The 72,089-nt window shown below is 35.0% G+C and overlaps 1 protein-coding gene across 1 annotated transcript; it reads left to right on the forward strand.

Annotated features, from left to right (window-relative positions):
- The first annotated feature begins 16,826 nt into the window (after positions 1 to 16,826).
- Positions 16,827 to 49,510, forward strand: LOC136029888 (ribosome production factor 1-like). The gene is made up of 6 exons (XM_065708372.1): positions 16,827 to 16,912; positions 27,245 to 27,712; positions 33,408 to 33,641; positions 40,501 to 40,737; positions 43,895 to 44,079; positions 49,301 to 49,510. The coding sequence occupies exons 2-6, from the start codon at positions 27,254 to 27,256 to the stop codon at positions 49,473 to 49,475; spliced, it is 1,290 nt and encodes a 429-aa protein (XP_065564444.1). The 5' UTR covers positions 16,827 to 16,912; positions 27,245 to 27,253; the 3' UTR covers positions 49,476 to 49,510.
- Positions 49,511 to 72,089: the final 22,579 nt, after the last annotated feature.

Consider the following 72,089-nt stretch of genomic DNA (forward strand, 5'->3'; position numbering starts at 1 on the left):
GGGTGCGGTTAATTCGGAAAAATAGAAAAAATGAAGTATTTTTAACTTATGAGCGGGTGATGGGATCTTAATGAAATTTGATGTTTGGAATGATATTGTGTCTCAGAGCTCTTATTTCAAGTCCCGACCGGATCTGGTGACATTGAGGGGGGAGTTGGGAGAGGGAAACCTAAAACTTGGAAAACACTTAGAGTGGAGGGATCGGGATGAAACTTGGTGCATAATTGGAGGGGGGCAGTTGGGGGACCGGAAACCTTAGAAAATACTTAAAGCGGTGAGATCACGATGAAACTGGATGGGAAGAATAGAAACCTGTCTAAGATACGTGACTGACATAACCGGACTGGATCTGCTCTCTTTGGTGGAATTGGGAGGGGGGGTAATTTTGAAAATTGAGGTATTTGTAACTTACGAAAGGGTGACCAGATCTTAATGAAATTTGATATTTAGAAGGATCTTGTGCTTTAAAGATCTAATTTTAAATTCCGACCAGATCCTGTGACATTGGGGGGAGTTGGAGGGGGAGACCGGAATTCTTGGAAAACGTGTAAATTGGGGTATTTTTATCTTACGAATAGATGATCGGATCTTAATGAAATTTGATTTTTAGAAGGAATTCATGTCTCAGAGCTCTTATTTCAAATCCCGACCAGATCTTGACATTGACATTGGGGGGAGTTGGAGGGGGAAATCTTGGAAAAATACTTGGAGTGGAGGAATTGGGATGAAGCTTGGTGGATAGAATAAACAAATATCCTTGATACGTGATTGGCAGAATCGTACTGGATTCGCTCTCTTTGGGGGATTTGGGGGGAGTGGTTCAGTGATTTGGCGAGTTTGGTGCTTCTGGACGTGCTAGGACGATGAAAATTGGTAGGCGTATCAGGGAGCTGCACAATTTGACTTGATAAAGTCGTTTTCCCAGATTCGACCATCTGGGGGACTAAAGGGAGAGGAAAAGTTAGAAAAAATTAGGTATTTATAACTTACGAGTGCGTGATCGGATCTTAATGAATTTTGATATTTAGAAGGACATCGTGACTCAGAGCTATTATTTTAAATCCTGACCGGCATTAAGCCTTTTATTGTCCTTTTTAAATCAATCTATTGATTCATAGAATTTTGTTAGAGCTCATACCATATGATCTCTTGGCTCTTAGCTCTTCTCGCCTCGTCACAAGTGCCATATGAGCTCTTAGCTCTTGTTTAGAGAGAAATAACTGGATTTCCAGAGTTCATGTCACGGTTGATGTGTTCTTCATTTCCAGTAATACAAGATAAAACCAAGATGTTACCTGATAAATGAATCCATTATTTTGTATGCTGTTTAATGAATTCAAACATATTATTATTAGCATATGCCTAAGTTTATAAAATGATTTTAATTGTATACTGAAAGTTACTAGTATCACAGCTCGTGTAGGACCATGAAAAGCGTTATAGATTAGTTTGTTGTTGTAAGGCTACGGGTTTACTTTTGACTCCTATATCAATATTCTTGTTGTTTTGTATAATTGGCGTTTGTGTTTTCAGTAAAGCAAAACTTATCTGTAGTCCTACAAACATAGGGAAATATCACCAGTTGATTTGTTTGCACTAGTTTTGTTGATTTATGTTAGATAGGCTGGGAATAATAAATTTAGTTCGTTTTAAGTTTCAGCTTTGCTCTTTACTTCCCTTTTAAAAAATTAGTTTTTTTAAATCAATTTTGAAACAAGCTAGCCTCACGGTTCCGAATAGTTTATTTTTAAATCGTGCCATGTTTACCACCTGTTATTTAAAAACACCAGATGTGAGATTGGGGAAGAAAATTCTTGTCTGGGAAAGGCAATTTTATATCTTCCCTCGACATTTACTCTTACATGTTTAAATTAGACGAACCTCCGAGATGGCGGTAATATGATGCTTAAAAATTGGACCCTTAGAGTTGATGGAGTATGATATTCCCTCTTATAAAGAAAAGTCAGGGCTTGTGAGTTCTTAAAGAGAATAAATGTTATAATTCACGCGTTATCCCGCTATTTACAGTGACGATTTACCCCCCTGTGACTCCTATCATCAATGTCTAACACCTGTTACCCCTTAATATAAAGAAAAACACCTACGAACGCTAAAAATAGCTAAAAAGAAAGACAACACGATCGCAGGACAGGATTTGGGGTTCAGAATTGATAGCAAGAGATCTACTCATGTCTTAGCTTTGGCAAGAGCTTAGAAGACGCTAAATTTTGGCTAGGAGGCAAACTAGGGTATAGGGGGACAGTTACCCCCTTTCTCTATAAAGGCGTCTAAAACCATGGTTTGCTTTAATTCAGTTCATAATTTTGCTTGACACCAAAGACGGAACTTATCTTGAGTTTCTGTATTGTTTTTGTTGGCATCGGACTTTGATTATTACTAAACTCGACAAATAAATGTGCTACCAAGTGGATGCATTGCCCAACCTCCAATTATAAGTTAAAAGGTTGAAAAACAAATCACCGTAATTATTTAATAATAAAAAGAGACCTATAAAATGTGGATTAACATTCAAAAGGTATGATCCACTTCCGTTCTCTTAGCGTTTCCTTAAAACTTTCGATTGATCAAGTACCTAATTCAAAACACAAGAGATTGCTGAAATCAGTATTCACACTTAGAAGTTTTTAAGCTCAATCCAATGAAGTTATGTTCACCATTGCAAAAATTACCAAAATCTGATTCTTGCACAAACACTGAATTAAAACATCAAGTATTTCCACATTGGCAAATTTTTCGCACTGGGGGATTCACCCTTTTGGAACGCTCCAAGTGCTCCTCTGAAAAAAACAAAAAAAAAGTAGTCTAAAAGTGGCTTTTCTACTGTTATTCCTCTCCATCAGATAAAAGGTCTGATCTCCTTTTAGATCAGGCCTCTGTGAAACTATTCTTGCTAGTATTCTGATCATTATTTTTTGAGTAAATTTTGTTTTAAATATGTGGTTGTAAAATTCTCATTTTGTCTAAATATTTAATTCCGGTTCTGGAAGAATTTATTACCATACCCTGATCCACCTCTTTTTTGGGTCTCTTGCAAGATAATACAATCCAAAATTTACTGTTTTAAATATTTAAAAAGGAAAAGTTTTTGAGAGCAGTAAAGCTCTCATCCTATTACAATATGTAAGGAAACTACTTGGGGAACGTCCTAATTTTCACCTTAGTTAATTTCTTCGATTTTTAATTTTGAATATCATGTCAGAACTAGGTATCAAATTTTTGCACTCATTTAATTGACTCTAAGATAAAATGCTATTCTTCAAGTGGCTTTCCAATTTAGAATACTGACGTCTCTGCTCTTCCGCTTCAGCAAAGTTATCTTTACTCAAGTGGATATGGCAAGTGGGAACCTGCTTCCTCTGCACCCGTCAGTCTTATACAAGAGTCCAAATTTCTACAACTGTTGCCAAAAATCTCCAGGGAAGTCGTAAAGACGAAGAATTTCGCTTTCAAGATAATCCAAGAACTTAACAAACTTTTTCAAAGAAAGAAAGAACACATCTTCAAATCTCAAAACAAATCATGGAGTTTGTTAATTGGTTAGAGATCAAGAGAAAACTATACAACTATAGCAAGACTCAGTTAAACATTTCTAGCAAGCATAAATGAGCCCACTATACAGTATTCTATCAGGTATGTCACCTTCATCCACCAGCAATATTTGAGGTTTCGCTGTAAGAAATCTGTAATTGATGGGACTCGAACCCGCATGCCGCCGCATCTTCTTCACACTAGGTATGCGTGTAATGTTAGCTGTGACATGTAATCCTAGACCTCCCATCCATTAAAAGATCAAAGCTGTGTCAACATATTTTTAAAAGAAACACGGGCGCCAATTCATGAAAATATAGGAAGCGGGACCTCTATATTTCTTTTTGTATAGAGATACCAAGTCCTTTCAATTTCGGTGGAAACGGTTGATTTTTGTTTTTCTGACAAACTTACCCTTTCCTCCCCCCACCCTAAAGATGGAGCCCCTCCAAAATAAGTTCTTGCGCGAGTGTCTGCACGTGATCTCTTTAGAGACGAAGAGAAAACTTAATGTAAATGAATAGTTTCCAATTTGAAGTTTATATGTTGGGGAATAAAGCTTTGAATTACGTGGGAGACAAATAGAATTTTCGTTCGGAAATCAAATACGAAAAAAAGAGGCATTCTTAGTGAGTGATGCTTTTTAGCTAGGGATAACAATGTAAACCTAACACTTCGTCTTATTTCTGACAAAAAAGGTTATCAAATAGTATGGTAACTATGAAGCAATATAAGAGACATGCAGTCATAGATCTAAGGCAGGGAATTTATAGTAGTACTTAGTAGGCCTACTGTTTTGAAAACAGCATGATCAATTAAAGGATTCAAGGAAACGCTTAGAGGAAGGAAGTTGATTATATCTTTTGATATGATCGAATTGTAGGTAATAGGTTATCAAATAATATGGTAACTATGAAGCAACATAAGAGACATGCAGTCATAGATCTAAGGCAGGGAAGTACTCAGTAGTACTGTTTTGAATACGGCATGATCAATTAAAGGATTCAAGGAAACGCTTAGAGGAAGGAAGTTGATTATATCTTTCGAATGTTTATTCACATTTTTATCAGGCGTTTTGTTATTAAATAACGTCAATTTCGGTTTCAACCTTCTAAATATGGTAGGAGGTTAGGCAATGTATTCACCGGGTAGCATATTCATACGTAGAGTTCAATAATAATCAAAGTACGATTAATACTCAAAAGATGGAAAAATTCAAGTGAAAAAATTGATACCTTCTTCGGTGTCCTGCAGTATTATGGAGTAAAATAAAGCAAATTTTGGTGTCAGATGGCTATCTGCAGTAACATTGTTGCATGCTTCTTTTGCCTTAGGACGATAGACTTTCATACAGAATTAAAGTTAATCATTCCTATGCAACTCTGAAAAGGTTGTGCCAGCTTCGCCTTTCACAGAGACAATCTGTCTTGACCTTACTCTAGTAAGGCTTTCAAGTCTTTTATCACTTTGACCAGTGTGGTCATGGTCAGTATGATCGCTGTGACCATCAAAATTGTTTGTCTAATTGGAAACATTTTTTGATTAATGAGAAGAAAATAAATGTACATTATTTATTGTAAACAAATCTTGGTTATTCTTATTAAAGTTGATTTCAATTTGCGAATATATATGCGTGAGGAATCTATGCAAGCCATACTTGAAATCTGTGAACTTTACAACTTGTAATAGAGCAAAAATATGCAATACTTTTTAAAAAGAAAAGTTTACACGCTTTGTCATTTTGTCATGTTTTTGGGGCTGAGTTATCATAGCGGGGTAAGATTGCGCTTAGCACAGGAGACTAAACCTTGCAGCAGCCCGGTACATCGCGTCACTCAGTTGCATGCGATTTGAAAATGACTTCGTAGCAAGCCAAAAAGTAGGCTACACCTTTTGAATCGCCGTTGTCAAAATATTAAACAGGAAATTTACAACCCACTCCTTGAACAAGAAGGAAAATCACTTTTTTTTGCATCAATGACGTTTCTTTTTTTTTCTCCTGCTTCTTTTTTTCGTTACTATTGGGGCACTGGGATATTATAGAGAACTGTTTGAGGACTCAATTAAAAGCTAATTCTTAAATCCTATCGTTTTTTTAATTTGACTTGAAAGGCCATCATTAAGTGCCACATGGCACCCTCGAAATGCAATTTGTGTGGGATTTCTGGAAAGGAAAGGTTGTTCCGGACATGTGGGCTTCACATAGAATTAATTATGGGCTTATTTACATTAAATTTTTCATATTTAATTGATTCCTACAATTTCAACTTAACAAGGCAATCACAAAGTCTCACATGGCACCCAAAGTGCACTTTGTTTTTTCTCCACTTTTTAATGAAAATAACATAAAAGGGGCTTGTCCAATGAAAAAAACTCCGCGGACATATTTCCCCTGGAAAGTCTCCCCCACCCCTGCGTAAATTCTCTACATGGAACATATCTCCCCGAAATGTTCTCCAAAAATAAAATAAGAATGGTATTTTCAAATTTGAAAATTAAAAAAAATTAGAAAAATAAAAAAGCTATAAAATAATAAATTAGAATTATTAGCCTACCCATCGGGCAGTGTTTGATAAAGAATATCCAGGAAATCTAAATGATTCTTGCAGTATTGCGGCAGACACCTTGGATTAATTAAAACTGGCTAAGGATAACAGCCAAAGGAGAAAAATTGACACCTATAGTTTGAAAATTTGTCCTCCTCTCTGTATCTTTGTTAAAAAAGAATTAAATCTCGAAAAACTAAATAAAAGCTTTTTTCTGTAAATCAGGATATGGGGGTATACATTTCTGGAGGGGGGGGGGTGAGGGCACGAAAATTTGCGATATTTGCGGAACTAATTTTGTAAGGCATAGGAACAGAACGACCAAAGAGGTCAAAACTATTTTTATGAAAATGAGAGTCGCGACTTGAGCAATTCTCAAATGACTGAGATGAATGAAAGAAAAGATATTTAAAAGATATACAAAATAATTTATGTTTATTTTAAATTTTAATGTTATTCCTTACTTTCAGTTCGAAAAAACCTTGCTTTTTTATTTAATAACAACCAAAAGCCGAAAACATACAATACTCTGGCTTATTATCACATAAAAATCATAGCTATGAAGCTGTCTAAGTTAAAACTAAATGTTAAGATTTGCCGGAAAATAACACAAATAAATTATTGCTTATATTGGCCATTATTTTTCAAAATTTGAACTCTAGTGTAAAGAGCGAGGCATTGACGAGGGGCTGAACTTCCTCATATACGTAATATGAGGGAGCTCCCCCCTCGTCAGTGCCTCGCTCTTTACGCTAAAGTTCGAATTTTGTTTAAATTCTTTAAGAATGACCCCTGAATCATACAGGCCGCTTAATTAGAATAAATAGCTCTTTTGAAATTACTTAAATATTGTAACGTAAACAGCGAGGTATTGAAGAGGGGATGAGCCCCCTCACATACGTGATAATTTCTGTTCGTTTTAAGTTTTAAAGGTTACTCCTTACTTTCAGTTGAAAAACTTGTCTTGTTTAATTTAATTCCTGATCATTTTTTAAATAATGCTGGGATATCAAGCCCCCCTCATAGAAATTATCTTCCCCCATGAAAAATTTCTCCATGGAACGATCCTCCCACGTGGCCCGATCTTCCTGCCCCCCACCAGAAAAAATCCCCCCTGATAACGTCAGTGAAATTACCAATAACAAATACTATAAGTCAACAATGGGCAAAGTTCATAACTTGCAGCCCTTCTCCGGGGACTGTGGATATCAAGTCATCCTCAAAGACATAGCTATTGAATATTTCGACTATGTTGAACAAAAATGGCTATCTCAAAATTCGACCACCCCCTGGAAAAAGAATAACAAAAAACAAATAAACACGCATCCGTGATCTTTCTTCAGGCAAAACATATAAAATTCCACATTTGTGCAGATAGGAGTTTGAAACCTCGACAGTAGGGCTCTCTGATAAGATGGGTCTGATGGTGTGATTTTCATTAAGATTCTATGACTTTTAGGGGGTGTTTACCTTTGTTTTCAAAAATAAAGCAAATTTTCTCAGGCTCGTAACTTTTGATGGGCTGGACTAAACTTGATGAAACTTATACATTTTAAATCAGCATAAAAATCCAATTCTTTTGAAGTATCTATTGGTATCAAAATCCGCCTGTAGAGTTTCGGTTGCTATTGAGCCGGGTCGCTCCTTACTTACAGCTCGTTACCACGAAATTTCTAAATCCCAAAAATAAAGTTGAAAAATTTTTAATTTCGAAAATAACAATAAGTAAAAAAAGAAAAAATGTCACAAAAACATTATTTTTCTAATAGGAAAAATCACGACTAACCTATGTATATAATCTTCATTTCGTATCTTGAAAATATTTCACAAGAATCTTTTTTGTTATAAATATATTTTGTGTCATTTTAAGACATGAGAAATAACTTGAAAAAATTCCTAAATCCCAAAAAAACAATTGAAAAAAGTGTAAGTTAAAAAAAACAAAGTTAGAAATGAAACAAAATAAATCTAAGTTAAAAAAAGGTGGGGGGGGGGGTAACAATTGGGAGAGGGGCATGGGGAAACCTTGGAGGTCCGACATGGATGACCATAAGTTCCCTTTATAAAAAAAATGTCATAGTAACCTTTGATTTAGTGAAGGTTGAATATATGTTAGTCATGTCCTGACAGGAATATGTAAATGAAGATTCGGCTGGATTATGCAAATGAGATTGAGGTTATATACAAATGAGGTTTAGGGTATATACAAATAGAGCCACAGCTGTGCAATCAGTACCCATATATGCCATGCTACTCAGTACACTATTTTGCTTTTATCCTGTCTGGATGTATCTTCCGGATCTTCTGCAATTTTATATGTGGCCTCCATTTCATACATCCTTAGTTGATATTTTATGGCTTTCTCTTTTTCTTTACATACCTCTTATTTTTACATGATCTGTCACTGAGATAGTTCACTAATATTCCTAGCTGCGTTCCCAACTTTCTTCCCTAAGACACCATCAGTAACTTTAAAATAATTTTTCTAAAATTACTCCGTTCATCTTCTACATTGTCAAATTTTAAACAATCCTGTTTAGTATTCAGCTGTTCCTGGAAAGTTTCTATCAAATTATCATCCTGGGGTCTACCAAAGTCATGGCTTCCTGGAAGGTAGTTACCCTTCCGGGATTTCAGCTTCAAAATTATCCCTAGACACTACCAGAATGTGATCTTCACTTTTAACATCATTAACAGCACTCCTATATACCCTAATATCTTCAATTGATCCTACCAGGCTCCGGTCATAACATGTTCAATGAGGTTTGTTGTCAACCCTTATCAATGATCGGTGTTTACCCCCCTTCCTCCTCTGGAAAATACCCCCCGCAGAAAATATCCCCATAGGAAATACCCTCCACCCCAGAAAAATTTCCCTTGGAAAGTGCCCCCTGGAAAATAATCCAGAGGGTGAAATATCCAGTGATGGGAAAATATTCCCACCACTTTCGACTTTTAAAAAATGACTGGTACTCTCAATTTCTGATCTAATGAGCAACTTCCGAAGTTTTTGCGACCATGTGGTGGAGCTGTGGGTGAGGAAGAAGCACTCCCTCTCCTATAAGGCATAAATTATGATCATATTGGGATTTAATGCTAATCTTTAGTTTCATAATAATAGCTTAGACCAGGAATATTCCCAGAAATCATATGGAAGATAATAGCAATTTAATATATTGATGTATTTTTTGAAGTTTCTTTTGTACCCCCCCCCCCGAAAGAAATACCATGCCAAGAAAAATCGTGCTTACGGTCCTTGGGATTATACATCAATTTTATCTTCACCATCTTTTTGTCTCACCCTTAGAACTATTTCTTTATTTATCTGATGACTCAATGAGAGCTGGGATGTCTTGGCGTTAAAATGCACCCTTTGAGGTGCATTACATTTAGGATTAATTACTTTGGAGGGGATTAATTAGTATTAATTGTAGGATTAATTATTCGGATAATTGAATTTTTGTATTTATTGATAATTGCATTTTTACATTTTGTATGTAATAAGAATTACATTTTGTATTATACAAATAATGAACTCTCATATAGGTCACACCGTAAGTTACTTGGACGAACAATGAACTCTTGCACAAAAGTTTTCTCTAGCCTCAAGTGTTAGTTATATACGTCATTCCCTAAGACACTTGGAGGAGTAACGGTCTCTCGCGCAATCGATTTTTCTGGGCTTGAGTGTTAGTTGCGCAATGAACTATCAGACGAACATAGGAAAAACCTTACGCGTAACAATTTCAGTCAATGAGCTGTTGCTTGCGCTATTGCGCACACATTTCACATTGATTAACTAGTTGTACAACTGTAATTGCTTCTAATTGGGTGTGGTCTTTCTGCTTGCCAAGTTAATTGTACAGACGATTCCTCTGGCCTTGATTGTTAGTTGTGCAATGATTTATCAGATGGGCATAAGAAAAACCATACTACTGGAGTCAATGAGCTGTTACTTACACTCTCGCGAAGCAACCATTAATTGATCCAGGATTTTAGGAAGGGGGCACGACTAGTTGCGGAAAAGTCCCATTTTAAATTAAGCCTAACTTACCTTACTGATTTTGAAAGTTGCATACCTCTGCTTCTATACGCTCGGTTCTGTTGCATACGCTTGCATACGCTCGGTTCTGTAAAGCTATCCAGAGAACAACATTTATAGAACCACCATCAATATTACATAATGAATTCTCGCCTCCTATTTCCACTATTAGCAAATCTATCAATAACACTTTCTACATTTATAACAATATCACGGTGAACATGAAGAAGGGCAAGTCCGGTGAATCTTTCCTCTGTCATTTTGTTTCTTAGCCACGTTTTCAATCTTCTCAAGGTAGAAAAACTTTGTTCAACAGATGCCACACTGACAGATAGGGTACGAGAATCAGCAGGAGCGCTGAAATATTCAGAAAATTATCAGCATCGCAATTCTGTTTCTGCAAAGTTTCCCCTAGTGTTTTAGGTATTCTACATGTACCTGCGTTGCTTTCTCTCAGACGAAGCCATCGAGTTTTCCATATCGTCACTTCTCCAGACAGGGCAGATTCACAAACAGATTGGGAGGAGAAACCCATTATTGACCAGTTTCGCTCTGACAAGTCATGAATCGTATTAGCGAATTGTTGTTTGTTTGTTTCCATACAATCTACTGGCTACAAAATACTGAGCTTAAAAGTGTCCAGTGTTTCAACGGAAAAACGGCTTTCTAAGTCCGAAATGAGCGTGTCCGTCATGGGAATAAAAACTGACCTTCTATAATATTCATCGTGTGAACAAAATGGTATATTGTTTCGATTCTTTTTCTTTTTCACTATCCTTGGGAAGGTCGACAGAACATTGCTCTTGGTGGCCATAGGCAGAAAAGAACCCATTGACAGACAAAGGGAACTTTCGAGAACCTTTAAGGTACCGTGTAAAGTGGCAACATAAAAAACAGGACCAGTGGAAATATCACTTTGCTACAATTAAAATTGAACAAGATATAAAGATGTCGTTGGTTTTTAGACCTACACAAATCATGTTACTCGGACATTATCGAAAACTTCGAACCGACCATTAAAGGTGAAAAGCTCGGATGTATTTAGTTGAATTTTCTTCGATTTCCTGGGCTAGACCTGGAAAATCGTGTGGGCATAGGCACTGATGGATGGGCTATGATGGTTTCAGAATAATGTGATGCTGTAAAAGCAGTTCAAAAGGTAGCAAAGAATGCCAGGCGTTGCCCATGTTTCAACCATGTTTTAAATCTTTCCTTGTCCAAAATTTCTTCTGTCCAGAGTGTTAGAAACTCCGTTGGAGTAATAAAAGAAATATTTGCTGTTTTTAGTGCTTCTGCAAAGCGCATTATGTTTTAACCAGAGTAATGAAAGCACAGCTGACTGGCAGGTACGAAACGCGCTTGATTGAAAGGCACGATTCCTTAATGCAGTTTTTGGTAGAGCTCTCTAAGATAGTAGAAGCTCTTGAGATCATCAGTGGCTTGGCAGAATAAACAACTGGAGCAAAAGCAAAATGTTTATTGACTGTTGTCAAATCCTCCGACCTGATAGTAACCTTTTACTCCCTTAGTAACATATCTGGACTGATTTTGAAGCTCAATCGGCTATTTCAGAGGAAGAGCTTAGACCTTGTGTCTGCAGTAAGCCATGTTAAGTACCTTCTTATCCAACTGCTAGGCAAGCGTCGGGAGAGTGAAAGCAAGTTTAAAAACAAATTTCACGAGGTAGCTAAATGGTAATGAACTCTTGAGCAAACTATTTGTCTGGTCTTGACTTAGTTGTGCAATAATTTGGTCTGAGATGGACGAGCATGATTTTTTTCTATTTGAAACAATGTTCTAGAGTTTGAGATAGGTGACCAGAATTTTTTTCCAAAGTCAGAGAGGAGCAAACCGAGTCGTTTCCAAAAGCAAGAGAAATGTAAATTTAAATTTCAGAGGCTTTTACCAAAGTCTGTGACGCAAGAACAGGTATTTTCTGAGAAATAGGCATATCTCAGACTCGAGCACACCCCCATTAGGACATGGTAGTAGTGCCTATGTCTCAGGAAATTTCTCTTCTTGCGTCTCAGACTTCGGTAAAAGTCTGTGAAAATTCAAGTTGACATTTCTCTAGCTTTCGAAAACAATTCACTTTGCTCCTCTCTGACTTTGGAAAAAAAATTCTGGTGATCTATCTTAGACTCTAGAACACTGTTTCTAGTAGAAAAAATACTTTTCGTCTATCTCAGACCAAATTATTGTACAACCAACAGTCAAGACGAGACAAATTATTTGCTCAAGAGTTCATTGCTCCTTCAATTGGTGCGCTGGATTCAGGATCCTTTGTCTGAGAGGATACGGGTTCGAATCCCAGTGTACCCAACTGATAAGTTTGGGACGGGGGTCAGTGGTCTGACTCTGTAATCTTAATCTGAGTCGACCCAGCTCTAAATGGGTACCTGGAGAAATCTGGAGAAGGTAAGCAGAAAGGGTGTGCGAAAGCACAGGATGGTTGGCCCCCAGCCCCCCATTGCACTTCCTGGCTGAAGGGCCAAGAAACGGAGATCAGCACCACCGGTACGGACTGTACAGTCTAATTCTGTATCCTTTACCTTTTTTACCATTGCTCCTCCAAGTGCCTTAGGGAATTTTCAGAGAAATAGGCATATCTCAGACTCAAGCACACCCCCTTTAGGACTTGGTAGTAGTGCCCATGTCTCAGAATATTTATCTTCTTGCGTCTCAGACTTTGGTAAAAGCCACTGAAAATTCCAATTGACATGTATCGGACTTTAAAAAAAATTCAATTAGCTCCATTCTGACTTAGAAAGAGAAAAAATCCTGCTTACCTATCTCAGATTCTAGAACATTGACTCGAGAAGAAAAAAATCCTGTTCGTCTATCGTTGTCACATCCAAAAAAACATAGAAGATACTGATATAGATGAAAAATAATTCCTAAAACGAGTAGAGAACAAAACGAACAAATTTTGTTTTGAAACTGTGTTTGTTAAAATATTAAGCTAATTTTTATTCAAATATTTAATTCATAGATAAGGTATATTACCATATTCTCCCACACCTCTTATTTTATTTTATGAAAGACAACGCACTCCAAAATTTCCTACTACGTGTTTTCAGTAAAGCCCTCAACCTCATACAACATGTAAGAAAACTATTGCATATCTGGGCCTCCCTAGTGGATGCTCAATACTAGAGACTTGGTGGTTACTGCTTTCTCATTTCCAGAAGCTGTCCTCTTTTATGTATAGCTGAATAGTGGCAAAAAGTGTAAGTTTAATCGTCGTCGTTCGCCCAGGTGTAAAATGATACGGTTTTCCCTCACTATTTGTACCTTAGCGCGTTTTGGCGCATTTTTACGGCTACAGATAAGCTGAAAGTGCGTTTACTGTACAAGAAGTATGCAAAGTTTTTGCTGCGTTTATCACCGTGGACAAGCAAGAGGTTTGTTATTCGCCAGTACAGTGTCACCAACCCTGAAGAAGTGATTCTGTCGCAATTTGACCGATATAATTTGCCTGTCAAGACCCACCCCTGTGCCAATGTTTTACAGTAGTTGTCAGCATATGTTTCTGATTGTTGTGTTTGTGTAAGATAAATTAGTGTCTTGTGCTTTTTTTTTGTGCTCCATCTGTTTTTCCTTTGATGGGTATGAAATAAATTCATTGGGGAACATCTTCATTTCACCTTTGGTATTTTCTCAAATCTTTAACCTTAAACCGTTCTTGAAGGCAATTCAAAATGGACCTACTGTGTTCATTTAATTGGCTCAGGGAGAAAGTACTATTCTTCAAGCGGCTTTCAAATTTGTTAGCCTGCTCTTCCGCTTCGATAAAACTATCTTCACTCAAGTCAATATGGCAAGTGGCAGTCTGCTTCCTTTGCACCCGTTGGTTTTATGGACGAACCAATAGTTCTACAAATTCTGCGGAAAGTCTCCAAGAAAGTCCTAAAAAGGGAGAAATTCACTTAGTTTCTGGAAAATTTTATTGAGAAATTGATTAGTTGGCGCATAATAGCTTGTTTTCTCGTTATTGCAATAAGAATGACAAGAGTCGAAAGAACATTGAACAACCATAAAAGAACGACAACTGCTCAGAAAAAGTTTTTGACGGAAAAAGTTCATATAGCAAGATAGAATAAAAATATAAGTTGAATAGTAGAAAGTTTGAATGCAATTTTGACGGTCTCATCTGCCACAAAGCTGTTTTTTAATGTCAATGCTTGTGAAAGAGCATTTTTACTACTGTTTTCGCTCATGTCTATTAAAAGGTTTCATCCCTATTTTGAACTGTTATACTTTCGTCCAAAAAAAGACTTTTGGTTGTTACTAATGCCTTCTAATTGGACCTAGGTCTTTGGTTAAACCGAAATAAACAGGGATAATCGGCATTTAATTAAAGAGACATCTATCATAGGCAAGTCGGTGCTTAAGATACAGTTTTTGTTCTAGCTTGAACTCTGCAAGTAAGAAAAGCATAATCGAAGAGTCAAACAGTTCCTTTGAAGCTGCTTCAGATTGTGATAACGGTCGAATGCTTTATTTTTTACTTATTATCAAACGACGAATTAGTAGAATGACATCCATACATCTGAAATTCTACAAAACAAGTAAACAAATTGAAACTGCCAGAATTAAAATAAACTCAAAGCAGTTTCAAACAACTCGTGGTAACAAACAGTAGTAAAGAGCTAATCGGCTAAATAGTCACCCAAACTCTAAAAATTGGAATTTTTTTTACCAATAGTTACATCGAAAGAATCGCATATTAATTTTGATTTTAAATGTAGAAGTTTCATCAAGTTTAGTCTTACCCTTCAAAAGTTACGAGCCTGAGAAAATTTACCTTATTTTAGGAAATAGGGAGAAACACCCCCTAAAAGTCACAGAATCTTGACTAAAATCACACCATCGCATTTAGCGTATCAGAGAACCCCACTGTAGAAATTTCAAGCTCGTATATACCAAAATGTGGAATTTTGTATTTTTTGCCAGAAGACCGATCACGGGCGCGTGTTTATTTGTTTTTTGTTTCTTTTCAAGGGGCGATTGTATCGACCCAGTGGTCCTTGAATTTTGCAAGAGGGCTTATTCTAACGGGAATTAAAAGTTATAGTGCCCTTTTTAAGTGACCAAAAAATTGTTGGGCACCAAGGCCCCCTCCGATGCTCATTCTTTCCCCAAATTCACCGGATCAAAATTCTGAGATATCTATTTTATTCATAATAGTCAAAAAACCTATTAACTATGTCTTTGGGGACGACCTACTCCCCCACAGTCCCCGTGGGAGGGGCTGCGAGTTACAAACTTTGACCAGTGTTTACACATAGTAATGGCTATTGGTAAGTGTACAGACGTTTTCAGAGGCATGTTTTTGGTTTGAGGGGGGGGGGTTAAGGGGGTTTGTTACGTGGGAGGATCTTTCCATAGAGGAATGTGTCACGGGGGAAAGATAATTTCAATGAAGGGGCGCTGGAATTTCTAGCATTATTTAAAAAAAAACAATGAAAAAATAAATATGAAAAGTTTTTTCAACTGAAAGTAAGGAGCAGCATTAAAACTAAAAACGAAAAGAAATCATTACGCATATTAGGGGTTCACCTTTTCGTAATACATTACTCTTTACGCTAAAGTATTTTTAAGTAATTTCAACTATTTATTCTACGGCTTTTGTGATTCAGGGTCATTCTTAAGGAATTGGGAGAAAATTTAAGCTTTAGTTAAAGAGCTAGGCAGTGACGAGGGGGTGAACCCCCTCATAGTCGTAATAAAAACATACGAATATAGAAGTTCGTTACGTAAGTTAATTCGTAAGTTACGTATATTTTTTACTAATGAAAACTTTCGAAAAAAATTAAAAGTTCTAGTTGCCTTTTTAAGTAGTAAAAAATCGGAGGGCAACTAGGCCTCCTCACCCGCTCATTTGTTCTCAAAATCTGCCGATTAAAATTATGAGAAAGCCATTTAGCCAAAAAAAAAAAAAAAAAAAATAATATGCAAATTTCGTTTTAATTATTTATGTGTGAAGAGCCAAAATCAAAACATGCATTAATTCAAAAAAGTTCAGAAATTAAATTAAAAAAAGCATAATTTTTTAAATGAAAGTAAGGAGCGACATTAAAACTTAAAACGAACCGAAATTACACCGTATATAAAAGGGGCTTTTCTTCTTCAACACCCCGCTCTTTAAGGCTAAAGTTTTTTACTTTTAAAAAAAGTAGAGTTAAGAGAAACACTCAAACTTTAGCATAAAGAGCGGGGCGTTGAGGAGGAAAAGCCCCTTTCATATACGGAGTATTTTCTGTTCGATTTAAGTTCCAATGTCGCTCCTTGTTTTCAGTTGAAAAACTTGTTTTTCTTATTTAATCAATTTAGTATCTACCTGCTGAATTACCTTAGTTTGAAACAAAAATCTTGAAATAAAAGGCGTTTATTTTGCCTAACTTGTTGCAGTTTACTTAATCATTCAATCAAACACATAATCAATTTTGCACAAACCGAAAAAAAATCTTTTGAATAAAATAGGCATTTTAGTTTTTTTTTTGGGGGGGGGTGGAAGGAGGTATTCTTATATATTTCAAAATTGTTTCATCTAATGTTTTCTAGCAGCTGATAAATGGTACTCATTTTAGTCTGGCCATAGCCATGGGTTAAATGTCGATTTTGTAAAAACAGCTTATTGTGGCCGTAGCGAAGGCCCCTAGAAATAAGAATAAAAAAGGTAGCGCATTATTTTGACTTTTTCAAAAGATGACGCAATTTATCTACACTTGCTTTTAATTTAAAATTTTCTGCACGAGGCTTTTTTAGTGTGGTAAGGCACATTTTAGGTTACTTAAACCATAGTAATAATTCATTGCTACTAAAAATTTCACAAAAAAACTACTCTAAGTCTCTTTTTTTTTGTAATGGACACTAGTAGGCTACGTTCGTGTGAAGAAAATAGTCATACTAGGGCCTTACTATCATTAAACATAGCATGCTAGACTATAGCCTTGACCATGTTAATCCATTGGAAGGAGAGCTTAAAGGGAAGTCTTAGGAATAGTTATTATAATATAGTACCTTTATGACTGCTTTCAAATATTTTGAGAGTTTTTACTAACCTTTGCAAGTGATGAATGGCCTAACAAGGTAGGCTACAAGGTGCCACTTTAAGGTTTCTTTTAAGGGATCAAATTGGGGAATGGAAACAATATATACAATTAGAAAGAACATAAAGGGATGCATAAAGTTGTGTGTACCTTGCAAAGCAATTAAAACAACTACAAATTTAATAAAGTCTTAATGGTGTCAATTGTGTCTAGACCTGTGATGCTGCAGGTGTAAATATATGAGCAGTCCTCTACATAAGGAGACTGCTCATACATTTACACCGTGGTGCAAAACTTTGATGAAGTCACATCCTGAGCAATATTCTCTACAAGGGGTTCAACACCACCTTATCTACCTGGCCAATGCAATTTAAGGATTTGACCAACCATTACATAATCAGAATTATAAATTTTGCTGTTTCATCAACAATCCAAATCATGTAAAAAGCCTACTATTCTACTGTTAAACAGGACTAGGAGTTCATATTCTAATTACATACTTGTCCACAACCACTTTTGTACTTTTTTCAAAATCCTGTGAGAGGGGGCAGGGAAGTTAGAGCCAATTTTCCCAAATCAAGTAAAAATGAAAGTAAAAACTGAAAACTAAACAATGAAACTCTAGACAAGTTAATTTTTGCTGTCCTGAAAAGTGGTTTGGCAAAGAAAAATGAAACTTTAGGGATAGATCTATAGATTAAAATATCCCATGGGAAAATATTTTCAAGTACCTAAATCAAGTCTTTCTCCCTCTTGACCTTTAAAAGCCTTTTTTTTTTAAATTGAAACCTTCAAAATAAATCATCTGCTTAAATAAAGTACAAACAAAGTACAACTTTGCTCTCACTTTTTCTTCTCACTGTTTTTCTATCCCAATTTATGAGATTTCAAAGATCTGTAAATACATTTCCTGAATTTATAAAAAAAAACATTAATATGGCTTAATATTCTACTTAAATAGTAGAAATTAGGTTTCAAGACTAAAACCAGAGAAAAAAACAACTGAAAATAAGGTATAATTTTGTTTTATTAAAATTTCAATTGGTATAGATCTGTCAAGTAGGCAAATTTCTAAGACACAGATAGGCCTATCAGAAAAGGGTAAACACTGTGACTTGGCAAAACCCTTCCCTGAGTATATTGTTGGCCCTGGATTCATTACTGAAAGTTTTTTTCCTAATCTAACCATTTTCGAAGATAGCAAAAAGTAGCTTGTCTAGAATTTTACCAAATAAGCCATATAGTACCATGAAAGCAAAGATATACTAAAGAAAACTGACTTGTTTCTGTGTATGCTTGAAATATGCAGGCTTATTTTAGTTTTAACAAGGTTTTTTGAAGTAACTAAATTTCATCTTGGGTTGGAGATGGGGAAGCTGTTGCCAACCCTGCTCCTTAGCAAGTTACATCAATGCCCACAGCCTCCTCCATAGATTTTGGAAAACAGCTTTTTTATATTTTGGTAAAGTTCTAGTTTAGAGGCTTCTTGCTATCTTGTATACTAGTTGAGTTAGGTAAATGAAATTTTTAGGATTGAATCCAAGGCCAAAAAATACCCAAATTAGATGTTTTGAAACACATAACATCACTCCTTCCCCCTTTAGAGGGCACTCACCTTTACAAATGTCTATGTTGCAAAAGTGAAACCTTCCAAGAAAAGATATTCTGCTCTGATGAGGCTTAAGAAAAGTATTTTAAGCCTCATGCCATTGCTCAAATCCTGATTTTTAGGGTCTTAAAGATCTGTAAATCTATGTCTTAAATTTAGGCAAAAAACCTTTAGAATTGCATAAAATTTTTTACCAAAATAACAGGAATCACATTTTCAAAATCTAAAACCTATGAAAAGGTTGTTAAAAACTGAAAATTAAGTTTTTTTTGTCATGAATTATATCTCCTAAGCTACCAAAAAAAAAGAAAAGGGGAAACACAGTAACTTGACAATACCTTCATGGGCATGATTTTGACTTTGATCCATTCCTGAAAGTTTTATTCATTTGACACAGCTAGTTTCCACGATAGTAAGAAATTCCTCAACTAGAATTCTACCTATATCTTCATTTAAAATGCTTTTGTTTTGTTATTTTTGTAGGAAAGGTTGTATAAAACAAAATTTCCTCTCCATCTAATCTCTATAAATCTATCTCTATATGAATAAACTGACTGCACAAATCCTTGTCAATTAATGATTTGAATTAAACCATGTAAGTAACCTTACCTTGCAGAGGTCAGGGAGCATGACAGTCCCAATTCTGTTAAGTGAAGACTCTTGGGCTTTGGGCTTACAACCCACACTGGGGGCATTTTATCCAGCCCTTGGGGTTAATAGTATTGCCACTAAAACATCAAGATTGAGCATTTGATTGGACCCCTTTTGATGACAACTACTGCACACCCAAGGACAAGATTTATGAATGCAAAACAGTAACTTCAATTTAATTCCTAAAATATCTTCAAAATGTCTCAAAGACTGAATACTGCAATATTACTACCTTCATCCTCTGCCTTTACTGGAGGTATGATGTATAGAAATAATGCCATCCTAGCATATAAGTGAAAGAGGGCTAATACTCTCCCAGCATTATTTCCTACTGTTGGTCCTAATTTAAAAACTAGATTTTGCAACTGAAAATTGTTAAGCAGTCTACCTTATGCAGAGTCTGCACTTAATTCTTTTCCTCAAGAATTGTCAACAGTTGGAATAAACCTCAGAAGAAACAGTTACTGCTGAATCTTTTGACATCTTGAACAAAAAAAGTTTGGATGCTGAGTGGTCTTCTAGAGAGTGTAAACTCAAGTAGGAAGCTATTGATCATTCAACTGCATCTAGTCACTAAAGAAATTTGAAATCAACTCAGTTCATCAACTCTGGAGCTTTGCAAGGAGAAATCCTCAGGTTGATCCGAGCTGCAATTTAAGGTAATCTTGTCTGGAAGCTCATAGTACTGTAATATTTTACATAACAATTGCACAGAGTCAAACGCTTTTAAAAAATCAACAAATGCTTCTAATATTTCAGTCTGCCATTCATTGAATTCTTCAGCTAATATCTTTAAACTGAATATTAGATCAGCACTAGCTCTGTTTAGTTGAAATCTGTGTTATTCATCTCTCAAGATCTTGTCAGTTCTTGACTGAATATGATTTAGGAGTATTTGGCAAAATACTTTACTTCCAATTGACACCTTGCCAATTGTTGCAGTCAGCAGTCCAACCTTTTTAAAAAAGTTTAACAATGTCCCCTTTCTTCCAGTCAGTGGGGACACTCAGTTTCCCAAATGTGGTTTGAAATTTTGTGTAGAGATTTCATTTAGACAATGGTGCCATGTTTTAACGATTCAAGCTGTAGACTGTCAACTCCAGCAGCTTTGCCATTCTTCAGGCTTTGTAAAATGGTTTTCATTTCCAGCAGACTAATGGATTCAACATTGATATCAAGTTCAAATAGCAGCAATCCAGATGGAGGCTCTATGGGAATTGTAGGGGAAGGATAATTTAGTACTTAGCTGAAGTATTCTCTCCATCTAATATCAATATCTTCTTTCCTTGTAATTATCTCACCCATTATGCTTGCAACAGTGCATGCAGGCTTTTGAAAGTTGCCAGTAATCTCCCTTGTGATTTTGTGGGTATCTAGGTTAATAGTCCTTACACTCCAAAACGAAAGGCAAAAAGGTTGTTTTGTTGTCAGAAAATGTTTTTTTTTTTTTGGGGGGGGGGGTCTGTGGTTGTAATCTGTAAAGTACTGTATAATCAGATCTGACACTATTTGTTGTCAATTTGAAAATCATCATTTTTTATGGGGATCTTGATTTGTCCCCCAACCCTCTTCCGTTTTTTCATTGCTTGGAACAGGATGCTTCCCCAAGGCCCTGGCAGAGTTCGCCTATAGTTTTCGCTGCTAAAAAAAGCTCCAATGCTGTCTTTTTTTCATAACATAAAAAAAGAAAAACACTCTTGTAACCAAGACTACTGAAAATAAAAACGTAAATGTGGATTGACAGTTTAAAATTTATACTGATATTCATTCCTGAAATTCTTCAAATTTTTTGATTTGTGAAAGTTAAAACGATAAAAACTTAAAACATATTTGTTTTCAATAAAGTGCAAGTTATGTTCTGGTTTTTAGAAGGCCTAGGAGGATTATCCCTACTCTTCTTTGAGGAAGTTTCTGCTTGTTTTGAGTTTGACTGGGTTATGTTTTGCAATTTTTGTTCGTTTTGGGTTTAGTTTGCTTATAGATGTCGATTTATGGTATTTGTATGCTTGATAAACTATTTAACATTATATATGATAATCTCTGTTTTAGTGTAGCTTGTTACTTTTCTTTGAAAATCTTCTTTTGATGAGAATTTTTTTATGTTTATTTTTAATTGACAAAATCATTTTCAATCAATGTTGGGGTTCTACCCCTGTTTCTTTTCTTTATTCAGATAAATGACCTGTTTTCCTTTCCATAATTACGTTTGCTTAGATTTGCCTATAACATAATTTTCAATGATAAGTTAAAGTCTTGTTGCTAAGCTAGTGGTTTTGCAATAAGTAAGCTTTCAAGCAAAATTCTATTTTGGTCTTCCTGGACTTGGCCATTGATATTTAGGGAGTTGGTTTTTTCACAGTTTATAGATCTGTTTTGCAAACTGACCTATAGAAGGAATAGAAGTGAGTTATTTTTTACAACCATGTAGATTATTTTTCCCCAAACCCAGGAAGGGTAGGAAAAGAGCTTGCGAGAAATAAGGTCATTAGTATATCAACTGGGGGGTTCGTTTACCCTCCAAAGAGATAGCTAGAGATATTAGGAGTGACCTAGGTGATGGCACATCCGGCCTAGAGTTTGGCCCTTTCAATAGTTATATGATGATTATGCATCACAATAGTGGTGGCCGCAAAACATACCGCACCAATAAGTGGTGGCAGTGACTAAAGGACCTATTAGGAGCACTAGTAGTAAAAGAATCTATGTTTTTGGAGCAAGTGATTTAATTTAGTCTGCACAGTAGCCTATTGTGATTGCATGTAAAAAAATGTTGTGAAAAAGATGGAATTAATTAAAAATATTATGAAAATTTGAATGGGTATTGCCTAGTTAGAATGTAGTAAAATTTTACAAATCAAGATATCATGCAACTATTTAGCTTGCATAAAGAATCAACAAATTGGGTCATAACTAGTTTTCAACAGAGACTGGAAGTTTGAGATTTGAGAAAGTATTTTCATGTGGATTGAAATAAAAATTGTTTAATAATAGTTTGCTGAATTTTGAAATAATATTGGTCAGAGATTATACAGATACGGAACAAAGAAATAGAACTTACCTAGAATACAGATTAAGAAGATACAATGACAAAGAGAATCAAAGTAGGCCAAGTAGCAGGAGTAGTAGGAACACAATGTCCAGCTGGGGGTCGCAGAAAAGCAATAAAGTATATGAAAATAGCGACGAAGACCGCACTGCCTTTCCATAACAAACAAATACAAAGTAGAGACAATAGGGAAAATCTTTTCAAGACAGTGGAAATCAATTCTGTGGATATTTCGGCCCTATGTCCAAGGGCCGTCTTCAGCACAATACAAAAATAAGAGAGAAACTATATATATATATATATATATATATATATATATATATATATATATATATATATATATATATATATATATATATATATGTATATATATATATATATATATATATATATATATATATATATATATATATATATATATATATATATATATATATATATATATATATATATATATATATATATATGTTTATATATATGTTTATATATATATATATATATATATATATATATATATATATATATATATATATACATATATATATATATATATATAAACATATATATAAACATATATATAAACATATATATATATATATATATATATATATATATATATATATATATATATATATATATATATATATATATATATATATGAACTTACAATCAAATTGTGAGAATTAAAACTAAATAATTAAAAACACTTTTTAAAACTTTTTAAAAAAAATAGCCCTAACATCCTTACTTCAATGAAGTTCAACCAGGACTGGCGAAAAGAATGAAATGAGAATATGAGCTCATTCAAACTAAAGAGAACAAAATGAATAGATGCAATTTCTTAGAGCCAATCCTGCTTGTTTAGCAGCCTGTCTCAAAGGCCTTTTCGTAGTTGGTTCAGTACTATTATAAATCGGTTTAGTAAAATATTTTGATACATCATTTTTAATTAAGTATAGTATATCTGTATAATAAGTATATCTTACACAAATGATGAATTCCTTAATGCAAAAAGAGAAGAAAGATAGAAAAGAAAGAGAGGGATAGAACAGCAAAAGAAAATGAGGAGAATGACAGAATAGCTAGAGAAAAAAAGAGACCAAAAGAATAGTTAGAGCAGCAGATGAAGAGAGAGATCGCTAAGAGTTTAGAAGGACCATTATAGGTCTAATAGAAGCCCACTGGGGAATTCCAGAGAGTGAGATTTTATCACAACTAACTTCTAGGCTATGGGCTGGCCATAAAAATGAGTGCAAGGATCAGTCGAGTAAGAATGCAATTTTATCAGATATTAAATGCTAAGAGGGGAAACATGCTGCTTCGTTGACTATGTGGGAAGGTGGATTGGCCCATAAAATAAATTGGGAGGCCAAGCCTTCTTGTCTAAAAAACAAAATGCTTAATACTCCAGTTTGAAATGTGGATAATCCTGAAAAATAGGATGTGATACATTAGCCACATAATATTGAAAATAAGACAAGCAAAATAGATTTTTCAGGAAATTTGTAAGAAAACAGAAAACTTCAAAACACATGTAATGAATACAAGACGCCAACAAGTATATACCAAAATGCAGCACTATTTGTACGCGAGAAAAATGAGAATAAATTCATTGTACGTGCTTTTCCTTGTAAAGCTTGAGAAATTTTAGCACAATACAAAAAAACCGAATGTGGGAATCCAATTCCCATTTGATTAGGGTTTATTTAATACTACAGCAGAAGAAAACAAAACAAAAAGGGAGATGAGGAATATTAAACACAAATACAATAAAGAAAGGCAGTCAAAGATGATAGACACTGGATTCCAATTCAGATTTAATGATACTTATTTTGCGCGATTGACACAATTGAGAAACGTGAACAACAAAAAAGAAATGCAAAAAAGAGACAAAATATATGGATTCAGGCTGCAGTGGCGAAAAATAAAAAAATGGTAGAATTACAAAATTACGAGAAGAAAAACAGCTCAGGGGGGAGGGGGAAGAGGTCCAAGATCCAGTGGGAAATTTACAAAACTATGGTAAGACGAAAAAAAACTTAGAAGGGAGGAGAAGGTCCATGACATATTAGGAAAAACTACAGATAATTGTAGAATAAAATTGAATGGACTAAAATGGTTATGGAAAAATTGGGATATTTTGAATTTCGGGTTGGATTGGAAAAGCTTAGGAAGGAATTCCCTATCTTGTGGACTTCACATTTCACCCAAACCTTTGTCCAGTAACCCTATTCACGGTTTTAACTCCTTCTTGGGAATACGACTATTATTCCCTGCAAACCTTATTCCTCAAGCTCTGTATTCAAACTTCATGTTCAGTTGGCATTGAAGAGTGTTCTTCACTCGACTATCCTAGTGGAGGGAACCCAGGAGAAATTGAAGGTTTGTTGAGATTCCTGCCTGATTTCCCTATACGCTCTTCGTTTTTACAGGTCTTTGCATTTTCGGCCTTGGAGTATTTCAAACTATGCGAGAGGTAATTCATGTTTTAATCAAGACGTGGTGTTGTTTCCACCGATGGAGAGTAAGAGGCTAGTTCATTCAATTTTTCATGATGACTGGCATCATCGAATGTGCCAGAACCTCATTCTATGCCTCTCTCAAATGTAAATTCCTGGGAGCGAGAAAATTTGTATTGAATCATGCTAAGCATGATTACTTTCTGCTCATCTTGTGGACTTCAGGTTTCAAAGCCTAATGTGGACGCCCATATGATCTAGACCATGGTTGTTCTGCAGTAGAGACGTATGGATGTCGACAGATCTGGAGCCAAGGGGTGGAAGCAGTAGCACAGACGCTGGTGGAAGAAAGAAGGCAAATGGATTTTGTAAAGTTGAAGTTCAGTGTTTATGTTTGTAAGGGTGGACTAGCGCAGCACATGGGATATCATTTGTCTTACGGCGGGAGGTGTGGGGTTCCACCCCTATTTATTTCCTCTTTTCAGATGAATGACCTCTTTTCCTTTCCATAACTACATTTGCTTAGATTTGCCTATAATATAATTTTCAATGATAAGTTAAAATCTTGTTGCTAAGCTAGTGGTTTTCCAATAAGTAAGCTTTCAAGTTAAATTCTATTTTTGTCTTCCTGGACTTGACCGCTGATAGTTAATGATATAAAAATGCCTTTGACTTTGTAGCTATCATTTATAGGATTGGCCAGGTTCAATCCAAGGTCCGTTCCTACAAAAATTTTTGTGTGCAGAAATGGTAATTTTTGTTTTAGTCTGCATTGAAACTCTGCTAAGAGAGTCTGTTTTTCCACAGTTTATAGATGTGTTTTGTGAAGTGACCTTTGGAAGGAATACAAGTAAGTTATTTTCTACAACTGTGTAGATTATTTTCCCCAAAACCCAGGCAGGGTTGACGAAGAGTTTGCAAGAAATACTGTCGTTAGTTTATTGACAGGGCGGCTCCATTTACCCTTTGAAGAGATAGCTAGAGATATTAGGGGTGACCCAGGTGGTGGGACCCTTGCCTAAAGTTTGGGCCTTTCAGTTGTTATATGATGATTATGCATTACAGTACTGGTGGCTGTGAGGCATGCGACTCCAATAAGTGGTGGCAGCATTGGTTCCACAACGATAATCAACAGTCCTCTTCCACTTGCCCTGAAAGTTTCAGCATAATTCCCTTAACCTTTCCTAGGATATTATAAATACTCCTTTTAAAAAAAACTGGATGCACATATCATCTTTTAATTAAATACCTTAAAGATATGCTCTAAAGATACAAGTATGAGTTTTTCCTGGGATATTTCACAGACATTCTTTAGGCAATCTGGGTATACATAGTTTATTTTAATTGAGTTTTGCATCCACTTCAACTTTCCCTGAAAGTTGCAACTTAATGCCCTTTTTCATTCCTGAGATAATGCGTCTGTGCTATTTTGACAACTTGGATGCATTTAAAATCTTTTGGTTGAGTGCAGTAGTAGTAGTAGCAATTGCAAGTAGTCACAGTTGCAGTTAAAAATAGTCATAGTCACATGCAGCTGAAGTGCATGTATCCAAAGTCACAGTTCCAAGTAGTTGCAATAGCAGTCACAGGTAGTCACTGTCACCATGTCAAATATTCACCATCACAGTCGCAGGTAGTTGCAGTTGTAAGTAGCTGCATATGCAAGTTGTTGCAATCACGGTTCTAACTAGTTACAGTTGCAGTCATAAGCAGCTGTCTGTGATTGCTGTATGATTTTGTATTGCAAGATACATTTACTAGGATTTTGCTTAGATGGTAACTTGACATTTACTGAAGATTGAGAAGCTGTTGTGTATCCTAAGTTGGTAAGAGAAGTTATTTCGTAAGATACTATGTGTCTTCACCATAAAGAAAGTTTTCAAACTTTCTACTTTTTAATAAGTTTGAAGGTGATGAAAGTCAAACTTCCAAATATACATATATATATAAATATATATATATATATATATATATATATATATATATATATATATATATATATATATATATATATATACATATATATATATATATATAACATATATATATATATATACAGAATATATATATATATATATATATATATATATATATATATATATATATATATATATATATATATATATATATATATATATATATATATATATATATATATATATATATACAGAACCATTCTTCTGTAGGTGTTTTTTTTATTTCTAATTTATTGTTTGTTATATATATATAATAGAAATAAAAATTCCTGTATTATTATTATTGCTCTTATCATATCATATATTTTTAGTTCCCCATTATGCCCAAAGTTTCAATGAAGGCAGGCATGATCCAGCCAAAAATAGGCAAAAATAGGAAGAAAAAGCCTCAGTTTGTCGTTGAAGGGGAAGATGGAGAAGGTCCCATTACTTTTGACACATACAACACTGATAGTGATGAAGATTCCGGTAGCAGTGAAAGTGAAATGAGTGTTCATGGGGACGAGGCCCCTGGTAAATCCAGTGCTGAAGATAGTTCAGATCTTGATGAGAAGGATGTTATCATTGACAGATTCAGTGCAGGAGATAGCTCAGATAATGACAACAAGGAAGAGGTTAAGAAAGTTACTACAAAGAGCAAGAATTTAATCAGGAAAAGGGCAAGTTTGGGGGACGTTGATGAAGCTAAAGTGAAGAAGTTACAGGAACGCGTATCAAATATCAAGAATAAAATAAAAAGACAGGAGGAATATAAGAAGCTCAAGGAAGAAAAGAAGAAGGTATTTATGAATTTGACCTAATATTTTACCAACATTTTTTTTTCTAAGTGTAGACAAATGATGCTTATTAACAGAATAGTAATTTTCTACTAAAAACTTCTGGCTCTAGATTCTTTTGAGGGTTACTATCATCTGTTTTGGTGATAAATAAAAAGTACTAATTTGTTGCTTATCTTACGAAATGAATTTGAACCTGTTGCTATATAGCTTGCACTTATGTAATTGGCAAGACTAGTAGTATATCACTTGGTGTAAATCTCTCTTCTAGTACTGTATGGTAATATCCTCTTATCATCGCCCACCTGGATCTTATGGTAAGTTCAGTCACCGGGTTAAAACGACCAGGGAAAACAGTGGAATGGTCACACTAAAGTTAAAGTTTAAACCATCAATAATATAAGACTTGCTAAAAAAGTAGGTTTATTTTATAATGCTACCGTGAGTGTGCACACACTTGGGTGGTTTACAAAAGCCTCCACAATATCCGTTGTTAAAGTATAGAGAAGTATAGAACAGAATAGGGTGGACATAGAGCACAAACAGCTGTGTTGGTCTCAGGTGGCTTGTTGCTGTGACGAACACAGTTGCCACCAAGTAAAAAAATCATTAGAATCTTGAAAAAAAATCACTAAATTATCTTAAAAATCGCTAAGATTATAATTTAGTCGCTTCATCACATAATGTGCTTTTGGATTTTTAAATCAACGGTTTTAATCGCTTTTTAGGCTTCTATTAATATAATTATTTTTTTCTATAGCATGTGTAACACAGGGGCACTACTGGGGAATGGGTGTGATCCAGCGATAACTTTTGAAAAATACGTTTCTTTGGCGTTTTATTTTTTGTAAGCAAAACCCCATTGGATTTTGAAAAATACCCTTTTGTATCTTTATAAAGAATAAAAAAGTACTTGCTCCATCCCTTGCATTTTCCGGGGTTGCCAGTCTTGGTTTATTCCGCTGATCAATGAGTGGAACAGTCGCTCCTTCTTTTAAGAATTTTTTCCTTGTCCATAAAAACTTCCGTTTTTTCACTATCGATTCAGATATCTTTTTTTTTACTCTAGTTGAGTTAGTATAATTACTGGGAAATTGGCGGAGGATTGTGGAAAGTACCTTTTTTTAAATATTGTCATGAAATGATACCTCTTTTGTTAATTTCATAGGAAAATTATAAGAAAATGACAAATTTGTCCACCTAGAGATCGGAAAATCAATTGTGTTCCCCACCCCCTCAATTTTCCTGAACTGACGCCACTGTGCAGTTCCTTGTATAAGCGGTACTAATTCACAAAAATGTAGGGATGACAATGCTTTCTTATATTTAATCATGCTGATGAAAAAACATACGCTTTATGAAATCTAGGGAGGGCAATTTACCCACCCCCACTAACTGACGTTTCTGAAAATTTTACAGGATGATAGGTCTAAATAAAGATGTTCATGTCAGTAAAATAACGTAAGTAATAATGAAGGCCCAAGGTGTGTCATACAATGGGTTTTATTACATACAATAAGTGGAGTTTCAATAATAATTGCCGGTTTTCTTCTATTTTTAGTTCATCAAAAATAAAAATAATGGCTTTAATCATTAATTAAGTTTATGTTGCGGAGAAGTTTAGGCATGTGGCCTCCAAAATGTTGCGGTTTGTGCAATTTTTTGTCCAGTGTCTAATATTCCGTGTAATTCGCCCATTTTTTGAAGGCGTCTCTTTTCTAAACAGCCTACACGCCCGGTGTAAGGCTGGCTAAATTTTTGCGTAGGCCTATATACTCGGTATTATTTTTATATATATTTGAACAATTTTTGAGCCTTATTAAGATGTACCAGCAAAAAATTAGTTCAGCAAAGAAGATGTTACAGCAAAACTGAATATAGAAATTACCATAATATTTTTGTCGACTTTTGGGAAAGGAGCCTTATGAACTAAGCGAACGAAAAAAACAACTTATTTTTCAAATGGGCTAGTCTATATTTACAGTGTGTTGACCATCAAATGTCGAAGCTGTTACTAATCTTTCGTAAGGATTTTACTAATAAAATAAATCTGCCAAAAAAATCAAAAGGGGTCAAGCTCTTATCGTCAACTAAAATGTTCCATAATCCATAACATAAGGGCTAATCAGCTGCCTTGCTATTGTGGTTTGAAACAGCTCATGGTAACGAACTTTAAGTAAGGAGCAATGTGGCTCAGTAGTAACCAAAACTCTAAGAAACAGAGTCTTGATAACAATTGATGCGTCAGTTGAATCGAATTTCTATGCTTATTCAAAATATGTAATATTCATCAAGTTCAATGTTATCCATCAAAAGTTACAAGCTTGAGAAAATTTGCCCTAGTCAAAAGGGGGAAACGCCTTCAAAAGATCAAGTTATCTTAATGAAAATCACACCATCAGATTCAGCATATCAGAGAACGTTACAATAGAGGTTTCAAGCTCCTATATATCCAAATTGCACAAATTTTGCATTTTTTGGCAGAAGCAAGATCGTGGATGAGTGTTTTTTGTTTTTTTTGGCTTTTTTCCCCAGGAGTGATTGTATCAAACCAGTGGTCTTAGAAGATCAGGAGAGGGTTCGTTTTATCGGAAATCAAAAGTTCTAGGGCCCTTTTAAGTGACCAAAAATATTGGAAGGTGGCTAGCCCCTCTCCGCGCCCTTTTTTTACCAAAGTTGTCCGATCAAAATTTTGAGATACCCATTTTATTCAGAATAGTCGAAAAATCCAATAGGTATGTCTTTGAGGATGACTTTACCCCCCACAGCCCTCGGGGAAGATCTGCAAGCTACGAAGTCGTCTATTACATACATATTGTATTAGCTAGTGGGAAGTATACAGATATTTTTTGTCGGGGGGGGGGGCGTAAGTTGGAAGATCTTTCCATGGACGAATATTTAGTGGGTTGAGGGAATTTTCCATGGAAGGGGAGCTGGATTTCCCGATATTATTTAAAATAAAGCAATTATTAATTAAATAAAAAAAACTGGCTTTTCAACTGAAAGTAAGGAGCAACATTAGAATTTAAAACGAACAGAAGTTATTACGGATGTGAGGGGGGTTGTCCCCTCCTTAAATCTTTGCTATTCACGCTAAACCTTTTTTTATAACTTTAAAAAAGCTATTTATTGTATTCTGATTAATTTTTTCTAATTGTGTTTCAGGAGACATTCTTCAAAAAGTCAACTTTAATGTTGCTCTGTACTTTCGGTTGAAAAAAAAACATATTTTTTTATTTAATACCACCATAACACTAACTAATTAGGTAGCACTGCTTCATATAAATTTGGGTTCATAAACTTAGTCAATCCAGTTTTTGTCAAACTTTATTTATCCAGTTTTGATTAACTATGGTTTCTGAGACACAGCAAGTAGAATAGTTTTTTAATTTCATTGGCTTTCAGTGAAGTTTTCACTAAAGTGTTCCTTTTTGTTTTCAGTAATGAACTTCCTGAATGGTTTATTGGCTTGAATATACGCTCTATACCATAAAAATCACCTGTTTAAGAAAAATTACTAACAATGTCAAGCCAAAAAAGATTCCTAGACAAGAAAAGAATTTACTAGAAATAATGATAAAACACTAAGAGTGGCAACACAGTTGACAAATCACCATTAATCAGTAATTGGGAAAGAGAGGTCCACAGCCACCATTTTTTCCACCGAGTGCTACCAGGTTAGGCTTGTTTTGGTAAATTAGTTTATAATTAGTGTTTTGACTGGTGAGATCATTAGCAATTGGTCCAACTGGGTAACAATTGGTTCCATAGAAAAAGAAGGAAAAAGGTAAAATTGACATCAATTTGGAGCAGAAGAATTTTACCTTTCAGACTAGTACAAACCAGGAAAACTTTCATACCATGTGTTAGGACTGTGCAACCATTTAACAGATTGTAGATTGTTTTCTCCGATGGTATGGGCTGGATACCATTGTCACTTTTCATGGTGCTCAAACTAAACTGGCCTCTACTGTAAAAGCTTTTGTATATCAAGTTTTAGAGAAATCAAAGCCTAACAGAAATTAAAAAGACTTACATTAAAGCGAAATGGTCTAATTGTTGACTAGTGCACAGTAAAACAGTTTTGCTAACATCTCCCCCTTTTTTTATTATCAAACTTCTAAGACAAACCAAGGTCACTCTGAGATAACTTATAGACTTTAATTGGAGATCTGTTGAAAACTTTTTAGCCTTGCCTGTAAAATGGTTAATGCATCTGTTTTTGTGCTTGTTATTTGAGCATGTTTGTCTAACTAGAGAGTATTTGCCTAAATACTTTTTATAGACTGGGTTACCCTCTGAGAATATCTATAAGGAGGACATCAGCAATGGAAAGGAGGACATTGATATTTTGGTATTTCTAAGAAGCCAATTTCTTAAAATAAATAGATTGCAACCAATAGATTTAATTGTATAAAGAATTGCAAGTTAACTTACTTAATAACGATGTACATACTAGTTACAAAAGATGTCAATGAGCATCACGGTAAATTAATATTATTTTATATTTATTATCTTGTTTGTGACATTGTTTTATAATGCAGAGTAATAAATACCAAGAACACCAATGGTTAGGTAATTTGAACTATTTCTAGATGTCCCACAACAAAAAAGCACTGTTCTATTAAGGGAAACGTTATACATATTTTCTGGCGGGGAATCATGATTGTGGAAGGGTATTGTATTGGTTAAAAACAAAAACTAGGCCATCTGGTAACCCCGTGTATAGAGTTATAAAACGTGCAATCCTGTACAGTAGTGTTATAAGATTTTAGGCATGAGGTAGCAATGAAGATTCTTTAACAACAAATTTTACCATTTATAAGGACAATGAAAGTGCATCGTTTTTATTATATCATCCCACTGTCATCTTTTTGTTTGAGATGCAAAGATTGATTTTTTCCTGATGTATGGAAAAAAAAATTGCAAATCGTTTGTCCATTTGCAAAAAGAGAAATACTCAAATGAAAAGTGCCACATGGCGAAAAGAAAAAAAAAATCCAAAAAGGGAGCAATTCCTGTATTGCAGTTTTGCTTAAATATCTCCTTGTGTAGGCTACACTATTTTGAAGTTGGCCATTATTTTTGTTTATTCTTGCCGCTATAAAGGTGAAACATAGTTTGTCAACTAACTAATGGGTGATTTATAATATCTAGCAGTATATACAGTTACATCATTGCAAGGGCCCAAAAGCAATTGGAAAGGCCAACACGCAATTTTTAATATTTGTATTGAGGGGAAGCAATGAGTACCCATCTATACATGACTCCGTACCATAGATCGAGAAGCTCATGAGTTTTACTAGCTGTGTCTGTTCAGTCAGACTTATTTGCGTAATATTTCTATAATCATTAAATTCAAGTATGATTAATTAGTTGAAAAAGTAGCTTCGTCAAGAAAGTAGTAGGAGTAGCAAGAAAGTAGTATCAAGAAAGTAGCAAGAAAGGAGTAGGAGAAAGTAGCTTCCCTTCTGTGTCTATTATTTTGCGAATCGTATCAAGTGTGGTTCAGTGGTGGTGACAAATTTAACTAACATATTGTTAACATTTTATCAAAAGAAAGGTTTTTAAACTGGCTGTTTAAACCTTTTATATAGTTGGGTAAGTCTTTCAAGAACGTTATTTAGGCATATAATGGGGTTTCGACTTAAAAAAAAGGTAAAAGACAGTAACAAATTAATATAATATTCTATTTAAGTTGAAACGTAGGCGAGTACTTGATAGAAAGATAATGGAAGAAGAGCTTGGAGACAAAGCCCCAGAAAAGAAGAAACCCAGAACCATCGAGACAACCCGAGAAGAAGACTTAACAACAGTGAAAGAAGATGATATAGAAGTTAAACTAGATATCGAGACGGACGAGTTTAAAGACTATTTTGGAAGGACTTACGAACCAAAGGTCCTAATTACAACAGCAGATAATCCTCACGTGGTAAGTTTTGTAAAATAAATGGTGTTACTGAATTATTTGTTTTAATAAATGGATGTTAATTCAGGCAAAAAAAAACTGAAGGAAGTTAACATAATAGATGAATACTAATTTATAACTTGCGCAGTAAATAGTAATTCAGGTAAACAACTTGTTCTGGTAATTAAGGGAGGGCTAAGTTTTAAACTGAATCAAGTTCTGAAAAACTTACTTTATTTCTGAGCTGTCCTCAGATCCAGTGACCAAAATTGTAATATTTGCTTTCGGTTGCTATTTTACAAAATCCAGTAGACAGGTTTAAGACCAATTTGCTATGATATGTTTGATAGCTTTGTTTGAATAGGTAAGAGCAATAATGAGAAACAAAACCAGGTAGCTTTAGGCGACAGTTCTTTTGAAAGCAATTCAGGTATATGTAGGTACTGCTGAAATATTTATTTGATGCTTGACTTAGAATTTAGCTCCTGAATTCATTACAAATGCAAAGTTTTGCTGTTGATGCTTTTAAAAATGTGATAACAAATGGGCGTGATGCAGTGTAGTGCAGAAATATGTAATTTTTTTTTGCCTCTGCAAACTGGAAAGGGTTAAATTTTACTAAAACAAACTAACAGAAGGATACGTGTTTTTTTTTCTTACCACTCCCCTCCTCTTTTGGAGCTTACGAATCCAATTATTCAGGCTGAGGCAACTTAAAGAGAAGTTTCTATATTCCAAGATTTGAGCATATCACAAAAATTGATGGTGCTTTCTTCTTTTTGTAACGGGACTTTGGAAGTCAAATAACCATAACTTTTTATGGATTTTATTGCTAGCTTCTAATTTAAAGCTTAACGAAACTGGGATATAGCGAATTTTAAAAGTGATTTATCCGGAAAATACAGAGGGAATCGTGCAAATTTTATAGGTGATTGAGGTTCTGAAAACCTTTTGCCCTTGCATTTTCCTGCCGGTAGTATTCCAAGCTTAATTCTCATCTACTCCCGAATAACTGCCCGATCTTAAGAGAGTAGCAACGAAGGCTTGCTCTAATGTGTTTTGGATGGAGTGCCTGAAGTTTGAAGGAGCAGTTTAAAACAGCAGTGACAGCTAAGGAAAATTGATATGTCAAAAATAGACAAAATACCACGGGGAGGTTTGAAATGCAAAAATAAATTGTTGATGCTTGAATTAATAGTAGCGCATTATTGTTTTTACTATTGCCCCCCCCCCTCCCCACCCACGAAAAAGCTGTTCTCTCCAGATCCACATTTTTGCACGTTTTTTCTATAAAAGTTCCATAAGTTGGACCTTGGAGTTAACAAAGCTACGCTGTGTATTTTTGTGATAAATCTGTGAATTGGACGCTAATTATGGAAACGAAGTGGACAAATCTTGAGGGGTTTTGACACTAGCTAACAAGGTGTTTTGCTATAGCTTGCCTTCCCGTAAAAAGTAAAACTGTCTATCAGTATAACTAAGCAAATAATAACAGATACCCCATAGGATTAGTTGCAATTCTGGAAGGGTTTGGAAAATGTAAAGTCTTTGGATAAAATTAAGCTTTTGTCATGTCGAAGTGTTAGGCATCAAAGGGCTCTGGAGAGCTTTTTTGGCTCAACAGCAAGGTGAGTAGATGGTATAACTGAAGATAAATTAAAGAGACTTTCAGTGTTACTAGTAATTTGAGCGCCGTAACGGATAACGAAATTGTACATGATTTGTTTGTGGTATCAACTAAAGTGTGTAGCCCCAAGCCTAATCCAAACGCCAAAAATATAAGAATATTCCGCGAAAACGATATCAGAAGCTATGTAGATAGGATTGAGAATCCGGATAATGATACGCGATACGAGTTACTTCAGAACTCGCGAATTCCGCCATCTAAGTACAGGTTCCCCGATTCAGTTTAAAAGCATCTCTATCACAAGCCTACAAAGGGCCAAATTCGGATTCCGGAGTCGACAAATCATGTGGCTGCACTAAAACTGGCAAAAATGCAAGAAACGACAGCAAAAAAGAAAAATCATAATGAATGATCATTTATGAGTCAATAATTAAACTGTAATAAGTCAATTAAAAATTTAAAGATTAAAACTGGTCAAACTAAACTTAAACAAATACAAGTCAGAAAAAGAATTAAAAGAGACATTAAAAAAGGGGAAGGGGGTCAAAATAAGCGAATAAATACAAAAAAGAACAAAATATAAATCTAAATATATATAAATTAAAAGGGATACTAAAAAAGTGTCAATAGTTTAACCGCATAAAGTCAATAAAAGTGTTAAGAAGATAAAAACTGGTCAAAAAAGGGAGGGACAGGGGACAAAATAAGTAAATAAGCACAAAAAAAGAGAACATAGTATAAAATATATGAAAATTAGCAAGCATGCAAGTGCAACAACCTGGGCAGTATCATCAGCCAATAAAGAAAGGGAGAAACTAGTGGGATATTTTACTTATCTTTTCTTTGATGAAGGGGACAAAATAGGGATGGGCTCAGAAAGAGCTCGAGGCGGCAGTAGTCTGGATGGGGTGTGACGTCTGGGGAAAATCATTGCCGCCCTGGGGGTTTCTTATTGCATTTTGTGCAAAACGGAGGTACAACTAAGTCTTCCTTCGCTCAAGGGTTTACAAACTAGCTTTTTTTTGAAGCAGAGATTATGGCACCTTGCCTTCTTTGAAAATTATGCGCAAGGCTCTTTATTGGATTGATTCAATTTTTTCTGATTCTTCCCGAGCGATATTAGGGTGCCAAACTGGACAAGCGTATTCGAGATGCGGGCGGACAAAAGACGTGAAATCCTTAAGGAGTGGGAGGGGCAAGGCTGGATTTATTTAGGAGCTTAAGCAGGGCGATAGACACATTAGCTCCATGGATGATTTCTTTAACTTGGAAATCCCACCTGAAATTTGAAGAAATTGTGAAGCCAAGCAGTTTAAATGAGGATGCGGAAGTTTCAAGAGGGATAGGATGAAGAAACAGGTTGAGGATTTTAGGAAACAAATCGGCATTATCGTGGATTTACAGGGGTTTACTGTAAATAATGACGAAGACCTTAAGGGTTTACTGTCATGTCTCTAGGCCTCATGTCCAATTGCATTGAGGATACTCATAGGGTCACTTATTAAATTTCTGAAGCAAGTTTCAACAACAGTTAAGTCATCAACAAATTTCCGTCGGTCAGGAAATTCCTTTGCGAGGCTGTTAATCATGACTGAAAAAAGGAGGGAACCTAGGAGAGTACCTTGGGGTTATGCCATTGTAGACAGGAAGAGCATTTGAATAATGATTCTGGTATTTGACAACCTGCGATCTATTTGTTAAGAAGGAGGCAACCAGTTTCACCAGTAAGGGATCAATATTGAACTCGATGGCAAGTTTCTTAATTAAAATATTGTGGTCAACAAGGTCAAATGCTTTCTCAAGGTCAATGGAAATTAAATCCAGCCAGGAATTAGGCTTTTCGAGGATTTTCTCGATGTGCTCAATAAGAGAAACGAGGTAATGGGAGGTAGAAGTGGATTTTAGGTTCCCGAATATCCTCAGGTCAGTAAGATGTAGGATTTTTTCCTTAAGCTAATCTACAAGGAATCCTTCATAAAGTTTCAAGAAAATAGGAGTAAGAGTAATAAGACGAACGCCTTCAAAACCAGGCTTTTCGTTTTTCTTCTTCAAAAGGATTATGAAACTCTGTTTCCAAATTGTGGGGATTTGCCCAGACTCAGATATCTCGTTAAACAGGAAAGATAAGGGCTTAGAAAGGAAGTCACCGAAGGCACTAATAAGGGGAAACGGGATATCGAAAGGACAAATATCTGTTTTTAATAGTTTTTCAATTCGTTTTTCTATCTCTGACGGGGAAACAGTGGGAAAAGAAGGGTTAGGGCTCCTGTTGATAATTGTATACTTATACTAGAATAATAAAAAAAATTACTTATAAAAGGTATACTTATAATAAAAGAAATTTGTAGTGATATTTTTCTAACAGCGGTTCCTGTTAAGATTCAAAGTTTTGGTTTTATTTTAAGGTTTTTGAATTATTGTGGTCCCTTGTTGAAATATATACAAATATTTTTGCTCTTTACGCAATTTAATGTCTTTTCATTCTAAAGTCTTTTCAAAAATGTTTGATTATTGAAGCTTCCCCGATTTCTAAAAACGATATGTACTAAGCTTGAAACTTTTGGTTTTCTTTTATAAGGTATTTGAATTGTTGTAATCCCTTGTCAAAATATCGAATTGTCATTTGTAATAATTTAAAAAATTTGTTTTTTGGGCCTTCCTACTGACTTTGTATAACTGGTTGCGTTTAAACCTGCAAGCTTAATCACGTAGCGAGTTGATTTTGTCTAAGAAAAAACAATCTAATTTAAAATTTTCAGGCATTTTTCTAGTTTCAATTAAAACATTAAAATTATTGCTCAGGCACTGTAAATATTCTTGCAGTTTACGTAATAACTTTAGCGATTCTGAACTGAACTTAAAAAATTTTTCAAACCTTTTTTTTCATGTCTTAAAAAGACATTGCTTTGCTTATAAGAAAAGAAATTCGGTAATGATGTTTATCTAACAAAGATTTATACTAAGCTTCAAACTTCTGGTTTTCTTTTTAATGTTTTTGAATTGTTGTAATCCCTTGTTAAAATATATACAAATATTTTTGCACTAACCAGTTTTTGCTCTTTACGTAAATTAATGTCTTTTTATACTGAAGTATTTTTAAAGGTATTTTATTTTTAAATCTTTGTTTTAAACTTTTGGAATCTTTTTCATGCGTGAAAATCTTTAATTTTTCCACATAAGTGTGACAAGCGTGACAACGTCATTGCAATATTGATGAATATAAAAATTATTTAACTCACATAAATATTTTTTTCCAGAATTAAGGCTCTTAACGAATTTTCTCAAACTTCCGACCTTAGATCGTTTTTTTTGGCCAAAATATCTCAGGATACAAATTTTCCCGAAAAAACATGGAACCGTTTTCAAGAAAAATAAATACATATTTAAATATACAATTATTGCTCACTTATAAAGATAGTAATATATATATATATATATATATATATATATATATATATATATATATATATATATATATATATATATATATATATATATATATATATAAATATATATATAATAACGAGGGTTCGGCACGTTCGCCGCCAGGCCCCGTTACTCGGCACGTGGCAGGCTTCTTTATATGAATTCTCATTGTTGTGTGTCTTCTAACCGCAGACAATTTGAGACAATTTGCTGTCTTTTCATACTGAAGTTTTTCAAAAATATTTAATTATTATAGCAAGTCCGATTTCTAATAATGATATCTGCTAAGATTCAAACTTTTGGTTTTCTTTTTTCAAGTTTTTGAAATGTTGTAACCCCTTGTTAAAATATATACAAATATTTTTGCAGCTTTTTGTTAAATATATATATATATATATATATATATATATATATATATATATATATATATATATATATGTATATATATATGTATATTGTTAAACTGTCAATCCACATTCCTTTGTTTTTTCAGTAATCTTGGGTGTGATGGTGATTTATTATTATTATTAATCGCTATTAGGAGAAATAGAAACACACAGCAAAATAAGAATTGTTTTCAGTATATGCAAATTATGCATATACTATATACATATACTATTATTAATAGTGGAAGTAAGAGGCGAGAATTCTTTATATAATGTTAATAATGTCTCTATAAATTTAGCTTTGTAGATGGCTTTACAAGACTGACAGCTAAATGAGAATAGAGGCAGGAAAATGCCATTTTCAATATCAGAATGGGAAGTTAGGCTTAAATTAGACTGAGAATTTTTCACAAATAGCCTAGCGAAATAGTAACTGGAAACTAGAAAGCACAATGTGAAAGAAATTGTCTAATGAAAAAGGATTGGCATTTTAAGTTTATTCAGGACTGACAACTATTTTCCAGATTACACTTCACATTATAAAGTAATTACGAAACCAAATTGTCGGTTATTCCGAGTTAAACTTCGAAATCTTCTAAAAATTGTGGCAGATCGCAGATGGTCGGCAACCCAGAGTTTTAGGTTTTCAATCCTGCGTCTAGAAAACCCTAAAATATAGTTGTGTTCTCCTGTGTACTCTTGTTTTCCTCCAGTGCTAGAAGGTCACTGGAACGTTGCAAGCAAATCGTTAAGAGCTCATTGAAAGCTAATTCTTACATTATATTCACTCCCTCGAGTTAACCGTATAAAAAGTGACTTTTTAGTCATACACTTAATGGATCTATATAATCAAAAATATAGAGGATTTATGCCAAATAGATACTATAATAAGATTTGAATAATAGATAATTGATAATTGAAATAATAGATAATTTGAAATAGATAGGATTTGAATTAAGAATTTAATTTTTTGGACTAAATGAAGGCGCTATAATTTCTTGCTAATATTACAGGTGATTTGAACTTAATATTGAAGAAATAATTGGAGGTACTAAGGTTTCACATTATAGGTGATTCTGAAGTAACATAGACTTCAAGTGTCACTAGTAGCTCAACCAGTACTTTGTTGGAAGCGATGTTTCTGAAAGTCCCTAAAAGAAAAAAAAGAGAAGAGTACACTATTTTCCAAAAAAAAAGAAATTATCTCCTTGTTGAGGAGAAAAAGTTTATCATGAGATAAACTTTTAAACCCAAAATTCACAGTGGATGTTATCCTTTTTTTTATCAGCATAATCGCTTGAGGCAACCTAAAAAAAAACAGCACTAGGGAGGTAAGCTAAAATGTTATTTCGGTAAATGTTAAAATCTTTATTGTGTCTATAGATAGTGATAATCGTATAAATAGTTTATCTATTATTGTGTCTCATTAGTCGTTTCTTTACAGAGAACCCTAAAATTCATGCGGATGTTAGAGGATGTAATTCCCAACTCTGTAGCCCGTTGGCGCAATCGGTCAAGCGTGAAGAAAATGTGTAAAAAGGCAATTGCTAATGGATATACAGACGTTGCCATTATTAATGAGGATATTAGAGTTCCAAATGGCCTACTCCTCTGCCATTTACCCAGTGGACCAACTGCATATTTTCGTGTTTCCAATGTCAAAATGCCCAAGCACCTAGCTGTAAGTATTTTATGATCCAATTGTTTTTAGTACCCAGGGTAGTAATATCAATTTGGGTATTTGGGGAATTTAACTGCAGTATGGAAAAGACAGTTATCTTAACGCATAATAACACGATTTAAAGTATTTCTGTCACATACAAAAAGAAAGACAAACATCGAGTTGCACTAGGATCACCAAAACTTGAATATGAAGACTTACAGCATTGAAGTAAATAATCTTTCTTGGGCGATCTTATAATAGATTTAATAGATTATTGATAATAATAATGATTTTTAAACTGCACAAAATATACCCCCTTCCTAAAAGCAACCCATAAAAGGGAATTCACACCTGAATAGGAATTTAACAAGCCCTTCTTTATACTACTACTACTTCTAATAACTCACTGCAGCACCAAGCCGCCTGAGGCCAACGCAGCTACGCACGCTCCTCCTCCAACCTAATCTATTCAAGGCCTCCCTCTTTACACCCTCCCAGGAAGTTTCCATTTCCTTTTAATATTTATTTATGACATCCTCCCAACCCAGACGAGGACGACCTGCTTTCCGTGTAGCCCCAGACGGTTGGCCAAAAAGGACAATTTTCGGCAATCTGTCATCTTTCATCCGCAGAACGTGGATATAAATTCATCCGCAGGGCCACTTTAGAATATAATGTCGTAGTCTATACCTAGTAGTTTCATTTTTTTTTTCAGTAAGCTTATGGAGGGGCTCCCATTCAATAAAACATGGAAGTTAGCATTTCTGGCGTTTAGCTGCGGTTGGGGATTTAGATTTCGTCTTCAAGAAAAGATCTTATTGAACAAAGAAAAAAAATCCTTACTTTAAATCACCAATACCAGTTGTTTATTTTTATCAGGGAACAAACTGGAAGCTTCAGAAATGTTTAAATACTGATTTGTCGGCTAGAAATACGGATATATCAAATGAGTCGAAACAGAAGTAAACCAAAAATACGCCCACATTTTCCTTTGGGCGACATGAAATCCAGCTGCAAAAGTTAAATTATATCGCTGTCAGAGCCTAGCTTAGTAATTTACTTCTGATCAAGGAGGAAAAAGATTAAGGGTTTCAGTGTAAAATTCTTTTGCTAATCAAACAGTTCGTGGTAACGAACTGTTGTAAGGAGCGACCCGGCTCAATAGTAAATGAAACTCTAAAAAACGGAATTTTGATGCTAAGAGATACATCAAAAGAATCGGATGTTCATGCTGATTTTAAATATATAGGTTTTTATCAAATTTAATCTTTGTCATCAAAAGTTACGAGCCTGAGAAAATTTGCCTTATTTTGGAAAATAGGGGGAAACACCCCTAAAAATCATAGAATCTTAACGAAAATCACACTATCGCATTCACCGTATCAGAGAACCCTATAGCAAAAATTCAAGGTCCAATCTACAAAAATGTGGAATTTCGTATTTTTTGCCAGAAGGCAGATCACGGGTGCGTGTTTATTTTTTTTTTATTTATTTTTTTTCCCCAGGGGTCATCATATCGACCGAGTGGTCCTAGAATGTTGCAAGAGGGCTCATTCTAACGGGAATGAAAGGTTCTAGTGCCCTTTTTAAGTGACCAAAAAAATTGGAGGGCACCTAGGCCCCCTCGCACGCTCATTTTTTCCCAAAGTCAACGGATCAAAATTTTGAGATAGCCATTTTGTTCCACATAGTCGGAAACAATAATAACTACGTCTTTGGGGACGCCTTACTCCCCCACAGTTCCTGGGGAAGGGGCTGCAAGTTACAAACTTTGACTAGTGTTTACATACAGTAATGGTTATTGGGAAGTGTACAAACGTGTTCAGGGAGATTTTTTTGGTTTCGGGGTGGGGTTGAGGGAAGGGGACTATGTGGGAGGATCTTTCCTTGGAGGAATATGTCATGGGGGAAGAGAAATTCAATGAAAAGGGCGCGCGATTTTTTAGCATTGCTATAAAAAAAAAACAATGAAAAAATAAACATGAAAAAGTTTTCTCAATTGAAAGTAAGGAGTAGCATTAAAACTTCAAACGAACAGAGATTATTACGCATATGATGGGTTCAAAAAATACTTTAGCATAAAGAGCGAGGTATTTAGGAGGAGATAAATATCTCGCTCTTTATGCTAAAGTTTTTTTTAGTAATTTCAACTATTTATTCTATGGCCTTTCTGATTCAGGGGTCATTCTCAAAGAATTGGGACAAAACTTAAGATTTAGCGTAAAGAGCGAGGTATTAACGAGGGGACAAACCCCCTCATATACATAATAAAAATATAAGAATATAAAAGTTTGTTACATAAGTTCATTCTTAAGTTACGTATATTTTCTACTAATAAAAACGTTTGTTAAAAATTGAAAGTTCTAGTTGCCTTTTTAAGTAACCAAAAAATTGGAGGGCAACTAGGCCTCCCTCCCAACCCCTTATATCTAAAAATTGTCTGATCAAAACTAAGAGAAAGCCATTTAGCCAAAAAATGAATTAATATACAAATTTAACTTTAATATTTTTATGTGCGGAGAGCCAAAATCAAAACATGCATTAATTCAAAAATGTTCAGAAATTAAATAAAAAAGCTAGTTTTTAACTGAAAGTAAGGAGCAACATTAAAACTTTAAACGAACAGAAATTACTCCGTATATGAAATGGGTTGTCCCCTCCGCAATCCCTCGCTCTTTACGCTAAAGTTTGACTCTTTGCCACAGTTCTACTTTTTAAAACAATTAAAAACTTTAGCGTAAAGAGCGAGGGATTGCGGAGGGGACAACCCATTTCATATACGGAGTAATTTCTGTTCGTTTTAAGTTTTAATGTTGCTCCTTACTTTCAGTTAAAAAAAAACTAGTTTTTTTTATTTAATCTATTATACTAGATATCCTGTAAACCTATCAAAATTAGGTTTTAATGATATGTGACACACGCTACAATATTTCTATTGTTTGGTTGGAGAGGTCTGGTTCATTAATGGTTCCCTACGGTGTGCTACCTTTCAAAGCATTTGCAAATTTGTGTCTATCTTATATCGAAAAATTAATCTGAGTGACAACCCAGGTTAAAATAGCTTCGATTCAAATACGACTTACTGTTGTTTCTTAACATTGTCTTCCTTTTCTCTTTAAAATTTGGTTTCTAGTGTCTGTCTAAACTACAATAAAGCTATCTTGTTCATTTACAGAAAAGAAGCCAGAATGAGATTACGTCTCACAGACCAGAGGTAATACTGAATAATTTCACTACACGGTTAGGTCATGGAGTAAGTCGAATGTTGGCCGCACTATTTCATTATGATCCTCAGTTCAGAGGTAGAAGGGCGGTAACCTTCCATAATCAGCGTGATTATATATTCTTTAGACACCACAGGTAAGATTTTTATTTTTGCATCTAATACGAGGCTTGCTATCTTGCTTTTCATTAAATTGCTTATTGTTGAAAGGGGACCTGTCCAAATTTTAAAGTTTCTAACATGAAGAAGGACTGCTAAGAACAGTTGTTCTTGGGAATTTTGAAGTTGGAGACACACCCCAGAATAAACTGCATTTTCTTACACGGGCAGCGTGACGTGCTGCAAGAACCTTTAGTCTTCTTCTTCTTCTTCTTAAAAAAATCAAAATAATTAAGGAACCAAGAAAACAAGGGTGATTTCAGCTAGTTAAAAAATTTGAAAGTGAAAAGACAAAGCGAATTCGGATTCAAAGCGATATCTTTATATATGTATTTATTAATTTCAATTATCTTTCTCAAAGGTTGTAGTAAACCGTTTTTTGTGGAAACTAAAGTTGCCTTTTTAAAAATAACTAATTGATCTGGATGTTCAAAAGCGTAGAGAGCCAAAACACAATCGAGGTTTATCTACTAAGTGCTTGAGTTCGTTTGGTCTTTCTGTTAACTACTGATAACTTCTGTTAAAATAAAAACTTTCCACTGGAATAAACAGAACATCTTCTGTAAACACTCGCTTTTAATTGATTCTAGGAAAATATAGTAAAATTTTAAATTGTGTGTTTTCGCTTGCAGCATCGACTGAAGAAAAGGGGACGGGTTCAATATTTAATAGGCTAACAATTAAAGAATAAAATACCTTTTGTGCAATTAATTTAAGGTAGCATAAGATTGTGTGAACATATTTCTAAAGCTTTAAGGATATAATCATGCCTATTTCACAAAAGGACGGTGGTTTAAGGAGAAATCCAAATGCCGATTATTGGGGATGGGTTTCCTATAGATAGAAAAATCAAAATTAGGGATAGTTTATTGGAATTAGAGCATCCTAGAAAGAAACTTCCCTGAATCTTCCACCTTCAACGTAAATTGAAGGTTCGAATAAAAGTATTTAGATGGTCCAAAAATTATTCAAAGAATCAAACTCATGGTCCCAAACAGATAGAATATCATCAACGGAACAAGACCAGAAAAAGCATTTTAAGGGAGAACTATCCAAGACTGAATCGTCGATAAAATCCACGTAGAATCTTGCCAAACATGGAGATAAAACGGTTCCAATCAGTAAATCCGTAATTTGAAGAAAAAACTCGTCTTTGAATTTAAAATAAAAGGAACATTTGTTGCAGAGGTGGGTAAGGGTCATTATAGCATCAATTTCTAAAATCTTATAATCTTTTCAATCAGAATTTTCCTCTAATTTTCTTTGCAAGGCTTTTTCACATTTATTGACATCGCGGGAGGTTTACACAGACACTGCATCGAAGCTCGCAAAGGCAGTATTTCCGATTATACTCCAATTTTGTACCTTCTCAATATGGTGGACTGTTTTTTTTTTATGTAGGATTTCTATGTCGGTTAAAAAAGGCTGAAAGCTTGTGGCTAAAAAATTTCCTGGTCCTGTTACTGGGGAACTTTAGCATTCTACTGTGGGGCGTAAAAGAATATCTTTTTTTTTGAAAGGCCGTAAAATTTAGAGCAAAGCAGCCTTTGGAGTAAACTTTATTGTACATTTTGGGGATAATTTATCTATTATCATTAAGAGTTTCCACTACTTTTTTCAATTTGTGTGTGTATCTATCTGTTAAGTCATTTTTCATTTCTTTATTGTGTAATTAATCAAAAGGGCATAAACTCTTTCATATTAAATCTATCTTGTCCATAACAAAAACTGCATTTCCTTGGTCTACTTGTGTGATTTTTGTGTTGTTATCTTTTTCAAACTATGGAGGATTTTAATTTTCTCCTTCGACTGAGTTGAAAGCGACAAAAAAGGCTTAAAATCAATAATAGTCCTTACGGTCTCTCCTTGTTATAGAGCTGGGCTTTGAATCCTCCCCATAATAACCAAAAACACTGGACTCCCCATTAGTAATTTCATCTTATCTACATGTGTCTGAGCCATGCAAGATTTGGTCCTTTTTGTAAAAACATTTAGCTCCTTCGATATGAAAACCTAGGATGATGAATTTTCTAGGGGTTGACCAGGCAATACCTAGGAGAAAAATTTCTGAATTCTTCGAAATGTGTCAAATTCCAATTCGGAATTTATATATATATATATATATATATATATATATATATATATATATATATATATATATATATATATATATATATATATATATATATATATATATATATATATATATATATATATATATGGCGTGTGTTTATTTCTGTGTTTGTGCTGTTGCACATTGGTGATTGGTTTTTTCATTATTTTTTCATATATATTTTTGAATGTCGACATTCACTGGTGAATGTCGACATTCACTGGTGAATGTTCAGAAAAATTTTTTTCCTCCTTGGATTTAGTCAGAGTTGCCAGTCAAATGTTTCAATTTAATGCAAGGTTTGATGATGACAGGTTAGGTTACATTAAGTTTGGTTAGATTAGCTTAGGTTTTTAACCCATATCTGATATTTATAACCAATTTTAACCTTGTCGAACCTAAACTAACATATCTAATAGAATTTTACCATCGTAGCTTGCGTAAGACTGCAAAAGCTGACTTGCAAAGCTAATTGATCCAAGCAGAGAAATCCTCTAATGGTTCATTAGCCTTCTATCACGTTATTCTTTAGTTTTAAGTCATGAATTGTTAAATCAGAAGTAGAAGTCCTGGCGTAAATTCAATTCCTCTAATTTTCCTTTTATTTCTTAGTTTCAAGTCATAGCGTGGCAAATCAGCAATTCAAGTTCAATTGAGAAATTCCAGCGTGAATTTAATTCTGCCTTCCCGTTTATCCTTCACAGACGCTAGAATTACACGGTCCTTATTCCTTTGTAAAATCTGAAATATCTAAATCACGTAATAGCATATTTATCTTGGTATTCTTTAGTGTTAAGTCATATAGTGGCAAATCAGCTATTTCAGTTGAATCAAGAAATTGTGGTGTGAATTAATTTCATCTTTTCTGTTTATCCTTCACAGATACACTACAGTAGCACGCGCCTTATTCCATTTTAATTTTCGAAACATAAAAATTACGCAGTACCATAATATGGTCCCGTTGTTATTCAGTTTTAAGTCATAGCATGGCAAATCAGCAATTTCATTTAACTAGGAAATTCTGGCCTGAATTCAATTCCTCTCTCCTGTTTATCCTTCATAGACGCTAAAATAACTTCATTACGTTACAGGGTGGTTAAGAAATTTACGTATGAATTCATTTTCTCCTTTCTGTAAATCTTTGGAGGCGCTAAAATAACACTTTTTTTCATTCTAAGGTGAAAAATCAGCAATTTCAATTAAATTCAGTAATTTTGGCATGAATTCACGCTAAACTAACACCTTCCTTCATTCCATTGTAATTTTGCTTTGTCTTCTAACCGCAAATTTCGTTGTGCAGCATTTTCGTTTGCATTTCAATGTTATTTTTGCTGTTTATTGTCCCGTGCCTTTTGTTTAGCCATTCGGAGTCATTTGTCATCATGTTTAATTTTGCGTGCGTCGCATATACTAAAAACGATATGACCAACCTTGGAGAAAAATGATATAACTTTTTCCCTTTAAGTGTATATAAATGTGACGTCGCTCACATGAGTTTTTTCTTCCAAATTTGAGACTTTATACGAATTTTCGCCAACTTGTGACCTATCTAAATCGTTTTTCCAGGTCATGATATCTCAGGTTGCCAATTTGCAAATAAAAAAAAAAAAACAAAAACAAAACATGGAGCCGATTTTGAGGAGAAACATAAACACATACATACGCAATTATTGCTCGTTTGGTTAATGAAAAAGGCATATAACATAAACAAAAAGAGGTGCCTTGGAAGTGTTCAGTGCTTCCCTTCACACAGAATTATTTGTCTTTGTGCATTTCCAGGTGTTAGCAGAACTTTTAAGCTTCGTTGTCATTGACACGAGAAAATGCCACGTATCCAGCAAAACTCGGGTTCTGACACCTGGCATGCGGCAGGCTTGTGTAATTGTGATTGTGTGTGAAATGTGATTCGTTTGTGGAACTCGTTAGAGAGCGAGTGACGTCGTAAAAGAGGCAAACCAGTTCATTTGGAAATCATGGAGGTGGTAATGCAATCGGACCATGTAAGCAGTAATCTCCAAATGAATCACCTTTGTTTGCTGCTCTTTCTTCGGGGAAATGAATGGCTTCACAGTGAATACATACAACGTTGAAGGGTCCCAAAGACTTGTATTTAGCACTTTAGTAATTCATTATTTCTTGGTAGGCTAGTAGTGAGTTCTGTCCATAACTTCTTGTCCTTGAACATAGCGACGGCGTTGATCTTCTCGAATTTTTTGTCTTAAATCCGAAAATTTTTTTGTGCTTCATTTTCGGTTTTGATTCATTGTGGTTATCATTGTCGCAAGTCTTCTAATCGCATATCTCTTTGTTCTTCATTTTCGTTCATTACTTCTTTAGACTTATTTTTAATGACCTTTGCTGTAGCTACTCATATTGGTCTTTTGACGTTTAATGGTCCAGGTTGTTCATTTTCAGCAATTGTGAATCTACATTTTTCGGATCGTGCTCTTGGTATTGTCACGTTTGGTGGTTCAGGTGGTTGGAAACAAATTTCTTCTTGTTCAAACGAATTATCATTTTAAACACTTTTTGGGCACCTTTAGTCCTCTATTGTCCTCAAGGCATCTTTGGATATCCTGCTGAGAAGTAGGATTCAAGTCCGAGTTACTCTGTACTAAGGATGTGATCCTAGTTTAATTTTTGAAGTTAACGTGTCTGACTAATAAACTGTTCGAACATTTCAAGGGCTTCAAAGATTTTTTTTTGCAATTGTTATTTAGAATAAGTTTTGTTTTCGTCTCCAGATAAAATGAGTTTATTTTTTGTTTTCATCTAATAGAAGTTATAAGCGAGGACCTTCCTCAAGAGGAGAGTCCTATAGCCGTGTGACGTCATGAAAAGTATGTTTTCAAAATTAAGGCTCTAAATGAATCTTCTCAAACTCGTGACCCATTTAGATCTTTTTTCATATACATATATATATATATATATATATATATATATATATATATATATATATATATATATATATATATATATATATATATATATATATATATATATATATATATATATATATATATATATATATATATATATAATTACCTATTTCTTATTTACCTATTTAATATTTTTTTCATATTTAGGTACGAATTTAAGAACGAAAAGAAAGTAGCTCTACGAGAGTTGGGTCCAAGATTTACACTAAGGCTTAAATCCGTACAAAAGGGTCTGTTTGATTCCATCACTGGTGAATATGAATGGATGATAGAGAATCATAGACACGAAATGGAAACAAGTAGAAGACGCTTCTTTTTGTAATTGTTCTAATTACCAATAAACAATTATCCAGGCTACTCGTTTTCCTTAGCCTTTTTATTTAAAATACGTGACTAGTGAATGCGAGGGATTGTAATCCGACAATTTGTAATTTTTAATCAACATTTTATTTATGTAAATTTTAAATGGCACTTAGTTTATTGTGATTACCCGGTTACAACTAAGGGTATGATTTGAACTATTGGTTTGGGAGGAGAGAGAGAGGTGTGGTGCTGTAAGAACTATGTAAAAGGCAGAGTCTCTAATCCTGAATAGTTGATGGTGTTGAAAGGTCCTTGAACAGTTATTAAATGCATTTGAGATATTTTGTGTGAACGAAGGGCAACAATTGATGACAAGAACGCTTTATTCTCCAACTGCGCTAATAAGAAAAAAAAAAATCACTAATACCTAGAAAATGAATTTTTTTATTTGTATTTCTCCGAATCCGATGAAATCATGGGGCGGTCAATACATTTTAATACTTGTAAAGGACGGTTTTATGTTTCAAGACCACCCCAAACTTTCATATTTAGTTCATTTTTTATGCTGAGTATCAGCAATTGTTTTGTGTGTGTGTGTTTTTAGTGTATTTCAATGTACAAGTAGGGTCTAAGGATTTTGTAAGGGTAAGTTTGAGGTTGTTGTAAAATAAAAGGCTAAATAAGTAAATTTTAGACTAAGTAACCTCATTTGGTACATCTGTGGTTCAAATCTATATATAATATAAATAAGTTGTCTGTGTGTGTGTGTGTCGAGTGACGTCATGTTTGTGTGTGTGTCGAGTGACGTCATGTTTGTGTGTCGACTGGCGTCATGAAGTTAGTTGTCGTCATGTTTGTTATGACGATGACGTCATTAAAGGTAGTCAGTTGTCGTCATGTTTGTTATGACGGTGACGTCATTAAAGGTATTTAAGACATTCGTTCACGGAGAAATCTGTTAATGTTTAACTGTAAAATGACTGATGAACTTACAATGGCAACAGCCGAGGAAGATGCTCAAAGAGTCTATGCCAAAAAACTTGCTGCTGATAGAGAAAGTAAGAAAAGAAAGCGTGCCGAGGAATCACAAGAGCAACGCGAAACCAGACTTGCTGCTAAAAGAGAAAGTGAAAAAAGAAGGCTAAAAGTATTTAAGAAAATCGTTCAAAGACAAATTTTTAATTGTAAGAAGATCGTGGACGGAAAAATGTTTAATGGTAAAATGACTGAAGAACCTACAATGGCAACAGCCGAGGAAGCTGCTCAAAGAGTCTATGCCAAAAAAATTGCGGCTGAAGAACAGCAAGAAAACAGGCTTGCGGCTAAAGAACGCAAAACCGCGCAGTTAGATGAAAGTCCACCTGGACAGCGAGAGTCAAAACATATCAAAACTGAAAATGATAGCGATGATGATTGGGTTTGGGATTTTGACTTGGATAAGGTCATCAATACCTACCAGATTTTAGTTAAAAAAACAAAGGTTCGGCAATATGTATTTCATAGTGACGCTGAAAAATAAAGAAGAAAAAGAAAACTGAAAAAGGAAAAAAGGTAAAAAACTAAAAAGAAAAAACACTCAAAGAGAAATTACAGACCGGGACAGAGGGAATATAAATGACGACCGGGACACTCAAAGAGAAATTACAGACTGGGATACCGGGACACAAATGACGACCGGGACACAGGGAATATAAATGACCACCAGGACACAGGTATTTAAGAATATCGTTCAAAGACAAATTTTTAATTGTAAGAAGATCGTTGAAAGAGAAATTTCTAATTGTAAAATGACTGAAGAACCTACAATGGCAACACCTGAGGAAGCTGCTCTAAACTAATGTAATCAAGCCGAAGTAGCTGAGTTGGTAAAGCGTTATGTTTCAGGTTCTAGGTCCGAGAGGCTCCAGGTTTGAACCTTGGCTTTAGCATTAATACAAAAGAAGAAAAAAACTAAATAAGGTAAAAACTACAAAAAAAACTAAAAAGAAAAAACTGAAAAAGCTAAAAAACTAAAAAAAAACAAAAAAAGGTAAAAACTAAAAACTAAAAAAGAAAAAAAAACTAAAAAAAACTAAAAAAAGGTAAAAACTACAAAAAAAACTAAAAAGAAAAAAAAACTAAAAACTAATAAAAAAACTAAAAAAAACTAAAAACTGAAAAAGAAAAAAAACTAAAAAAAGGAAAAAACTGAAAAATAAAGGAGAAAAAGAAAACTAAAAGCCGGGACACAGGGAATATAAATGACGACCGGGACACTCAAAGAAAAATTATAGACTTTGGCACTGGGACACAAATAACGACCGGGAGATATAAATGACGACCGGGACACTCAAAGATAAATTACAGACCGGGACACAAATGACGACCGGGACACAGGGAATATAAATGATGAACGGGACGCTCAAAGAGAAATTACAGACTGGGACACTGGGACACAAATGACGACCGGGATACTGGGAATATAAATGACGACCGGGACACAGGGAATGTTCGATTAGCAATCACCATCAATAAAGCTCAAGGGCAATCATTAGAATAATGAGGTATAGATCTGAATACGGATTGTTTTTCCCATGGACAATTTTATGTTGCATGTTCAAGAGTCGGTAAACCTGACAATCTATTTATATGCACAGACAATGGGACATCGAAGAATGTTGTATATTCGCAAGTTTTACGTAGTTAGAAACATATATATCTATAACGAAAAGAGAAATCTTTTCTCTTTTATCTATATTCACAGGTGGGACACAAGGACACAACTACAATGGCGCGTAACTAATATGGCGCGTAACGACTTACGCGCGGGGGGGCTCGGGGGGGGGCGAAGTGCCCCCACCAACTAGGTGTTGGGGTGGCGCGAAGCGCCACCCCAACAGCTAGTTTCTAATAATCGTGAAAATAAGGATTTGGAAGTCCCAAAGATAATTTGGTAGTTCAGACCTTTGGGGGTGAGTGAGGTTGAGGGAGGGATAGGACAAATATGTGTATCAAACTTACAGCAAGCATTTCTAATCTCATAGGTAGGAGGTAACAATCAAAGCTGCATTTAGATAAAGTGTATGATGTTTAGGGCTTGTTGTCTTGTGAGAGTAAGTGACCATCATATTTGGATTAAGGCTGGGAGGCTTTATTTCGGCATTTTAAAGCTAAATCAAGTTTCGTTTTTTCTTCAATCGAAGACAAATTCCTAATTTTTAAATAAGAGATTAACAGACTAATATACGGAAAGTTAGGTTGACGTAGACCTCAGGTATACCAAGTGTGGCTATTAAATACCAAGACTGACGTAAAAAGCTCATTTTTATTAATACGCTATTGCTTATTGTCACCTTCGGTACGCACTCCTTCTCTATCCTCACACAGCTCAAAGCACATTTTTCATTGTTGGAAATACTGCTGGAAATCTTCTTCGGTCGGTTTCTTTAGGACACGTATCGCTTTGTCTTTTAAAGCCTCTACAGATTCAAATCTTGCCGTTTCTAATGCTGATTTCACCTAACGGAATACATAGAGATCACATGGTGCAAGATCTGGTGAATAAGATGGAAACTGTAGGCTGGCACAGGAAGACTGTTCTTGGGTAGGAACCTCTTGTGAGATAACACGGAGTGAATGGAATGGAATAGTATTTTATTAACAAGCAAACTCTCACAACAGAAACAACTACCGAACTTGTGGCTTTCTGTCAGCTAGGCTACATTGTCTGTATATATATATATATATATATATATATATATATATATATATATATATATATATATATATATATATATATATATATATATATATATATATATATACATATATATATATATATATATATATATATATAAATATATATATATATATATACTAGCTGTTGGGGTGGCGCTTCGCGCCACCCCAACACCTAGTTGGTAGGGGCGCTTCGCGCCCCCCCAAGCCCCCCCGCGCGCGTAAGTCGTTACGCGCCATATTAGTTACGCGCCATTGTAGTTGTGTCCCTATGTCCCACCTGTGAATATAGATATATATATATATATGTTTTTAACTACGTAAAACTTGCGAATATACAACATTCTTTGCTGTCCCATTGTCTGTGCATATAAATAGATTGTTTACCGACTCTTGAAAATGCAACATATAATGGTCCATGGGAAAACAATCCGTATTCAGATCTATACCTCATGATTCTAATGATTGCCCTTGAGCTTTGTTGATGGTGATTGCTAATCTACCATTCCCTGTGTCGCCATCGTCATTTATATATCCCCTTGTGCCCCCCGGCATCCCCTTTGTAGTTTTGTCCCTGTGTCCAGGTCGTCATTTGTGTCCCGGTGTCCCAGTCTGTGATTTCTCTTTGAGTGTCCCGGGCGTCATTTATATTCCATGTGTCCCGGTGTCTCGGTCGTCATTTATATCCCCCTGTGCCCCCCGGCGTCCCCGTTGTAGTTGTGTCCCTGTGTCCCGGTCGTCATTTATATTCCCTGTGTCCCGGTCGTCATTTGTATCCCGGTGTCCCGGTCTGTATATACATTCGTTTTTTAGTTTTGTTTTTCTCCTTTATTTTTTTTCTTTATTATTTTTTTTCTATTTTAGTTTATTTAGATTTTTAGATTTTTTAGTTTTTTTATTAGTTTTTATTTTTTTTTCTTTTTAGTTTTTTTGTAGTTTTTACCTTTTTTTAGTTTTTTTAGTTTTTTTACTTATATCCTGGTCGTCATTTATACTCCCTGTGTCCCGGTCGTCATTTGTGTCCCGGTGCTTTGTTGATTGCTAATCGAACATTCCTTTTGTCCCGGTCGCTTTCTCTTTGAGTGTCGTCATTCATATTCCCTATGTGCCGGTGTCCCGGTCGTCATTTGTGTCCCGATGTCCCGGTCTGTAATTTCGTCAGTTTAAAACTTATGATGAAATAAATTTTTAATTTTTTCCCTTTTTTTGTTTTTAGTTTTTTTTTATTGGTTTTTACCTTTTTTTAGGTTTTTTAGTTTTTTTCTTTTTCTTTTTAGTTTTTTTTTAAGTTTTTATCTTTTTAGTTTTTTTATTTTTATTTATATTTTTTTAGTTTTCTTTTTCTCCTTTATTTTTCAGTTTTTTCCTTTTTTTAGTTTTTTTCTTTTTTAGTTCTTTTAGTTTTTACCTTTTTTAGTTTTTTTTAGTTTTTTTAGTTTTTTAGCTTTTTTTTATTTTTTTTTTATTAGTTTTTAGTTTATTTTATGGTTTTTTCCTTTTTTTAGTTTTTTTTTTAGTTTTTTATCTTTTTTTAGTTTTTTTTTAGTTTTTAAGCTTTTTTAGATTTTTTTTATTTTGTTTTCTTTTTTTTTTGTAGTTTTTACCTTCTTTAGATTTTTGCTTCTTTTATTTTTTTAGCTTTTTTAGTTTTTTTTCGTTTTTTCTTTTTAGTTTTTTTGTAGTTTTTATCTTTTTTATTTTTTTGTATTTTTATTCATATTTTTTTAGTTTTCTTTTTCTCTTTTATTTTTCAGTCTTTTCCTTTTTTTAGTTTTTTTCTTTTTTAGTTTTTAGTTTTTTTTTTAGTTTTTTACCTTTTTTTAGTTTTTTTAGTTTTTTTAGTTTTTTAGATTTTTTAGTTTTTTTTATTAGTTTTTAGTTTTTTTGTTGTTTTTGCCTTTTTTTAGTTTTTCAGTTTTTTTTTAGTTTTTAGTTTTTTACCTTTTTTTAGTTTTTTTTAGTTTTTTAGCTTTTTTAGTTTTTTTTTCTTTTTAGTTTTTTTTTGTAGTTTTTACCTTTTTTAGTTTTTTTCTTATTTTGTATTAGTGTGAAATAATTCAGACGTCATATGCGGACAAACATGACGTCACCTGATCCACAGATCCACACACAGACAACTTATTTTTATATATATAGATATATATATATATATATATATATATATATAACATAAGTAAGTAACATAAGTAAAAAGAATAAAAAAGATGGCATCAGTACAAACATGAGTACATTATTTAAACCTACAGCGATGAGCCCAACTGGCCTGTGAAATACTAAATGAAACAAACAAACATATTAATAATACACATGACACATTAACATGATACATTGCAATTTTCATTTATTTATGATTTCAACGAACGCTGGCACAAAGCTCTTTCGGTAACGCTCAGTTCTTGCATTAATAGGATTTAAAACCGGGATTTTTTGTGCTTTTTATTGGGGTAAACGGGGCTTTGGAGAGCAATGAGGGACTAGGAGTATACATTGAAAGTTCGGGTTACGACGCTGATTATGTCCGAAATTAGTACAAAAAGTAACACTACTGGCTGCCAAGGTAGGGAGGCGGAAATCCTTGAGGAGGAGAATGTGAGGTACTTTACCCTGACCGTAAATAATTCCCAGGGCTGATCCACCGTAAGGCCAAAATACCACATCGGGCAAGCATACTCAAGCTGTGGACGGAAAAAAGATCTATAGAGGCGGAGGATATGTGCTTTTGGGTATGAAAATTTGGTAGCTTAAGGAAATACAGAGATGTAATAGCCTGCTTAATAATCGAGCCAATGTTGGCTTCCTGTTTCAAATCACTAGTCAGTGTGACCTCTAAGAGTTCAGTTTTTGTTGTAATTATTTCATTAGGTATTGGGGTTGTAAATGATGGTTTTTTTTTATGAAAAATAAAGGTCATAATATTAGGTTTATGGGAATTCATTTTCGTTTTTGACTGGGCTGCTTCACCTGCAACGTCTTTGAGAATTTCTGTAGCACTGTTCTTAATATTTCTTCTGCCCATTTCGAGCAATGACATGTCATCCACAAACTTCTATCGATTGCTGATTTATTAGCAAGATTGTCAATCATTACCAAAAATAGTAAAGGACCTAAAAGCTTACCCTGCGGAACGCCACAAGAAATAGGGAGTGAATCAGAATAAACATGTTTGTACTTAATAACTTTACTTCTATTTGACAGGAAAGATTCAATAATATTGACTAGAAAATGAGGTACAGTAAATTCATTCAGCAATTTTTCAACTAAACATTATGACTAACCAGGTCAAAAGCCTTTTGGAGGTCAATTAAAAGGAGATTGAGCCAGGTATCTGGCTCGTCAAGTAGTTTATATACAGTATCGAGGAGACTTACCAGATAATGTGTCTTAGATAAACCTTTCATGTTTCCGAATTGTTGTTCATCAATAAGTTCAAGGACCGTCTTTTTAAGCCAATCTGCTGCGAAGCTTTCATTCAATTAAGAGAATATTGGTGTTAAGGTAATTGGTTGGACTCCTTAAAAATCCAAACTAACACCTTTCTTCTTTATGGGTGAAATGTATTCCTTTTTCCAGCACTTAGGAAATGCACTACTTCTAGTTATTGTATTAAAGATAATTGATAAGTGCTTTGATAACTTATTAGGAAATACTTTTACTAAATCAATTCAAATATCAAGGGGGCATAGTGAATTTCTATTTAGTTTACGTATTTTCGCCACAACATCAACAGGTTGTACTACAGGGATATCCTGGTCTGGTGCTGGAGGACAGGGAATATTGCATGAGAGAGGAGTTAGGGTTTGTACAATAGCGCAAAGGCGTTTATTTAGTGAATTACCCATAGTTCCAGGGGGAAAATCAAGATTAAAATCATGATTTTTGGCTGTTTTACCACTGATTTTCTTGACCGCATTACACCACAGCTTTATCCGTGCTTTAAAAATTTAACTTGCTCTATTACGGTAATATTGGGCTGAAGCTTTCGGAATCTGCTTTTTTTTATAGATTTCCCTAGTAGGTTTGCTTCTTCAGTTTTTCCATGGCGCGAAACAGTCTTAATTTTTGTCTAATTAATGTTAATTTCCGCTTATCATTAGAGCATCTTTTCTTTTTGACCTTTGGAAAATGGAGTATATAATTACTGATAAATTTTTCTTGGAAAAGTGCGGTCTTTTTATTCAATTCGTCGGCAGCGAATACATCTTCCCATTGCTCTTCTGAAAGCCATGTTCAAAATTCGAGCAGAGCACTATCAGTAATTAGTCGATACTTAAATACATCGAATTTATACTTGTGGATATGATTTTATATTGGATTTGGCGAAAGCGTAAAATGGTAACTGCCACCAAATGGGAGGAGGGAATTGAGTCTTAGATAAAATTCATGCACTTTTGCACAAATAATGTTATGGGAAGTACAACTTTTTGTTGTTGGGATATTAACAATTTGTTTTAAATTAGCTTCCCGACAAAGATGACTTGTGTTTAGTTTATTTCTGTCACCTGAAAGTAGGACCCCAGCATTTGGATGTCTAGATTGGAGGTAAGCAAGCGATGCACGGAGTTTTTCCAAGAAATATTTACGCTGCTTCGGTTTTTGGTTGGGTGAATAATAAAAACAGCCAACAATGATATTAGTTAATGGGCGTGTTAGAACTTTTGGTTTGACTTTAATCCAAATTATTCTATGAAACTCATTTATTCTTGGAACATTGACTTCCCTTGGCGACAAATTATCAAGACAAAAATCTTTACCTCTCCTCTCTTTGTACCAAGGTAATGATCATGAGGGCGAAGTTTAACAAACTCAATAAATTAGGCCATCTTCGGGTTATCCAGGTTTTGAGACTGAACCCCGGCTATGAAAATTAAATATGATGCTAGGTTACTCACTGTAATTTCAAGCTCAATAAGTTTTCCAAATTAAAGTTTCTGCATTACTTGATAACAACATAGGGAAATGGTAACGTAATTGATTATTCTTATGTTTAATACTACGAGTACCCGAAACATCCGTTTTATCTGGCAAACGATTTGAAAAACAAGCTTGAGGGTGAGGAGGTCTGTGGATTATTTCTCGAGTTTTTCCGATTTAGGAGGGATGGAGGCACTATGGGTAGACTCAAGATTTGAGTTTGCCTAATAGTAGGCTGACCAAAAGGAGGTACCAGGGACTTTCGACTCCCAATATTAGGAGTAGTACTATCCCTGTACACCATATCATATTGAGGGCTTGAAAGAAGGGAGTAAACCTATTGGGGTGAAGATCAATATTTTTAGGTAAATTGGAGAAAAGAGATGGCGGGTGTCCTTTCAAAAAGAAGTCGAGAGCTACGAGTTAAAGAGGAAAGGGGTAAACTGGTGCTTCTTATCCCAGCACCAGTTTCAGTCATGATTTTTTTGGTACATTGAATAAAAACGATCACGAGATTGATGACTATCACTAGACTGAAATGAAACCACCAAAACAGGCCGAGTTGTGCACCGGGATCGAAGTAGTGATACCTCTACTCGTTGAAGGATGGCCATATGGGGTGTATAAATGAAGCAACTAGCTCATCGAGACGTTATTACGCACACGTTGGCACTATAATAGCGTAAGTGTATAGTGCATCTACGTAGATTACTTTGGTTGTTACGTAATAGGATTTGTTTACTTTTGGCTGTTACATAATACGGAACGTTTTTTAAGAAATGTAGGTGTCTGTTAGGTAATAGGAGTTGAGCGTGAATTTGCTAGATTTATTGGGAATGAAGCAATCTCGCATGACATGCTTGAATTCAGGGGGCTCGTGGGGAAATATCCGCTTGTAACTGAAGAGGGCACACAGGTGGGTGTTACGTAATGACGGGTACACACATCGGTGTTACATAATACTTTAGGAGATTTCATTATCTTTTTTTGAGGTGTTCGTTTTTTTTAAAGTGTTTTTTCTTCAGGACTTCTTTTCTTTCAAGGTGTTTTTTTCTGGGTGTTTTTCTCCGGGAACCTTTATATTCTAAAGATTTTGCCCCCATCATGGTTCGAAAGGGCCATTTCCATCCATCGGAATGGTGCCCTGGACATCTGCACCATGAAGGTCTTTCTAATATAATGTTTAAGGAAATAGATTTTACGAAATAATTTATTGCACGCCAGAAGAATACCCTGTTCCGTTTACTGGCTTGAATAAATAATTTCCGATCCTTTCCGCGTGAGAGCGCATTAGCATTCCAATGCTATTATTTTTTAATCCCTTAGATACACCTGTCTATTAAGTTCAAGCTCAAGTTTTTATTTCAACATTCATAAAAAAATAAATAAAATACAACACTTTTGCGCTGGAGAAAATCTATGAGGGTTTGTATTCGCGCGAAAATTCACATATCTGCTTACCTATAATAACAAATCCAATCTCTCTTACTCATTAATCCACAACTCTCCCTCCCCCTTTCATTCCTCCCAACCCCACCTTACCCTCCTGCCCACCCTTAACTCCCTAGCCCACCCTTACCTCCCTAGCCCCACCCTTACCTCCCGAGCCCACCCTTTTTCACCTAATCACCCTACCACCCATAGTAAAATTCAACATTTATCCCCAAAAATAATCTTTTAATTTCTTTTTAAACTGAGGTACATGTTCCGCCGCCCTAATGCTCACTGGTAGTTCATTTCATACACTTGGACCCAGGTGTTTCATTGAGAATGAAGACTGGGTACCATGACGTGTAAATCCACAACGATATCACTACTATGCTTTGTTCCATAATTATGCAGATCACTATTTGTTTGGTAAAAACTCTTAAAGACATCCGGGGCTAATTCATACGCTAAAATGCGGCTCGTGGGGAAATATCCGCTTGTAACTGAAGAGGGCACACAGGTGGGTGTTACGTAATGACGGGTACACACATCGGTGTTACATAATACTTTAGGAGATTTCATTATCTTTTTTTGAGGTGTTCGTTTTTTTTAAAGTGTTTTTTCTTCAGGACTTCTTTTCTTTCAAGGTGTTTTTTTCTGGGTGTTTTTCTCCGGGAACCTTTATATTCTAAAGATTTTGCCCCCATCATGGTTCGAAAGGGCCATTTCCATCCATCGGAATGGTGCCCTGGACATCTGCACCATGAAGGTCTTTCTAATATAATGTTTAAGGAAATAGATTTTACGAAATAATCTATTGCACGCCAGAAGAATACCCTGTTCCGTTTACTGGCTTGAATAAATAATTTCCGATCCTTTCCGCGTGAGAGCGCATTAACATTCCAATGCTATTATTTTTTAATCCCTTAGATACAACTGTCTATTAAGTTCAAGTTCAAGTTTTTATTTCAACATTCATAAATAAATAAATAAAATACAACACTTTTGCGCTGGAGAAAATCTATGAGGGTTTGTATTCGTGCGAAAATTCACATATCTGCTTACCTATAATAACAAATCCAATCTCTCTTACTCATTAATCCACAACTCTCCCTCCCCCTTTCATTCCTCCCAACCCCACCTTACCCTCCTGCCCACCCTTAACTCCCTAGCCCACCCTTACCTCCCTAGCCCCACCCTTACCTCCCGAGCCCACCCTTTTTCACCTAATCACCCTACCACCCATAGTAAAATTCAACATTTATCCCCAAAAATAATCTTTTAATTTCTTTTTAAACTGAGGTACATGTTCCGCCGCCCTAATGCTCACTGGTAGTTCATTTCATACACTTGGACCCAGGTGTTTCATTGAGAATGAAGACTGGGTACCATGACGTGTAAATCCACAACGATATCACTACTATGCTTTGTTCCATAATTATGCAGATCACTATTTGTTTGGTAAAAACTCTTAAAGACATCCGGGGCTAATTCATACACTGAAACACAAATACAGCTGCCTGGTAATCTCTTATATGACCGACATTAAGGAGCTTCAGCGACGTGAAGCAAGCACAGGTGTCATGCACATCCTGTACATATTTACCTATTGTTCTAAGAGCTTTATTTTGTAGAATTTGCACTCTTCTATAGTTGGATAAGAAGTTGCTGCTCTATAGGAGGCAGCCGTAGGAGATGCACGGATAAACCAACGAATAATATCCTCCACAGATGAGGCAAACACAGTTAAAGCGGTATCATCAGCAAACGAGGTAAGACACACATTTTTCAGGTAAAAACGCATGAGATCAACATAGATAAGGTAAAGAAGCGGACCCAGCACTGAACCTTGTGGTACTCCACACATTACTGGAAATGCTGCTGAGTTCTCATCACTAAAAACTACTTTGAGAGATGTTCCTGTGAGGTAGCTTTCGAACCAGTTCAGGCACTTTCCTCGGACACCTAACGACTCCATCTGACTTAGTAGCGTTTGAAAATCAACTGTATCGAATGCTTTACGAATATCAATAAATATAGACAATGGTGTTTCACCTCTATCTATACCAATGCTCACTGATTCCACAAGATGTTGTAGAGCATTTGTCGTCGAGTGCCCTTTGCGAAATCCGATTTAGGTCTCACTCAGTAAACTATTAGCCTGTAGGAAGCCATATAGACGATTATGAACCACTTTTTCTAGTAGTTTAGAAAACAATGGAAGAATAGAAATGGGTCTCAAATTCTCAATTTCCTTTTTAGGTCCATTTTTATGAAGTGGTATCACTTTCACAACTTTTAGCTGATCAGGAAAACTGCCCTTTTCAAGTGACAGATTAATGATGAAGAGCAGGCACGGTAGTATATAATGCATTATTGCTTTAAACGCTCGAAGAGATAAACCGTCCACTCCAGCAGAATCTGTTTTAAGAGAATTAACTATTTTAAGTAGTTCATCACGTGTACACGGATCAAACGCTAATTCAAAACTCTTTCCTCTATTATCATATATGATATGTCCTTGAACCTGTTGACATCTATTTTTTACACTGTTTTGCACTTCACAACCAATATTAGAGAAAAAACTACCAAACTTATTTACATTTCCACTCTTATCTTCACGGGCGAAGCCCTCTAGTTGTACTTCATCCCCCCACAGTATCAGCATTCCCACCAGTCACTTCTTTAATCAGTTTCCAGGTTTCTTTCATATTTCCTTTACTATTTGAAAACTTTAAATCATAATATTCAGCCATAGCTTTGCGACGTAATTTGTTCACTAAATTGTGTTGCTTTTTAAACAATTGAAACGAAGCATCACTTTTATCATCTGGATATTCTTGATAAAGCTCAATCCTTCGCTTCCTCTCTTCCAGTATTTCACTTGTTATCCATGGCTTACGGGATTCCTGTTTCTTCACTCCCATTGCCTTAATGGGACACGCAGTATCATAAATAGGTAAAATAATAGTCATTAGATTATCAAGTGCTCTCTTAGGGGATTAAAGGGTTACTATTGTTCTAACAGGACCTATATGGACTATAAGTGTTCTAACAGGACCTATGCAGGTTAAAATAGCTATTGAATCAGTGAGATAGCACATACCATCGGCGTTAGATAATCCATTACGTAAATGATTACGAATCAAAGTTTCATCCTAAAACAATAAATCTAAAGGACACAGACTTTTGTATATACAACTTAGATTAATAAAACAAATTTAGAAAGCACTATTAAAATACAGAAAAAGCACTTAGAACTCCACAAACGAAAAACAAAACATTAAAAACTCCTAACAGGATAAAATATATACAAAAAGAACTATTAATTAAAGAAAGATGGGGGTCCTTTTGACCAATTCAAGAGGTGAGGGCTATTATTCAATATAAATTTAAACCTTACTAAGAATTATTTCTGAGAGCTTTTAATGTAACTACTGCGTTTCTTTGAACCAAGGCTATGTATATTCACGCCACCGTGACAATATCTGGCTAGCCCACCCAAGCAAGCAATTCAAGAGGGTGAGGGTTGCTATTAGATAAAAAATCAAGCAATATTGCAAGGTATCTCTGAGAGGTCCTAATGAAAAACCGTCATTCTTTTAACTAAGTGTTAGTTTTCTGGCCCCCCTCCACCGAAAAATTCATTTTACTCCTACACCTTAACTTTAAGCTGTAGAACATGTTAGTCCAAGCAACGCATGCCACGTTGGCATTATGTGACTGCCTCGTGACGACCCTTTGATACGCATTATCATTCATAAGACATTTCTAGACAATTCTTGACATTACTGCGTAATTCTGCAATAATTCTACCAAAATTCTACCGTAATTCTACCCAACACTCCTGATACTAGTTTCTTAAATGTATACATAAGAAAGCTATCCCTAGAAATTATCGACATTACTCGGAAATTCTACCAAAATTCTATTGTAATTCTGCCAAAAACCAAAGATACTAGTCTCTTAAACCCAGACATAAACAAATTATCATCAGACATTATTGATACTACTCGTAATTCCACCAAGATTCTACCGCAATTCTATCCAAAATCAGTGATACTAGTCTCTCAAACGCAGAAATAAACAAATTATAGTCAGAAATTGTTGATATTATTCGTAATTCTACTAAAATTATACTAAAAGTCCACTGTAATTCTATCCAAAGCTTCTGATAAATGAAGCATAAACAAATTATGAATAGAAATTATTGATATAACTCGCAATTCTACGAAAGATTTACTGTAATTCTACCCATAGCTAATGATACTAGTTTCTGAAATGAAGACATACGTAAATTATTACCAGATTTTATGGTCCTTTCTCGAAATTCTACCAAAATTATATCGTCATTCTACCCAAAGCCAATGATACTAGTCTCTTAAAGGAAGAAATAAACAAATTATCACAAGAAATTGTTGTCAGTACTCGTAATTTTGCCAAAATTCTACCAAAATCCTACCGTAATTCTACCCAAAGCCAATGATACCAGTCTCTTCAATGAATACATAAACAAACTATTACTAGAAATTATTTACACTACTCGCAATTCCACCAAAATACTATTGTAATTCTAATCAAAGCCAATGATACTAGTCTCTTAAATGAAGACACACGTAAATTGTCACAAAAAATATTGACATTACTCGCATTTCTGCTAAAAGTCTACCGTAATTCTAACCAATACCAATAATAATAGTCAGACGCACAAACTGACAGAGTCAGACACACAAAAATAAAAAGACAGACACAAAAACACAAAGAGATACTCACTCACATAAGCACGCTGGGATAAAGACAAAAAAAACACAAAAGAAGAAAGTCAGACACACAAATACACAGAGTCAGACACAAAAAACACAAAGACAAACACAGAGACATACAAACAGACGCTCAGTCACAGAAACATGGTGTGAGAGAGACAAAAACGCACATAAGAACACACAGTCAGACACACGCACTCCGAAAAACACATTCAGACACACAAACACACAAAGACAGACACAGAGACATAAAAACAAACGCTCAGTAACACAGGCACGGTGGGAGAGAGATAAAATCAACACACAAAATCATACATACAAACACAGAGAGTCAGACACGTAAAACACAAAGATGGACAAAGAGACATGCAAACAGATGTTAAGTCACGCAGGCACAGTGAGAGAGAGAGACAAAAAACACACACAAAAACACAGTTCGACATATAAACACTTAGAGTCAGACACACAAAAACAGAAAGTCCGACACAGAAACACGCAAACAATCATTCACACAAGCACGGTGGGATACGGACAAAAACACATTCAGACACACAAAAATCCCAAAACCAACACAGAGACATGCAAACGGATTCTCAGTCACACTGGCACGGTTAGAGAGAGGGACAAAAACACGCACAAAAACACGTTCATACATACAAACATACAAACACACAGAGTAAGACACACAAAAACACAAAGACAGACACAGAAACACTTAAACAGACACTCAGTCCCACAAGCATGGTGGGAGAGAGACAAAAACAAACATAAACCACAGCCAGACACACGAACACCCAAAAACACAGAGCCAGACACACAAACACACAAAGACAGACACAGAGACATGAAAACAGGCGTTCGGTCACACAGACACGGTGGGAGAAAGACAAAATCAACCCACGAAACACAAAGTCATACATACAAACACACAGTCAGACACGCGAAAACACAAAGACAGACACAGAGACATGCAAATAGATGCTCAGTCACACAGGCACGGTGAGAGAGAGACAAAAAAACACACAAAAACAGAAAGTCAGACACAGAAACACGCAAACAGGCAACCATTCACATAAGCACGGTTTGATAGGGACAAAAACACAAAAAAAACACAGTCAGACACAAAAAACCCCAAAACAGACACAGAGACATGCAAATAGATTTTCAGTCACACTGGCACGGTTAGAGAGAGGTAAAAAAACACGCACAAAAACACAGTCATATATACAAACATACAAACACGCAGAGTCAGACACACAAAAACACAAAGACAGACACATAAACACATAAACAGACACTCAGTCACACAAGCAGGGTGGAAAGACAAAAACACACAGAAATAACAACAAATCAGACACAAAAACACACAGAATCAGACAGACAAAAACCAAAGACACCACCAAGAGACATGCAAATAGATGCTCAGTCACACAGGCATGGAGAGAGAGAGAGAGAGAGAGAGAGAGAGAGAGAGAGAGAGAGAGAGAGAGAGGAGGAGGAGAGGAGAGAGAGAGAGGAGAGAGGAGAGAGAGAGAGAGGAGAGAGAGAGAGAGAGAGAGAGAGAGAGAGAGAGAGAGAGAGAGAGAGAGAGAGAGAGAGAGAGAGAGAGAGAGAGAGATAGAGAGAAAACACACAAATACAGGCACAGAAGCACAAACAGACACCCAGTCGCCAAAGCATGATGAGAGAGAGACAGAAAAAACACGTGAACACGCAAAGTAAGACACACAAACACACAGAGTCAGACACGCAAAAACATAAAGACACACACAAAGACATGCAAACAGAAACCCAATCACACAAGCACTTCGAAAGAGAGACTAAAAACACACAAACACAAAAACAGTCAGACGCACAGAACACACTAACATCCAGAGTCCGACACATAAAAATAGAGACAGATACAGAGACTTGAAAACATACACTCAGTCACATAGGCATATTGGGAAAGAGACAAAAACACAAACACAAAGTCAGACACAGAGATATGCAAGCAGATGCTCAGTCACAAAGGCACGGTGGGAGAGAGACGAAAACACACACACACAAAACACGAAGTCAGACACATAAACACACAGTCAGACACACAAAATCACAAACAAAGACGAAAAGACATGCAAACATGCTCAATCACACAGGTACGGTGAGAAAGAGACATACAAAAAACACACACACAAACACAAAGTCAGACACACAAACACACTGAGACAGACACACAGGCAGGGTGAAAGAGAGACAAAAAACACACACAAATACAAAAAGTTAAACACACAGAGTCAGACACACAAAGACAGACACTCGCCCTCTTTCTTGCATGCTAGTTGGTTAGGTTAACCTAACCTACACAGGATAGGTTAGATTAAGCTAGGTTAGGTGACCTGCCATCTGGGACTGAGTGTCTGTTTGCTTGTCTCTGCATTTGTCTCTTTTTTGTGTCTGAATCTGTGTGTTTGTGTGTTTTGTGTGGCTGACTTTGTGTTTTGTGTGTATTTTTGTTTCTCTCCCACCGTGCTTGTGTGACTGAGCGTCAGTTTTCACGTCTCTGTGTCTGTCCGTGTTTTTATGTGTCTAATTCTGTGTTTGTGTGATAGAATTTTGGTAGAATTATGAGTAATGTCAATAATTTCTTGTGGTAATTTGTTTATGTCTTCATTTAAGAGACTAGTATCAGTGGTTTTGATTAGAATTACGGTAAAATTGGGGCAGAATTACGAGTAATATCAATTATTTTTGGGGACAAATTGTTTATGTCTTCATTTAAGAGACTTGTATGATTGGCTTTGATTAGAATTATGGTAGAATTACGAGTAATGTCAATAATTGCTGGTGATAATTTGTTTATTTCTTCATTTAAGAGAATGTTATCATTGGCTTTGGTTGGAATTCCGGTAGGATTTTGGTAGAACTGCGAGAAATGTCAATAAATTCTGGTGATAATTTGCCTATGTCTTCATTGAAGAGACTAGTATTATTGGCTTTGGGTAAAATTGCAATAGAAGTTTGGTAGAATTTTTGTAGAATTACAAGTAATTTCAGTAATTCCTGGTGGTAATTTGCTTTTATCTTTATTTGAAAGACTAGTTTAACTGGCTTTGGTTAGAGTTACGGCAGATTTTTGGTAGAATTGCGTGTAACGTCAACAATTTCTACTGATGGTTTGTTTATGAATTCATTTAAGAGACTAGTATTACTTTCTTTGGTTAGAATTACGGTAGAATTTTGGTAGAATTGCGAGTAATATCTACAATTTCTAGTGATAGTTTTTTTTTGTGAATTCATTTAAGAAACTAATATCACTTTCTTTGGTTAGAACATTACTGTACCAGTGGCTTTCGGTAGATAGTACCAGTGGCAATAGTACCAGTGGCTTTGGGTAGAATTACTGTAGAGTTTGGGTAGAATTTTGAGTAATATCAATAATATCTAGTCATAATTTGCTTAAGAATTCATTCAAGAGACTATTATCAGGAGCGTTGAGTATCATTACAGTAGAATTTTGGTAGAATTATGAGTAATTTCAATAATTTCTGGTGGTAATTTGCTTTTGTCTTTATTTAAGAGAATAGTTTCATTGGCTTTGGTTAAAATTACCGTAGATTTTTTGTAGAATTGCAAGTAATGTCAACAATTTCCGGTGATAATTTTTCTGGTCTGATAATTTGTTTGATAATATTTCAGGTCTTTTTCATGTTTTGTTTTTTATTTTTTAGTTCTATTTTGATTTTTGTGTGTTTTAATAATGCTTTGTAAAATTGTTCTTTTAATGCAAGTTGTATATTCAATAGTCAGTGTCCTTTAGACGTTTTTTTAGGATGAAACTTCGATACCTAATCATCTACAGAATGGAATATCTAATGCTAATGGTATGTGACATCTCATTGATTCAATAGCTATCTTAACCTGTCTAGGTACTGTTAGAACACTAATAACCTTGTAATAAGCAGGTGAACAATAGCATCATAATGCTTGTGTGCTCTCATATCGAAAAGGGTTGGATATCATTTGATCGAGCCAGTAAACGGAACAGGGGATTCTGTTTGCGTGCAATAGGCTATTTCGTAGAATCTATTTCCTGAAACATAGTATTAGAAAAACCTTCATGGGATGGACGTCCGGGGCACCATTCTATTGGATAGAAATGACAACAAACAATAAAGAGAGATAAAACTCAACAAAAAAAACCTAAAACGAGACTGCGGCCATTAGAGAGAAAAGAGATGAAAGACTAAAATAACGCGGATATTACACCTGTATCTAAACCCGGCGTCCTCAGCACAAGATAAAAAGAAAAAATACTAAACTAATTAAAAATAAAACCACCACCAATAATAATCAATACAATTCTCGCTTCTGATCCACATAGGCAAAAGAAGCTATTAGAGTTACTTCAATGAGAACATCAAAGCAACTGAGGAAAAATTATGAAAATTAAAACTAAGTTAACTATTATGTTGCGAAATAATCCTCTTGTTAGCTAATATTGATGCAACTCTTTTTCGTCCAGTAATTAATCTTGTCCCCAGGTGATTATATAAAATTGTAATTCCCTTATTGACTATTGATTCCTTTTCCAAACGACGATCATAAAGTCGGTCAAAATTTAAATTCTCCGTGTCTCTATTGATTGAAAGATTAGTAAACATTTGTTTTTTAATTTCTTTTACCAAGCTTTTGGGTACCAAAAGAGCCGAAATTTCAAGCTAATTGACAGAGATGAAAAATAAACTCAGGAAGCCTTCTATCAAATGAACTCTGTGGAGGTAGAACTAAATCGTTATAATCTCGCAATTTATAATCTCTACAAGTATAATTCTTCCCTGTCAAGTTTGAAAGTTGAGATTGTTGATTTTCTTAATTTTTGTCTGCCAAACCCCCAACTATGCCCGAGAGACATAAAAGATTTTTTCGCGTCTGAGATCAGGGCCCGTAATTGTTAAGTGACATAATTAAGAGATTAGAAACGTGGTCTTAAGGAAAAGTTTCATGCTTAAACACAACGTTGTTGGTGCTGCTCCAGACTATTCTACGTTCCGCCTTAAGGCTAGAACTATTTTTTTTTAAATTCAATGGAGTTTATTATGAATTCAAAAAATAAATTACACGTAACAACAATACTCAGTCCATTCCTGGACAACGAGATCCTCAATCGCTACCTTTTAAACATAATACGCAGCGTGGTCACTGTTCCTGCTCTCAGAAACAACCTTACATCTCATTTACCCAACAGAACTACCAATTATCCTCCTGCCCTTTGCCTCAGGGGAAAATGAAGCATTATTATTCGAAATAAAAGCTTTATTTTGGTCTATTTATGTGTAATACTTTATTTAATACGTTATATATATATATATATATATATATATATATATATATATATATATATATATATATATATATATATATATATATATATATATATATATATATATATTTATATAACCCATGCTGTCCTAAGCCACAGAAAAAGGTCAAAATACTCGTTTCAAAGGGGATAGGATCATAGTCGAACGTAAAACATGCGTTTATGATCGTGACTGTAAAACGATAAAAAAAAACAAACACAACCCGCACTACTCTGCCTCCTATAAATCTAAAAGTAGAGGTACAAGTGCTAGGGAAGAGAACAATAACATCCAGAACCAGGAGAAAAGTCAGAGAGGGTCATCAGAGCGGATCAACTCTTCAGGAGATGAAAGCGGCATGAACAAGGTAGTTGAAATAGATATAAAGTAGGCTAAAACAGCAGGAAAAAGCAAACTTCAAAAAAGCAGTATAATTAACCAAAAGGAATTTTTCAGTCATGCTGCCAGATATATTCGGCAAAGAAAAAACGAACGCGTATTTGAAGACCCATCAAGGCATTCACCGACAACACAGTATGAGCAGCATCAGGGAACCACTAGGTCTATTAGTGAAGAGTATTACAGATAGCATTCTCATATAAATATTATAAAATCCAATAGGATAGGCAAACCCATACGCTAGCCCTGAAATTTTTATCTTAGAATATACAAGGTATAAGAGGTAAGGCTAAGTTCTGTGGAAATCGAGTTACTTACATTTGATTTAATTAAATTAATAGGAACATGGCATGGCTTCTGTGGTATATTACATAAAAAAAACTACTTTTTTTTAACTGAAAGTAAGGAGCGACATCAAAACTTAAAACGAACAGAAATTACTCCGTATATGAAATGGGTTGTCCCCTCCGCAATCCCTTGCTCTTTACGCTAAAGTTTTTAATTGTTTTAAAAAGCAAAATTGTGGCAAAGAGTCAAAAGGGTTAAAACAAACCCAGAGCCTGGGGGCAAGGGTCGTAAGTTATGTCCCGGGGGCATTAAAGGCTTTTATAGAAGGGATGGTTGAATAAACTTTATAGGAGGCTAATTTGGTTTAAAGTTGGAAGTTCTGGTTCCCTTTTGAGAGTCAAAAAAGTGACGGAGGGCAGCTAGCCCCCTTCCCTACTTTCCCGACTAACCCTCTTCGCCAAACGGATCTGATTAAAAATGTGAGATGGCAATTTTGCTCAAAATAGCCCAAATAACATATAGCAATGCCTCTAGGGTTAACACAACCCCCCAGTGCCCTGGGGACATGGTCGTAAGTCATGCCCTTAGGGCATATAATATTTTTATGGAATTTGTGGTCCTATAAACTTCAGATAGGGCTCCTTTGACTTGAACTTGGAAGTTATAGTGCCCTTTATAAGAGACAAAAGTGATTTGAGAGCAATCAGCCCCCCCTCCGCTCATATCTTTTCAAAGACATCCAATGAAAATTTCGAGACAGTGAATTTGTTGATTGTAATCGAAGGGTCTGGAAATTATGTCTTTGAGGAAGACTCTCCTGCCCCCACAACTCTCAGGGCAAGGGTTCTAATTTGCGCTCCGGAGGCATATAAGGTATTTATGGAAAGGGTGGTCATATATACTTTGGAGAGAACTCATTGGATTGGTAATCTGAATTTCTAGTGGCCTTTTTAAGAGTCAAAATGATATGAGGGCAGGGAGACCCCCTAACATATCATTTTTTCCCGACATACATCGAATAAGAAATTTTGAGACAGTCAAATACACCGTAATATACGCGACCGTAAATAATTCCCAGGGCTGATCCACCGTAAGGCCAAAATACCACATCGGGCAAGCATACTCAAGCTGTGGAAGGAAAAAAGATCTATAGAGGTGGAGGATATGTGCTTTTGGGTATGAAAATTTGGTAGCTTAAGGAAATACAGAGATGCAATAGCCTGCTTAATAATCGAGCCAATGTTGGCTTCCTGTTTCAAATCACTAGTCAGTGTGACCTCTAAGAGTTCAGTTTTTGTTGTAATTATTTCATTAGGTATTGGGGTTGTAAATGATGATTTTGTTTTATGAAAAATAAAGGTCATAATATTAGGTTTATGGGAATTCATTTTCGTTTTTGACTGGGCTGCTTCACCTGCAACGTCTTTGAGAATTTCTGTAGCACTGTTCTTAATATTTCTTCTGCCCATTTCGAGCAATGACATGTCATCCACAAACTTCTATCGATTGCTGATTTATTAGCAAGATTGTCAATCATTACCAAAAATAGTAAAGGACCTAAAAGCTTACCCTGCGGAACGCCACAAGAAATAGGGAGTGAATCAGAATAAACATGTTTGTACTTAATAACTTTACTTCTATTTGACAGGAAAGATTCGATAATATTGACTAGAAAATGAGGTACAGTAAATTCATTCAGCAATTTTTCAACTAAACATTATGACTAACCAGGTCAAAAGCCTTTTGGAAGTCAATTAAAAGGAGATTGAGCCAGGTATCTGGCTC

The sequence above is a fragment of the Artemia franciscana genome, chromosome 1 (assembly GCF_032884065.1).
Source record: "Artemia franciscana chromosome 1, ASM3288406v1, whole genome shotgun sequence".
Lineage (NCBI taxonomy): Eukaryota > Metazoa > Arthropoda > Branchiopoda > Anostraca > Artemiidae > Artemia > Artemia franciscana.

Bases quoted from the DNA above. Each gene is read 5' to 3' on its own strand.
- LOC136029888 (XM_065708372.1), top strand. From the start codon at position 27,254: ATGCCCAAAGTTTCAATGAAGGCAGGCATGATCCAGCCAAAAATAGGC. The intron at 27,713-33,407 runs GTATTTATGAAT...ATTCTATTTAAG, and splicing joins TCAAGGAAGAAAAGAAGAAG to TTGAAACGTAGGCGAGTACT. The intron at 44,080-49,300 runs GTAAGATTTTTA...TTTCATATTTAG, and splicing joins ATATTCTTTAGACACCACAG to GTACGAATTTAAGAACGAAA.